Genomic DNA, 72,089 nt, shown 5'->3' on the forward strand with positions numbered 1-72,089 from the left:
GGCCCAGCGGCCACGGCTCACGGGCCCAGCCGCTCCGCGGCACGCGGGATCCTCCCAGACCGGGGCACGAACCCGTGTCCCCTGCATCGGCAGGCGGACTCTCAACCACTGCGCCATCAGGGAAGCCCCGTAAATATATATTTTTAATACATTTCATCTTTTCTCAAATGAATGACTATGGTATAATTGTGATTATCTTTAGCAACCAAAATCTATTTCCAGAAATTTAAACGATATGGAGAAAAATGCCATATCAAGTCCTTTGTACCTGATTTGGTGCTGAGGTTGAACTGGTGTATTGGTTTGTTCCAGGATCCAGAGGCTATTCCAAGCTTGAAAGCAAAGTGATATTCTTAGGTTGGCCTTGGCTGCTTAAGGAACCTCTGGATGCGGGATGACTGGCTCTGCTCTGCACAGGACAGTTCCTTCTCAGGCTAGGCTGGAATCTCTGGGAACAGTGGACTGAGGTATGCACCATGTTCAGGCATTTGTTCGGGTGGCAGGTGGAGAGGACCCTATCTCTTATGTCAGATTTCTATCTATTGGTAATCATTTCTCCATAAAAATAAATGGCAAGTGGAAAGCTCTGGGTTCTTGATGATACCAATACGTTGCCCACAGTTCTCTCTCTCGTGATGATACTAAGACCAACGAAAAAGAAGACAAAAGCTGAGTTCACTGTGAACACTAGTAGCAGAAGTGACTGCGGCAACTGTGACGATAGTGGCAGAAACTGGGGACTGATTTTTGGATCGGTCTTCTGGGCTTGATTTATTCTAAGCAGCCAGCAGAGATCTAGAATTTGGACATACTGTGCTTGGATCTGTCCTCTTAGTTTTCTCCACTGTCCACTGACTTTAATTTTTTTTTTTGCTCAAAAACAGGTTGAGGGAAAGAGTCTCCACCTCTATCACAGAATCTCCATAAAACTTAAGATCATACCCAAACTTCCCATTAGAGTGTCCACTATGAATTCAAAATTAAATAACTCAAATAAATAATGGGTAGGTAATGAGGTTTTTTTTAAGGTAGTAAAACGATAGGACCTCCATGATTTCTTCTTAGCATAATGCTAATCTTTCAAATGTGGGTAAAATCCCATTTAGAGGGAAGGTTTGGAATCCTACATAAAAATGTAACGTGCGTTAAAACAGAAAATTCTTAAATATAAAAAAATTCAAGTGACCATATCCTTACTGATATTAATGTAACACAAATAAAATTACAATGAACATTAGCAAAAAATGCAGCTCATTTTTAGTTAACACATTGAAATAACTGATATTCAAACTGTAACTATTATAGCATGGACATGTGAATGAAGTTCATGAATGTACACATGCTTCAAAGTAGAATTTGGCTTTGGGCTAGTAATTTTATTCTGATCCACAGTGTTTATGACTCTTCATTTCAGTTGTTTTTACTAACAAATTAGGAGATAAACCTAAATTTCTGACCCTTGGATTAATTAGAAAATAACTAAGAGTTATTCTTTTGTAAATTCAGTAAGAAGCTATTGTAAAATTGCTGTTTACTTATCCAATTCTCTAAATAAAAGCTCTTGGATAGTAATCTACTCTCCTAATTAAAGGAAAATATTATAACTCTCTCTCCAATTCCTATTTTAACTAGAAGAGCCACATCATTATTTTTAATGGTTTCTTCTGCATTTCGTATTTTAAAAAACGTTAGTAACACTACTTTCTGTAAAATACAAAACAGCATTGAAAGTATCCAGTTACTACTGGCATTCAGATTTTGAAGATACACCTTTATGATGAAATAACAGTCATGAAACAAACTGTTCAGAACCGTCAGAGTAACCATTTGAAAATCAGATTTATGACCCTCTTTAAAAATTTGTTAAAGCTATGCTGGTTTACATCAAAGTACTCCTAGTGAGGAGAAATGATGTACTGTACCGAAAAAACAAGACCTCATCAGGGGTCTTCTTAACTTGGCTCTGAACAACTTTAAAAGCCAAAAGATCTGCACCATATGTTGTTCTCAAGGTCAGTACCATGGGATGCCCTGTAAAAAGATCTTTTGGTATTACTGATAACAAAAGAACCTTGGATTGGATCCAAGATGGACATGTGTTATAAATGAATTCTGCTTTGTGGTAAAATACAGTTAAAGTACAATTCAACGTACTTACCATAAAGCCTACATAAGCAAAGGTACTCCTTTGAAGCCAAAAATCTGATGCTGCTAAAGTGTCCAGTTTCTACTATTACAGCTTAATGTGGCTGATTTGAAATCATTTCCTTAGTCCTACAGAATCTTCTTGATTTTTAACATCTTACAATAGTGACCTGGCACTAGTTTAGGTCTATAAAAACATAATTGTCACAAGTCACCCAATAACATGACAACCAGCACAAATTTCTGCACATCTTAAAAAAAAAAAAGCCTTTGGATAATAACACTAATGCGTAATGCTGCGGAGGATCCAAAGAAGCACTCTAAATGACAGATATTATTTAATGATGGTAATCATTTTCTGAAAAGCTGTACCAATAACAATTTTAGGTAGAACATAACATGAAATTATTTCATGAAATATAGTCTTGTTCTATGCTCTCCTGACACCACTCCCAAGAGAAAGCTTCCAGTCTATTTGCTGTTTCTTTGCTGATGAGACATTCATCCTTTAATTCCCTGATTGTCTTCCTCAATGATTTTTGTAAACGTCTTTCTCGGCCTAAAACATTCCGCAGACTTTTCTTGGTATCCTCTAGCTCGCTGATCACTTGATCTAATTTATGCTTAAGTTTCTTTGGACTGTCCATCACACTGTAGCTATGTTCCTAAAAACATAAACACCAAGTTATTAAACCAGACAGACAAGCAGTGAGATAAAAAATTATAACTAGGCCTCAGCTATTTCTCCACTTACTATACTTAGAGAAGATCTTTAAGTTGGTGATACTAAGAGGTTTAAAGAACACGGGAAGAGGATGGGGGTAGAACAGTATTTTTGGCGCCTAGGGCCTCCCTCTTTGTCTAAGGCCAGGCATACACGAGGAGTACAGAATCCTGTGGATGGGAAGTACTTCTCACCTGGAGGTAGGTATCTGCTTATGAACAGCGAGACATTCACAATGACTATACAGCTTTTGGTCCCTAAGTGTGGAGCTGCTAAGTTTAAGTTTTACCTACCACAAAACTTAAATTTTTAAACTTTTAACTGAATTTCTTTATTTTGATGAATATTTCACTTTATAAGGTATGAAAGGAAAGGAGCACTGAAGCAGGTCCTCAGGCTGGTTGTTATGGATTTAGAGATGACTCTGGTCTTGGGGTTTTAAAGAGATAATTTAAGTTCTCAGTATTTACTGTGGTTATGTTTATGTCTGCTGGGTAGACTTTTCTTCATCCAAAAACAACATTGACATATCTTATAAATGTAACATAAAATAATTTTGAAAAGCTGTTACTTAAAATTAGTGAAGAGGACTTTGCTTTCAGCCAAGATGCAATAACATAGACTGGACTGACTCCTATCTAAAAAAACCCCAACACATGGCCAAAAGATGTAAAAATGTTTGAAGATAAACAGACATCAGGCAACGAAGGCAGATACTGCAGAGAGATGGGAAACAAAGAGGTGAGTCCTAAGATTGCCCAGCTTACTGCCTTGAGAGAGTTCTAGGCCTCAGTGCAAGGGGAGGAAACCCAGGTTGAGCTTGGTAGATAGAGTTGAGGAGATAGTGCAAAGTATCCAGGGAGACCAAGGTGGCTACAGTTCATAGGGCAAAGTATTAGAGAGGAAAGAGCTACACAGAGAGAGAACCCTGGAGATCTTCAGAGGCTCCCCCTCAAGTATTTCCTTGTAGGAAACTGCTCGAGGTTGAGGAAAGAGTGACCAGAACAGGTCAGGAGTGCCCTGAGCTCACAGGGCATAGACACTACTCCCATCAGGCAGACCAGATTCATGGGGCACTGAGCGGAGTATACAAAAGTCTTGCCTCAGTGGTGGAGAAAAAATAGCCCGAGACTGAGCACTGCTCTAGTCCTACCTAACAAAGCAAAACCTGAAAGGATCAAATTGTTTCCAAATAACGAAACTCCGTAACCAAGCTCAAGAAAACAGGACAAAAAACTATCCAACATCCAGCAAGGTAAAATCCGGCACTCAAAATTTACCAGGCACACAAAGCAGCAGGAAAATACGAGCCATAATAAGAGATAAACCAATCAATAGAAACCAACCCAGAACTCACAAATGTTAGAATTAGCAGACAAGGGAATTAACAAAGTTAGTAAAACTGTATTATATATGTTTAAAAGTTAAGCAGAGACATGAAAGATATTAAAAGAGAATCAAATAGGATACCTGTACATAAAACTTACAATTTAAATGTATTTATAATAAATTTAATAGATTTGTTATCATAATAAATAATATATAACAGATTTACTATTATTTAAATCTCTTTAAAAGATAATTTATTGTTTAAACAAAAATAATAAAATGTAGTGTGGGGTTCATAGCATATGTAAAGTGAAATGTATGATAGCAGTAGCAAAAAAGGTTGGAGAGGAGAAATAAAGTATATTATGATAAGATTCATATACTATATGCTAAGTGGAATAATATCACTTATCATGTAGCCTGTGGTAAATTAAAGATGGATACTATAAACCCAAAAGCAACTATCAAAGAGTTATGGCTGATGAGTGAAAAAAAGGAGACAAAATGGAATTGTAAAAAAAATTCAGTTAATCTAAAAGAAGGCAAAAAAAGAAGAAAATGAGAACAAAGAACAAATGGAACAGGAAATAAGTAAGATGACAGATTTAAACCAAACCATATCACGTTAAGTAATGTGATATAAAAAAATTTAAAGTAATGTAATAATAATCACATTAAGTGTAGAGTTTAAATAATCCAATTAAAAGGCAGAAATTATCAGGTTATATTAAAAAAATCAAGACCCAAGAGTACATGCTGCCCAGAAAAAAAGCACTTTAAAGATAAAAAGACACAAACAGGTTGAAAGTAAAGGAGTTGAAAAAGATACACTACAATAACACTAATAAACAGAGAACTAGAGTGGATATGTTACTATCAGACAAAGTAGACTTCACAGCAATGAATACTACCAGGGATAAAGAAGGCCACTTCTTAAAAATAAAGGGGTTAATTTATCAAGACATAAGAATACTAAATATTTAGTACCTAATAACAGCTGCAAAATGTAACAAGCAAAAACTGACAATTTAAGGAGAATTAGACAAATCCACAGGTATACTAGAAGATTAACAGCTCTCTCTCAATAAAAGATAGAAAAAGTAGACAGAAATTAATTAAGAATGCAGATTTGAACATTATCAATTTGACCTAATTGACATTTATAGAACATTCTGGCTAACATCAGCAAACTATACATTCTTTGCAAATGCATGCAGAATGTTTACCAAGACAGACCATATTGTAGGCTATAAGTCTCAAAAAAATTAAAAGCATTCAAGTCACACAATGTATATTCTCTGACCACAACTGAATTAAGTTAGAAATTAATAATAGAAAGATATTGGGGAAATTCCCCAATATTTGCAAACTATATAGCACACTTCCAAACAACCCATGGATCAAAGAACAAATCAAAATGGAATTTGGAAGTATTTTGAACTAAATGAAAATGAAAACACATTTAATTTGTGGAATGCTGCTAAAGCAATACTTAAGGAGAAATTAATATCACTAAATGCTAACGTTAGAAAGGAAGAAGCCTCAAATCTATGACCTCAGCTTCCATCTTAAGAAACTAGAAAGATGAGGGCTTCCCTGGTAGCGCAGTGGTTGAGAGTCTGCCTGCCGATACAGCGGACATGGGTTTATGCTCCAGTCTGGGAAGATCCCACATGCCGCGGAGCGGCTGGGCCTGTGAGCCATGGCTGCTGAGTCTGCGCGTCCGGAGCCTGTGCTCTGCAATGGGAGAGGCCACGGCAGTGAGAGGCCCGCGTACTGCCAAAAAAAAAAAAAAAAAAAGAAAGAAACTAGAAAGATGAGCACATTTTACTGAAATAAGTAAAAGGAAATAATAAAGATGAGTGGAAATCAGTGAAGTAGAAAATAAAAACAAAAAATAAATGAGAAAAATCAGTGAAAGCTAGTTCTTGACAAGATCAATAAAACTGATAAATCTCTAGGCAGACTAATCAGCAATAAAAGAAAACAGAAACAAATCACTGACATCAGAAATGAGACAGATGGTATCACTACAGATTCTATAGATATTGAAAAGATAATAAGGAAATGTTTTGAATAATTTTAAGCTAATAAACTTAACAACTGAAATAAAATGGACAAATCCCTTGGAAGGTAACTAGCTCCTTAAAACACTTTCCCACAAAGAAAATTACAGTCCCAGATTGTTTTACTGGGGAATTCTACCAAATATTTATAGAAGAAATAACTGCAAATCTATACAAACTTTTCTAGAAAATTGAAAAATAAGGCAACATTTTCTAACTTTTTCTTTGAGGTTAGCATTATTCTGATACTGAAACCAGACAAAGACATTCAAAGGAAAGAAAACTATAGGCCAATATTCTTTGTGAACATACAAGGAAAGATTCTAAACTAAATTTTAAATCTAATCCAACAATATATAAAAGGAATAACATCATGAAGAAGTAGGGCTTATTCCAGAATGCAAGGCTGGTTTAACATTAAGAAATTAACTGGGGAATTCCCTGGTGGTCCAATGGTTAGGACTCTGCTTTTACTGCTGAGGGCCCAGGTTCAAATCCCTGGTGGGGTAACTAAGATCCCACAAGCCATGTGGTGTGGCCAAAAATAAAAATAAAAACAAATCAATCAGTGTAACTAATCATACTAACAAACTAAAAAATAAAACCCAAATGATCTCTCAGCAGACACAGAAAAAGCATTTGACAAAACATTCCTTTCTGATAAAAATTCTCAGCAAAGTAGGAGTAGAAAGGCACTTCCTATGTAACAGTATGGATGGACCTAGAGGGTACTATGCTAAGTGAATTTAAGTCAGACAGAGAAGGACAAATACTGTATGATTTCACTTATACGTGGAATCTAAAAAACAAAACAAATGAACAAACATGAAGCAGAAACAAAGTTGTAGATACAGAGAATAAACAGGTGATTGCTAGAGGGGGTGGGGAGGAAAGAAACAGGTGAGGAAGTAGGAGGAACAAACTTCCAGTTACAAAGTAAATGAGTCAAAGGTATGAAAGGTACAAGTGTTGGGAATACAGTCAATAACTATGTAATATCTTTATATGGTGACATATTGTAACTATACTTATTGTGATCAGTTTGAAATGTACAGAAATATGGAATCACTATGTTGTATAACAGGAAATAACATAATGTTGTAGGTCAATTATACTTCAAAAACAGACAAACAAACTCAGAAAAAGAGTTCATATTTGTGGTTATCAGAGGCAGTGGATAGGAGGAGGGAGAATTGGATGAAGGCAGTCAAAAGGTAAGAACTTCCAGTTATAAGAGAAATAAGTACTAGGGATATAATGTACAACATGACAAATATAATTAACACTGCTGTGTTATATATGAAAGTTGTTAAGAGAGTATATCCTAAGACTTCTCACCACAGGAAAAAATTTTTTTTCTATATCTTTAACTTTGTTTATATGAGATAATGGATGTTCACCAAACTCACTGTGATAATCACTTCCTGATATATGTAAATCAAACCATTACTGTACACTCTAAACTTATACAGGGCTATATGTCAATTATACCTCAGTAAAACTGAAAGAAAAAAATTGAAAGGTACTTCCTCAATCTGATAAAGGGCAGTTATGAAATAACATATTTAATATCATATGAATATCTTTAATAGTGAAAGACTGAACAACTTCCTCCTAAAATCAGGAGCAAAGCATAAAGATCATTTCTCAGTACTTCTCTTCAGCATAACCTTGGAGGTTCAAGGTAGTGCAATAAAGCAAGAAAAAGAAATGAAAGGCACTCATATTGGAAAGGAAGAATTAACACTGTTTTTTTTTTTTTTTTTTTTTTTGGCCACGCTACGTGGCTTGTGGGATCTTAGTTCCCCAAGCAGGAACTGAACCTGGGCCCTCAGCAGTGCAAGCGTGGAGTCCTAACCACCGGACGGCCAGGGATACCATAAAATTGTTTTTAATGACAGACACCATGATTGTCTATGTAGAAAACTGGATAACCTCTAAAAAAAAGCTTTGATAATTAATATGTGAGTTTAGCAAGTTTGACAGATACAAGATTGATATACAAAAGTCAATTTATTTAATAGAGAGAGGACAGGAGAAGCAAAGAAGAACTACAATCCTGCAGCCCGTGGAACAAAAACCACATTCACAGAAAGATAGACAAGATGAAAAGGCAGAGGGATACATACCAGATGAAGGAACAAGATAAAACCCCAGAGAAACAACTAAATGAAGTGGAGATAGGCAACCTTCCAGAAAAAGAATTCAGAATAATGAAAGTGAAGATGATCCAGGACTGTGGAAAAAGAATGGAGGCAAAGATCAAGAAGATGCAAGAAATGTTTAACAAAGACCTAGAAGAATTAAATGACAAACACCTAGAAGAATTAAAAAACAAACAAACAGAGATGGACAATACAAAAACTGAAATAAAAAATACACCAGAAGGAATCAATAGCAGAATAACTGAGGCTGAACAGATAAGTGACTTGGAAAACAAAATGGTGGAATTCACTGCCACGGAACAGAATAAAGAGAAAAGAATGAAAAGAAATGAAGACAGCCTAAGAGACCTGTGGGACATTAAATGCAACAACATTCGCATTATAGGGGTCCCAGAAGGCGAAGAGACAGAGAAAGGACCCGAGAAAATATTTGAATAGATTATAGTAGAAAACTTCCCTAACATGGGAAAGGAAATAGCCACCCAAGTCCAGGAAGCACAGAGAGTCACATACAGGATAAACCCAAGGAGAAACACGCTGAGACACATAGTAATAAATTGGCAAAAATTAAAGACAAAGAAAAATTATTGAAAGCAGCAAGGGAAAAAGGACAAATAATGTACAAAGGAACTCCCATAAGGTTAACAGCTGATTTCTCAGCAGAAACTCTACAAGCCAGAAGGGAGTGGCATGATATACTTAAAGTGATGAAAGGGAAGAACCTACAGCCAAGATTACTCTACCAGGCAAGCATCTAATTCAGATTCAATGGAGAAATCAAAAGCTTTACAGACAAGCAAAAGCTAAGAGAATTCAGCACCACCAAACCAGCTCTACAACAAATGCTAAAGGAACTTCTCTAAGTGGGAAACACAAGAGAAGAAAAGGACCTACAAAAACAAACCCAAAACAATTCAGAAAATGGTCATAGGAACATACCTATAGGTAATTACCTTAAACGTGAATGGATTAAGTGCCCACACCAAAAGACACAGGCTTGCTGAATGGATACAGAAACAAAACCCATTTATATGCTGTCTAACAGAGACCCACTTCAGACCTAGGGACACATACAGACTGAAAGTGAGGGGATGGAAAAAGATATTTCATGCAAATGGAAATCAAAAGAAACCTGGCATAGCAATACTCATATCAGATAAAATATACTCTAAAATAAAGAATGTTACAAGAGACAAGGAAGGACACTACATAATGATCAAGGGATCAATCCAAGAAGAAGATATAACAATTATAAATATATATGCACACAACATAGGAGCACCTCAATACATAAGGCAACTGCTAACAGCTCTAAAAGAGGAAATCGACAGTAACACAGTAATAGTGGGGGACGTTAACACCTCACTTACACCAATGGACAGATCATCCAAAATGAAAATAAATAAGGAAACAGAAGCTTTGAATGACACAATAGACCAGATAGATTTAATTGATATTTATGGGACATTCCATCAAAAACAGCAGATTACACTTTCTTCTCAAGTGTGCATGGAACATTCTCCAGGATAGATCACATCTTGGGTCACAAATCAAGCCTCAGTAAATTTAAGAAAACTGAAATCATATCAAGCATCTTTTCCAACCACAACGCTATGAGATTAGAATGAATTACACAGAAAAAAACATAAAAAACACAAACACATGGAGGCTAAACGATACGTTACTAAATAACCAAGAGATCATTGAAGAAATCAAAGAGGAAATCAAAAAATACCTAGAGACAAATGACAATGCAAACAGGACGATCCAAAACCTATGGGATGCAGCAAAAGCAGTTCTAAGAGGGAAGTTTATAGCTATACAAGCCTACCTCAAGAAACACGAAAAATCTCAAATAAACAATCTAACCTTACACCTAAAGGAACTAGAGAAAGAAGAACAAACAAAACCCAAAGTTAGCAGAAGGAAAGAAATCATCAAGATAGAGCAGAAGAAAATGAAATAGAAACAAAGAAAACAATAGCAAAGATCAATAACACTAAAAGCTGGTTCTTTGAGAAGATAAACAAAATTGATAAACCCTTAGCCAGACTCCTCAAGAAAAAGAGGGAGAGGACTCAAATCAATAAAATTAGAAATGAAAAAGGAGAAGTTACGACACTGCAGAAATACAAAGCATCCAAAGAGATTACCACAGGCAACTCTATGCCAATAAAATGGACAACCTGGAAGAAATGGACAAATTCTTAGAAAGGTATAACCATCCAAGACAGAACCAGGAGGAAATAGAAAATACGAACAGACCACTCACAAGTAATGAAATTGAAACTGTGATAAAAAATCTTCCAACAAACAAAAGTCCAGGACCAGATGGCTTCAGAGGTGAATTCTATCAAACATTTAGAGAAGAGCTAACACCCATCCTCTCTCAAACTCTTCCAAAAAATTGCTGAGGAAGGAACACTGCCAAACTCATTCTATGAGGCCACCATCACCCTGATACCAAATCCAGACAAAGATACTACAAAAAAAGAAAATTACAGACCAATATCACTGATGAATATAAATGCAAAAATTCTCAACAAAATACTAGCAATCAGAATCCAACAGCACATTAAAAGGATCATACACCATGATCAAGTGGAATTTATCCCAGGGATGCAAGGATTCTTTAATATACGCAAATCAATTAACGTGATACACCATATTAACAAATTGAAGAATAAAAACCATATGATCATCTCAATAGATGCAGAAAAAGCTTTTGACAAAATTCAACAGCCATTTATGATAAAAACTCTCCAGAAGGTGGGCACAGAGGGAACCTACCTCAACATAATAAAGGCCATATACGACAAACCCACAGCAAACATCCTTCTCAATGGTGAAAAAGTGAAGCATTTCCTCTAAGATCAGGAACAAGACAAGGATGTCCACTCTCACCACTATTATTCAACACAGTTTTGGAAGTGCTAGCCATGGCAATCAGAGAGGAAATAGAAATAAAAGGAATACAAATCAGAAAAGAAGAAGTAAAGCTGTCACTGTTTGCAGATGAAATGATACTATACATAGAGAATCCTAAAGATGCCACCAGAAAACTACTAGAGCTAATCAATGAATTTGGTAAAGTTGCAGGATACAAAATTAACGCACAGAAATCTCTTGCATTCCTATACACTAATGATGAAAAATCTGAAAGAGAAATTAAGGAAACACTCCCATTTCCCACTGCACGAAAAAGAATAAAATACCTAGTAGTAAACCTACCTAAGGAGACAAAAGACCTGTATGCAGAAAACTATAAGACACTGATGAAAGAAATTAAAGATGATACCAACAGATGGAGAGATATAACATGTCCTTGGATTGCAAGAATCAATATGGTGAAAATGACTATACTACCAAAAGCCATGTACAGATTCAATGCAATCCCTATCAAACTACCAATGGCATTTTTCCAGAACTAGAACAAAATATCTTAAAATTTGTATGGAGACACAAAAGACCCCAAATAGCCAAAGCAGTCTTGAGGGAAAAAAACGGAGCTGGAGGAATCAGACTCCCTGACTTCAGACTATACTACAAAGCTACAGTAATCAAGACAATATGGTACTGGCACAAAAACAGAAACATAGATCAATGGAACAATATAGAAAGCCCAGAGATAAACCCATGCACCTAGGGTCAACTAATCTATGACAAAGGAGGCAAGGATATACAATGGAGAAAAGACAGTCTCTTCAATAAGTGGTTCTGGGAAAACTGGACAGCTACATGTAAAAGAATGAAATTAGAACACTCCTTAACACCATACACAAAAATAAACTCAAAACGGTTTCGAGACCGAAATGTAAGACCGGACACTATAAAACTCTTAGAGGAAAACATAGGAAGAACACTCTTTGACATAAATCACAGCAAGATCTTTTTTGATCCACCTCCTAGTGTAGTGGAAATAAAAGCAAAAATAAACAAATGGGACGTAATGAAACTTCAAAGCTTTTGCACAGCTAAGGAAACCATAAACAAGGTGAAAAGACAACCTTCAGAATGGGAGAAAATATTTGCTAACGAATCAACGGACAAAGGATTAATCTCCAAAATATATAAACAGCTCATGCAGCTCAATATTAAAAGAACAAACAACCCAATCCAAAAATGGGCAGAAGACCTAAATAGACATTTCTCCAAAGAAGACATACAGATGGCCAAGAAGCACATGAAAAGTTGCTCAACATCACTAATTATTAGAGAAATGCAAATCAAAACTACAATGAGGTATCACCTCACACCAGTTAGAATGGGCTTCATCAGAAAATCTACAAACAACAAATGCTGGAGAGGGTGTGGAGAAAAGGGAACCCTCTTGCACTGTTGCTGGGAATGTAGATACAGCCACTATGGAGAACAGTATGGGGGTCCTTAAAAAACTAAAAATAGAATTACCGTATGATCCAGCAATCCCACTACTGGACATATACCCAGAAAAAACCATAATTCAAGAAGACACATGCACCCCAATGTTCATTGCAACACTATTTACAATGGCCAGGTCATGGAAGCAACCTAAATGCCCATCGACAGACGAATGGATAAAGGTGTGGAACATATATACAATGGAATATTACTCAGCCATAAAAAGGAATGGAATTTGGTCATTTGTTGAGATGTGGATGGTTCTAGAGACTGTCATACAGAGTGAAGGAAGTCAGAAAGAGAAAAACAAATATCCTATATTAACGCAAATATGTGGAACCTAGAAAAATGGTACAGATGAACCGGTTTGCAGGGCAGAAATTGAGACACAGATGTAGAGAACAAACGTATGGACACCAAGCAGGGAAAGTGTAGGGGTGGTGGTGGTGTGATGAATTGGGAGATTGGGATTCACATGCATACACTGATGTGTATAAAATTGATGACTATTAAGAACCTGCTGTATAAAAAAATAAAATAAAAAAGTAAAAAAAAAATTTATTTCCCCACTTCAACAGTAAATAAAACAACACTGTCTATAACAGCATCCAAATATATAAAATATTTAGGGATAAATCTGATAAAAGGAGTGAAAGACCTGTATACTGAAAACTACAAAACACTGCTGAGAGAATTTAAAGGTCTAAATAAATTATGTGATACAATGAATTCATGGGCTGGAAGACATAAAATAGTCTTATTAAGATGTCAGTTCTTCCCAAGTAGATCTGTAGGTTCAACATAATCCCAGTCAAATCTGTAGGTTCAACATAATCCCAGTCAAAACTCCAGCAGGATTTTTGTAGAAATTTATAAAGTAATTCTAAAATTCATATGAACATGCAAAGAATATCCAAAACAACTTTGAAAAAGAACAAAGTTGGAAGATTAACACTGTCTTATTTCAAGAATTATTATAAAGCTATAGTAATCAAGACAGTAAAACAGATCTGGATTCCAGGCCTGGTTCTAACATCAACAGGCAATGAGATGAATAAAGCTTCAATAATGTGTGTGTACGACTGTCCTTTAAGAAAACTAAAGACATAACTATTTTTTAAATTAGATATTTCCATATAGAAACTATAGTACCTATAGGGAGGAATTAATTATTGTATTTTATCGGTTGAAATATCCTTGTGAAAGCACTCTTTGAACTATGTAACAAAAGATTAACTACCTGTGGATCGTTATTGCAAATATATAAATTATAATGCCCCTGGGAAGCAATATTTCTGGATATTACATATTAAAAAAAAAAATCTCAAACACCTAAACTCCTAGTTTTTCAATAAGATTTTGAAAACTTAATCCTAAGAGAGAGGACATGGTCATCTTAATATTAACATTAGCCCAGTAAGTAATTTTACTTACAAAAATGAACTGGGACTGGAATTCTTCGATACACGAGGAAGCACCAACAAGCTGGTGATTGTGGTTTGTGACTGGAAGGGCTTTGAGGGTGAAGTTTTTCCTACAATGAAGATTTTCTCTTTTCCCCTGTTAAGAATAGTTAATAACAATCATTGTAGATTTTCTATCCTTTTGAAAAATTTTAACCTTCTTAACTGTATGTAGTAAAATTAATATATTTCTTTTTCTGGAAATTGCTATTAAAAGTCAGTAAAAGTTAGGGGCTTCCCTGGTGGCGCAGTGGTTGGGAGTCCACCTGTCGATGCAGGGGACACGGGTTTGTGCCCCGGTCCAGGAGGATCCCACACGCTGCGGAACGGCTGGGCCCGTGAGCCATGGCCGCTGAGCCTGCGCGTTCGGAGCCTGTGCTCCGCAACGGGAGAGCCCACAACAGTGAGAGGCCTGTGTACTGCAAAAAAAAAAAAAAAAAGAAAAGTCAGTACAATTTAAATTTACTGACAGTACTTTAAAGGAACTTCCCCAAAGTAACTCTAAAGTTGATCTGGAAACATGAATTTTTCTGGAAGAAAAAAGGAAAAAGAGTGACAATGAGGGAAGATACACCCTACAAAGTATTAAAAATACCCTACTCAGTAACAATAGTTTAAAAAGTGTACTACTCTCTTAGAAAAATCTGAATAGATCATGTAGATAAAAGCCTTTAGGATAAAAAGTGTCGTTCTAAATAAGTGGAGAAAGGCTATAAATCATGAAAAAATGAACTAATTATGAAAAACAGTTATATCCTTTATGTATAATAAGTCAAAATGAAATTCTATATACTGAAAATTTATGTAAGAATGAAAACAATGAGGAAGTAGAAAAATACATGGGCAATATTTACATAATCTTAAAGGCTAAAGTCAGATAGCACAAGAGAAAATATAGGACTACTCAAAAAAAGTCTGAATTTCAAACAAAACAAAACAAAACAAACGAACCCCATGAGGTGAGCTAAAGACAAATAACAAAAAGTAACTGCAACATAGATGGCAGTTAAATGATTCATAGCCTCAATATCTAGTGTTGTTCCAAAACAGCTTAGAAAAAGATGAAAATAGAAGAGGACCTGAATAAGTGATTCACATAAGAAATAAAAACGTCTAATAAACATATGAAAAAATGCAGAAATACATTTTCTAATATTCATATTAGAAATAATCATTTTCTAATATTCAGAGATAAATTAAAACAATAAGATGGCATTTTTGCCTATCAATTTTACCAAAGATTAAAATCACAACTTACATTGAGGATTAGGGGGAACAGAAACTTTTATGCATAACTAGTAGGTAAGCAGATTGGTATAAGCTTTATGGTGGGCCTTTATATATGTTGACTTCACTATAAAGTTTAGTTAAAAAATTGATGTTCCATATAGGTTCATCTTAAAAACGTGATCCCTTGAGCTGCAACACAATCATGCGGGGTGCTTGTTAAAAAGTGCAGATTCCTAGACTCCAAACCAAACTTGCTGAATCAAATTCTTTGGGAGAGGGGCACAGGATTCTGCATTTTAAGCAAGCTCCCTGGATAATACTTATGTAGACTAAAGTATGAAAGCCATTTTTGTGGAAAAAATATATATTTTTAAGAGGACATTTGTCACACTGTCCTTGTGTCTTTTTTTTTTTTTCTTTTGGCCATGCCACATGGCTTGCGGGATCTGATCAGGGATCGAACCCGTGCCCCTGCAGTGGAAGCGTGGAGTCTTAACCAGTGGACCACCAGGGAAGTCTCCTTGTGGAAAAATGTTTAACATCATGGAAAACAGTAGTTAAGAGTGAACTTTGGAGCCAAAATGCCTGGGTTCAAATCCAGCCTCTACCATTTAACAGCAGTGCAACTTGGGGAATGTATTCCAGCTTTCTGAGCCTAAGTTTTCTCAAGTGGTTAAATGCGAATAATAATAGTATTTAACTCTTATGGTTGTTTTGAGGACTAAAAGAGTTTATATGTAAAGTGCTTAGACTAGTGCCTGGCACACAGCCAGCACTATATGAATGTTGAAAGAACGAAAGAGTGAAGCAAAAAATAAAAAGGAGGGCTTCCCTGGTGGCGCAGTGGTTGAGAGTCCGCCTGCGGATGCAGGGGACATGGGTTCGAGCCCCGGTCCGGGGAGATCCCACATGCCGCGGAGCGGCTGGGCCCGTGAGCCATGGCCGCTGAGCCTGCACGTCCGGAGCCTGTGCTCCGCAACGGGAGAGGCCACAACAGTGAGAGGCCCGCGTTCCGCCAAAAAAAAAAATAAATAAATAAAATAAATAAATAAATAAATAAATAAAAAGGATATACAGTATAATTCTATTTTGTAAGAATATATATAGATGAATTTATATACAAACATACACATACAAATGACTGGAAAGATACACATCAGAGTGTTAACAGTATTATTTCTGGATTACGTGATTATTGTTAATTTTAATTTTCTTTTTGATTGTATCATCTAATTTCCTATAATAAAAAATTTACTTGTTATTAGGAAATAGTTTTTCAAAGTTAGTAATTTATGGTTTATTTGATTTAGTAGGTCCATATTTCTTAAGGTCCTCCTAACATTACAGATGACTCCCTGCTATAGGAAACAAACCCTTGACAGCAAATTGCACAAGATACTGTACACTTATTAATATGGAAGAAAGTGAGGCAGTCTCCACCGGATAGCTCAGGTACTGCAATATGAACACCCGCAAACGTGACCCAGACCACCTGGGAGCAGGCACTCTTCTAGACTACCTTCCTTGTTTCCAGCTGTCAGGATGGAGACACCTTTCAATGGAGGTTCACGACTATTGTTGTGGGAACCCACAGGCTCTCCACATTGGAATCAGTCAGTCTCTATAGTTTCTGGACACGAATACACTTTCAGGTATACGAAGTCAAGTGAGATAGTGAGGGTGAAGCAGCCCACCCACGGCACTAACATCATTGAGGAAAAAACACAGAATTCAACCAGAGTTTACTTCAACAATTGTTTGTCTTTTTCTGACCTCTCTTCTTTCCTTCTCCTGTTTTGGTTTTCTACCTTCTAGTCCTACCTAGGCTTTAAGCTTGAATGTGTGTGTGTGGCTCTAAAACTATACCTTGGGGCTGTCAGAGGCTCTGCTCTTGACTTCTGCTGCAGTGTGAGGAGCACTGCCACCTTGGAACTACAGTTCAACCCTCTCATGTTCCTCCAGTTTTCAGACACGAATCTTGAGCTATACCAACTCCTAAGGTAGCCTGCTTCACCAAACCTTAATAATATACAGATATTTCTGAGTGGATTCTGGTAAAATTCTCCTACTACTCATTACAAAAGCTTAAGCAGCAGTTTACAAACCTAAAAACTTAAAGAATGGGCTTCAAATTAATAAGCAAACAATAAAAATGGTAGCAAGTGTGGTGAAGTTTCTTAAATAGTACCATAAAAAGTGGGTAATGGGGCTTCCCTGGTGGCGCAGTGGTTGAGTGTCCACCTGCCGATGCAGGGGACACGGGTTCCTGCCCTGGTCCGGGAGGATCCCACATGCCGCGGAGCGGCTGGGCCCGTGAGCCATGGCTGCTGGGCCTGCGTGTCTGGAGCCTGCGCTCTGCAAAGGGAGAGGCCGCAACAGTGAGAGGCCCGCGTACCACAAAAAAAAAAAAAAAAAAGTGGGTAATGATGGTAAGCAGTATGTCATAAACAAACCTGTGAGTGAGATGGGGAATCAAAGATAGAGGGTATGACTCCAGGTTTCAGTTTAATATTTGGAGTACTTCTGTCAAAGTCTGTCTTCTTAAAGTGCCTTGAACACAACACATCTCCTTTTTTAGGCTCCCAAATGTCTACAGCATTCACATCAAGTCTTTTCATTGCTAATACCCATTTTCTTTTGACGTTTTCATCTGTGGGGAATCTAGAAAAACATACAAGAAGTATTTTAAAATTAAACACTATAGATATATACTTGAATTAAGAAATTGATTCTTGGTATTACTCTTGGGAACTGGAATATTGAGGAAACCATCATGACTCATGCTTTCTTAACTTTCAGTTTTCATAGTCAGATTTTTCTACCAAACATGCTGCAGGCATATGGCCCTCATTTACATCTTTCTCACATTATAAAGAAGAAAAGTTTCAAAAGACATTTAACACCTTTTAGTAAGATCCACACCTGAAGGTTTTTCTTCATCTGTAGATGATAAAGAATATCACTTGGGCCTTTTCCTATCTGAGGAATTTATCCCAGATGAACAGAGACACTTGTACTTTCATTCTTCTGTCAGCATCAAAAAAATTGCTTAGTACAGCATTTAATACAAAACAGGGGTATAAATGCTTAGTGAATGAATGCAGAGAACACCTGCAGAGTTTGGAATTCTGGAGATCAGAATTATTTTGAAATCTGGAGGCCAATAACCATATCTTTTCCAATTTTTCCAGCTGGTTCAAATCCTTTTTGGAATACGATAGGGTACACATACTCATTTTTGATTTCCTTATACCTAGCAAAGTAGTTAGCAGGTCTTTCTCTGGCACACAGCACAGTGTCTGGCCCAAAAGCAGCAAAATAAACCTTTAGCAAATGCATAATTATTAAATCTTATTGCTCCTTCTTTCCTATTCTGTCAGAAGAACAACTAAAATTTTAAATTAGGACGATCTTGGTTGTAATTTGGTTCAGGACCATCCTGAACTTGTAATTTATATTTTTTCTCTACAACATAGGCTTGATCTATTTCTAAAGGACAGAATATATTTAGGCAAAGATCCTTCGGATTGTAAACTATACGTAAACAACACTGAACTTCTTAGGAGGTATGTTAAAATACAAAGTAATAATATTAGCAAAAATGAGGTTGATGATAGTTTTGATAATCAGCCTGTGATACCTTTGCAGGTATCTTAAGCTTCTAAACGAAATGATAAAAGTGTAAAAGTATCACTGTCATTTCAAATTCAACTCAAAAGGCTATTTAAAAAGAACCTGAGAACTAAAGTTCAAAATTGCACGTCTAGGGCGTATAGCTCAGGGGTACAGCATTTGGCTGCAAAACTGATGATTTAAGTAGAACTATCTTTTGCTTTTTCTAACAGTCAGAAGTACTTGGCTTAACTACAGCAGAATCTTACACGTGAAATGTCAGTCCTTTTAGCTTGGAATTTGGTAAACAGCGAGAAGCACATCCAACGGCCGAGCAACATTTCACCATGGTTTTAGCAACTCATACCAGAACTGAAAGAAAATTAAAAGGGTTAGTTAACTCCAAAGCTAAGAGTAACACAGTTACCGTTCCCGGTACCTTCCAGTATGTTCTAGGTAACATGAAATCATGCTAGAAAGCCAAAGGGAAATATTTTCTTGCAAAACCTGCAGCTCTGCTCATGCAATTTTCTAGGGGTTTGGCTTCTTCAATAAGGCAAGTCATATTTAGCGATGCACAGAGGCGCCCGATTTCCATTTAGGAGGCCGGTACATGTCCCTCCCACCGCTTCGTACAGGCACCATGTTCCCTCGCCACCACGCCTTGGCACACTGACTCCTCCTGGCACCCTAACCTAGGCTGAGCTCCCAGCCCAAGCGTTGCTTCCCCAGGGAAACCTTCCCTGACAGCCAGATTAAGTCAGATCCTCTCTAGGATTAGCTCTCGGGGAACACACACGTCTCCTTCCTAGCACTTCTCAAAGCTGTAATCCTCCATTTATTTCAGAGTCCCCGACTTTCTCGGCACCAGTCTGTGAGCTCCCTGAGGGCACGGTGGGGCGTGCGTTTTTTCTCACTTTTGTCCCCACGGCGTGGCTGCTGACTGGCACAAAGGAAATGTTAGGATATATACTGAAGGAATGAAGAGGAAGCAAAGGAGAAGAGGAGCTCTGGGTGCTGAGAAGCGCCTGGGCGCCTACCTGCCGGCGGAGCACGCGCCGGACCCGCTCAGAGCCAGGAGGGCAGGCCGAGCTCGGCCCCTTTCTCGAGGCTTCGGCCGCCGCCGGGAGAGGGAGGGGCCGCCCTGTCACAAGTGCGGATGCGGCCGGAAAGCGGCGCTTCCTCAGGGGCTTTCCTCCTCGCCCCGAACCACGCCCAGGGTGTGGGCGGGTAGCGAAAGGGGGAAAAGGGGAGGCAACCTAAGAGTCATTACCATTTGCGGCGAAGCCAGCGACTAACGCAGACTACATAGATTGCGCTTCCCCTCGCTTCCGTCCCGTCAGCTCGGGAACCGGAAATCCGGCTGCCCCGGGTCACGTGCCCAGCCGCCATCTTGGTTCCGGCGGGAGCTGTACCCGGAAGCGGGTAGGGTAGAGCTGCGATGCTTCTCAGGACGTAGCTTTCGTCCTGGGGGAAGGGTCCGTGGAATTTGAGGGGAGGTGGAGGAGATGGCGGCCTTGGCGCGGGAAGACGGCGCCCGCGGGCAAGTGCAAGGGCGGCGGGGCTGCGAGCACTATGACAGAGGATGTCTCCTGAAGGTGAGGACTTCTGTGGGCTCTTCCCCTACTAGCTTCCGCCGGGCTGGGCTGGGGGCGGGGTGGGCAGGCAGGGCGGTTTTAGGCTTTTGGGCTGAAGTTTGAGGTTAAGCTGTTGTCAGGATACCTTCCCCTCTCACTGGGTTCCTGCTGTAGAGAACGTTTATGGCAAGGCGACCACAGGCCCCACTTATTCTCTTGTGTTGTGCTTTGCGAGCAAAGCTCGTCTTGCTTGGGAAGAGCCTGGCCTTGCACATTGGTTAGTTTATCGGTGGGTTCATTTATTTAGTCTTTCGCTGCTGGAAGTAGACTGAGGCAGCCTCAGGCCTGTGCCGGCTTTTCTCCAGGATCACTTTCAGGTGTGTGATGAAATAAGAGAAGAGGGGTAAGCAGGTTTAGAATCAGAATACGATTTCATCGTAAGTAAGTAAGTTTTACAGCTTGCCAGTTTCGTTTTAGAGTCAGTGATTATGCCTAAGCCTGCCAAGGAGGAAACGTATGTGTGTAATAGGAAGACAGTTATGTAATTGCCACAAAATAGGGAATTATGTGTAGGAGAGTGTCTAGTATGCATATACTGTTACTTTAGCTGTTTGAGAAAAATTTCTAGTCAATCTAGAATTTTAAAAATTCGCATCCGTCCAATTAAAGTTCATTAATTTTTCTTGCAAGAAGCGGTTTAAAGATTTTGCTTAGAAAGCTTGAGCTTTGGAGTCCCACAGCCCTACCCCCCAAATTTTAGCTCTGCTCTTTGATAACTCAGTACTTTTTTTTTTTTTTTTTTTGCGGAACGCGGGCCTCTCACTGTTGTGGCCTCTTCCGTTACGGAGCACAGGCTCCGGACGCGCAGGCTCAGCGGCCATGGCTCACGGGCCCAGCCGCTCCGCGGCATGTGGGATCTTCCCGGACCGGGGCACGAACCCGTGTCGCCTGCATTGGCAGGCGGACTTTCAACCACTGCGCCACCAGGGAAGCCCGATAACTCAGTACTTTTGAGAAAACTACTGGTTAATGCCCCACATATAAAATATGGGTGATAGAGTTCCTGTTTCATAAAAAAGCATGAGGCCTGTAAGGATAACCTAAAGCCTTTTTTGTAGGCGGTGGTTTGGTGACCGTTCCTCCACTGCACTGGATAAAGCTCTTTCAAAGGTGGTCATTCACCAGGTGTTGTTTAAGGAGAGTGAGTGCTATCCGTATGATTCCATTTCCATTGAGATGTGTTAGAGTTTCAAACTTCAGGTCTAAAACTGAATTCAACATCCTCATCCTCCTCTCCCCCCAAGAAGTCACACAAGTACCTCCGTGTTTCATAGCACTCAGATAGTTGACCCTGAGTATCAAATGCTTTTTTGCCCCCCACCCCTTCCCTTAAATACCAGAGACCAAGTGAAGAGTTTTAAGGAGGAAGTAATCAACTAAATTAAAAGCTGCTGTTTGCCTTTAAATTTGGCAAGGAGACTTCGGTCACTGGTGATCTTGAGGAGAAAAGTTTCTGTGGAGAGGTTGGGACAGAGTGTGATTGGAGTGGATTCAAGAGAGAATGGGATTAGTGGAAATGGACATAGCCTTTATAGACAATTGTTGGAGTTTTGCTGTAAAAGAGAGCAAAAAAAAAAAAAAAATTGAGGCTGTGGTTGTTGGGAGATGTGGGATCATGGGATTTTTTTTCCCCCCCCATGGGAGGGAAAGATGGGAGGTGTTGCAGCATGTATGTATATTCTTAGAGGTGACCCCCCCAAAATGAGAACATTTATCATGCAGGAGGAAGAGGGAAAACTGTAGGAGCCCTGTCTTTGAGTAGCCAAACTGAAGAGGGGATGCGGTGTACAAAGAGAGGAGTTGGCCTTAGATAAAAACGTGGACTGTAGACTGTAACAGAAGGACAGACGGTGTGAGGTACATTTGCAAGTAGGTTGACAGAGTTTGTGGGAGAATGTTCTCTCTTGATTCTTTCTGTTTTCATAGTGAAATAAGCAAGAGTGTAGCAGGAAGAAGACGTTTTTGAGGTTTGAAGAGAGAGGAGAAGATATGAAATAATCAGCTAGGTGTTCGGTCCTAGACGGTGGAAGAATGAAGGAATTGACTAGGGAAACATGGTAGTAAGACCCCACTTTTTATTAGGGGTTATGACTTAAACGTGAGAACAGCCAGTGTGGTGGTACTTTTGCTTTAGCCATATTTAGGTGTTCCTATGCAGGTTGAGTAGGAGAGAATTGGATCTAACCAGAGTTGGGGTTCTGGGTAGGTGAGTATGTAAATAGAGAAGGAAGGAACTAGGGTGTATGCAAGGGAAGAAGTGGAATTAGTTGGAAAAGGAGGAGGTAGTGGTTAGAGAATTTAATGCTTGAAATTAAGATACAAACAGGATTCAGTTCTTGTTCTAAGCAATGGTTCTTAAAGTGTGGGTGATTGGACCCCTGGGAATTCCTGAGGCCCATTAGAAGACTACTTTATACTGCTAAGACATTATTGTCTTTTTTAGCATGTGTGAAACTAATGACTAAAACTGCTAGCACCTTAACGTGAATCAAGGCAGTGGCGCCGAACTGTACTAAACCTATAGTTTAAAAAAAAAAAATCCAGTTTCACTTAAGAATGTCATTGATAGAATTAAAGCAGTAAAATTATTAATTGTATAAAATACCAACCATTGAACACATGTCTTTTTGTATGTTTGAAATGGGATGTTTTCATCAGGCACTTTTGCAGACTTACATTAGGTGCTTGTTATGAGGAAAAGTTCTGTGCAATTGGATTATGAACTGAATGAATTTCTTTTTTAATGGGACATTTTTTTACTTGAACTATGATTATTCAGACTTGAGTATTTGCTGGACATTTTCTCCACTAGGAGGGAAGTGAGACTGTCATTGCAAGGAAAACAGTCAGCAGTGATAAAATTCAAGCTTTCATGTCAAAATTAGAGTTTTGGAAAACCTGTGTTAGCCTCTGTGAGCTTGAAAGCTTCACAATACTTATTTTTCTGTTAAGATGGTTAGTGATGTTAACAAATGTGATTTTTTGATATTGCATGTGAAATGTGGGAACATTGGGAAGAGCTACATAATTCAGTGAACTGATATTTTCCAAATGACCAGTGGGTGGATAAAAGGTCCATTCACAATGCAAGATAGATCAATGGAAGGGAGAAAAGTTAACTGATTAGTTTCAGATTTCATGTTGCAACTACCTGTTCTTAAGATTTGTTGAGTTTTGGTGTCGTATCAGAAGAATATCCATAATTTTCTAAGAAGGTTATTAAAATACCTCTCCCTTTTCCAACTACATATTTGTGTGAGCCCAAAATTTCTTCATATACTTCAGCCAAAACTGTGTGAATGCAGAAGCACATACGAGAAGCTACCTATTTTGGGGGGAAATATAGCTGTTTTTCATTAAAATGTGTTATTTATGTTAACATGTAATTGGTTTGTTGCTATCATTTTAAAAATAAGTAATATTTTTAAAACCTGTAAGTTTTAATTTATAATATGGTAGGTGTCAATAGATATAATTTCACAGAAACAAAAGCTCTTTGGGATACAACATAATTTTTAAGACTATAGGTAAAGGGGTTGAGACCACAATGTTTGAGAACCACTGTTTTGTGGCATGACTGAGAATATGTGGCTGAGGAGGGTTGGAGGACAAGGCCATTGGAAGTGAGAAAGGGAACTGAGAGTTCAGGGTATTGGAGGGATTATCACTGTTGGATGTGCAGATAACTAAGATTTAGGACAAGAGTAATATTGGAAAGAAAAGGAGCCAGTTGAGTGTTAAAATAAGAAAAGAATGAGCTATGTTATGGGAAGTCATGGCATAGGAAGTCTTCAGAAATGAGAGGATATGAAAGGTCACGGTGTACTGGAAAGTATCAGGTTAGCTTACTGGCCTGCAGACTTCTCCATGTACTAGTTAGGGTAAGGTCTACAAAAAGACCCAGTAGTAATGTGAGTTAAAGAATAAAGAGTCTATTTCTTCTCACCTAACAATTCAAGGTGAATGATCCAGTTTGGTAATGAGGCTCTGTTTCACATGATTATCCTAGGGACAAGTTTTTTCCATTGTATTATTTTGCCATGGAGGAGGAGGCATGCCCAGTTTCTTAATATGCAGGCCCAGGAGTGGCACTGATTTCTTCCATGTGTATTCTGTTTGTAAGAACTTAGTCATTTGGTCACAGGTAACAGCAAGGAAACTGTAGTATAGCTGGGCAGTCATGTGCCCGGGAAGAAGGAGACAGTAGATTTTGTTGGACAACTGGCAGTCTTTGCTGCTCTTGAAAACAAGGACTGTCTTTTACGTTTTTTGCATTTTCTAAAGTATCAGATACGTAGCTGATGGTTAGTAAACTTAAGAGGACTAAAATATAATCTTTATAGTATTTAATGCTTCGGGTTTGAAGTTGGTAAATGAATTTATCTGGAATGTCTAAGTAGAAATTGCCTGCGTGCCATTTAGGCTGAGAATGAGTTTAGGGTATTGTGGGATTAGTTTTGCAATCTAGGGACTTCCATCCTTCACAGTTCTTCTGTCTTTAACTACAAGGTTGTGTTCAGCTTGACACAGAAATGTAGATGTTGAAGGAAAAACAGTGAAATGTCATGTTTAGTGTCAGTTTACCAAATGATCTATTGGTTGTAATCTTTTGACCTTGTTCCGAGGAGGAGGAGGAAGGAAATTTCATTTTGCATTGCAAACTTGTCTTTTCTTGCTTCTTATAACTGTTTTTCTCCCTTGGGGATTAGGCACCATGCTGTGACAAGCTTTATTCTTGCCGGTTGTGTCATGATAACAATGAAGATCATCTGCTAGATCGCTTTAAAGTAAAGGAAGTGCAGTGCATAAACTGTGAAAAAATCCAACGTGTAAGATTTTATCACAAATTTCTATTTTCTTTCTTTAAAAAAAAATTATCCAAAGGTGGTTTTAAAAATTTAATCAAGAGTATTGCCAGTATGACTTCTTTAGCTCTTAAAGTAAGCCTTATCTTGGATTTCAGTATATAAAAACTTGTAAAGATAAAACTGCGTGTACATTAATAAAAATTCTGGATATTTAAATAGTAATTCAAAATGTTTTGGTAAACTCTAATTTTTTAGTTACGTGTTTTTTTTAGGCACAACAGACTTGTGAAGAATGTAGCACATTGTTTGGAGAATATTATTGCAGTATATGCCATCTGTTTGACAAAGACAAGAAACAGTATCATTGTGAAGACTGCGGAATTTGTAGGTACTGTATGTAAAGTATTCTTTTCTAATTGCTTCTGATATATCTGAGGAATAGTAGTTTTTAAAATCAACTTAGTTGGAATATAATTATTGATACATCTTATAAAATGCATTCATTTTAAGTGTCTAGTTCAGTAACTTTTGACAAATATATATACTGTGTTACTACCAACACAAATCAAGATAAAAAATATTTCCATTATTCTAAAAAGTTTCTTCATGCCTTCATCATTTAACTAGGCCATCAACAATTGTGTGCCTATTTAAATTTTAACTTTGGGGTAGAAAATATGCTTTTATATGAAGTGTTTTGTAGGCAACGAAGGTAAAAAATTAGGGTAGATTTTTTTCCTTTTTGAAGATTAGTTTAAAAAAAATTGTCAAAAGTTTTGATAAAATCACTACAGACTTAAAAATTGGAAAATACAGAAAAGTAGAAAGAATGAAAGTATTGATAAAACAGCCTGAAGTCCAATCACCCACTGACAAGGTACTATTGACATGTTGGTATATAGGAATTTTTTTCTTTCTAAAAATCCTGAAGTGTTAGATGTATACATAAGCATATATGTAATGTGTTTGTTTTAAAGTATACTAATACAGCAAGCCACTCATTTTAAGAAATAGAATGTTACCAATACTGCTGGAGCTCTTAAGTATTCTATGTTAATCCTTTCTCCTTGATCCCACTGGAGAATTTTAAATCGCTTTCTTTTCTTTTATGTAGTTGTTTTTAAGGAAGGATAACAAACATATCAAAAGATGTACCAATCATAAGCAAACAACTTTTTTCTAGTTTTTAACTCTAGAAGTTTGATATGGGTCTTTTTTATAGCTTTCATGTCTATACTCTTTGAACGTGTGGAATATAGAAATAATAATTGGTTTCATGTTCTCTGCTAATTCTAACATCTTTGTCAGTTCTGGATTGATTTTGATTGATGGATTATTATTTTTTGGTTGGGTTTTCCTGCTGCTTTGTGTCACTGGTCATTGTTGGATACCAGACATTGCGATTTTCTACCTTGTTGGGATATTTTCATATTCCTACAAATCTTCGTGAGCTTTATTTTGAGATGCAGTTAAGTTACTTGGAAACAGTTTGGTACTTCTGGGACTTGCTTTTTTAATTTGTTAGATGGATCTGGAGGTGTGCTTATTCTAGGAATAATTATTCCTCACTACTGAGGTATTACTCAGTACCTTCCTGAGTACTCTACCCAGTATCCCATGAGTTCTAAGGTTTTCCAGTCTGGCTGATGGGAGTAAGCACTGATCCTGGCCATGTCTGAGTGCTGAGCACTGTTCCTTCTAGTTCTCTTGGATGGTTCTCTCTCTGGCCTTGGGTAGTTTCCTCACATGGATGCACTGATGTGTATCCTGCTAAATACCTGAGGGGGCTCCCCTGTGCAGCTCTGTCCTCTCTGGTCCTCTGTCCTGTGAACTCCAGCCATCTTCTCAGTCAGGAAGTCTTTTTGACTCTGCCTTACTTCCTTCAACTTGTTTGGCCTGGAAGTGCTCTAAGCAGTAAACTGGGGCAATTGTAGGGCTCACTTAATTTGCTTCCCGTATCTCACAGATCACTGTCCTTCATAGCCTGATGTTCAGTGAAACTTGTTTCATATATTTTGTTTGGGTTTTGTGGTGGTGGTTTTAGGCAGGAGGGTAGATCCAGTCTCTCTTATTCTGTCTCGGGCAGTAGTGGAAGCCTCCCTGCAGGGTTTTACCTGTGGAATTTGACAGGCTGATTCTAAATTTCACCTGGAAGAGAAAATTCACGTAGCTAAGCAGATTTTGAAAAGGAAGAATAACAAGGAGGGGGTTGCCTTTCCACATAATCAAAACATGATAAAGTTAGAGTAATTCAAATGGTGTGTTCTTTGTACAGGAATAGACAAATAGATAAAGGGAAGAACAGTGTGTTTGTGAGTGTGTGTGTGTGTGTGTACATTCACATATTTATACTTATGAGTTTATAACAGAAGTGGCATTTCAGATCAGGGGAAAGGGAATTAGGAAAATTGTTTATCCATTTGCGAACAAAAAATTGATTACTAAAACTGTGCATTCATTAGAATATGGTTTTAGCATGTTGTGACAGAAACTCTAAATAACAAGTGCTTCAAAAAAGGTAGACGTTTATGTTTCTTATGGAAAAGTCTGAACCGTGTAGTTAATTAAACAGAAGTCCAGGTTCCTCTTATTTTTTTGCCATCCATAGGCTATTTTCTTGCCTACATAGTTTAGAAGAGTCCATATTCTGATATATCAGTGGAAAGGGGGAAATAGGTGAATGGAAGGTATACCCTTTTCTCCTAAGGGCATGAGACAGAATTTTCATTTGTCTTTTCTGTTCATACCTTCAGAGAAGTTAGAAAATAGTTTTTATTCTGGCAGCCCTGTGCCTAGCTAAATGTTCTGTTGTTGTGCAAGAAGAGGTATAAGAGAAATTTGGGGACAGCTAGCAATCTCACCTTTACCATACCTAATACATTTCAAATGGATGAAAGAAAAATATAAAAATTACAAGCCATAGTATTAGAAGTATATAGAGGAATATGTTCATGACCTGTGGGTTTCAAAAGTCTTTTCAAGACCAGAGGCAGAAGCATAAGGCATAAAGGAAAATACGTCTTTTTATTACATAAGAATTAAAATGACTGTATAACAAAAGATGTAAAAAAAAGATGACATACCAGAAAAATAATTGTAACATATGCAAGTGAAAAAGATTAATACCCAAGGTATGTGAAGAGCTCCTTTAAATAAGGTTCCTCAAAAAAAGTAAAAGTAGAACTACCATATGATACTATATGCAATTCCACTCTTGGGTACATATTCGAAAAAAATGAAAACACTAATTTAAAAAGGTACATGCACCCCAAGTGGTACTGTTCATAACAGTATCTCACACACACACACACACACAGAGGAATATTACTCAGCCACAGAAAAAGAATGAAATTCTGCCATTTGCAATGCCATGGGTGGACCTAAAGAGTATTATGCTTAGTGAAAAGCCAGACAAAGACAAATGCTGTATGTTATCACTTATATGTAGAATCTAAAAAATAAAACAATGAATGTATATAACAAAACAGAAACAGACTCACAGATATAGAAAACAAACTAGTGGATACCAGTGGGAAGAGAGAAGGGGGGAGGGGCAAGATACAGGGGTAAGGGATTAAGAGATGCAAACTACTATGTATAAAATAGATAAGGAACAAGGATATATTGTATAGCACAGGGAAATAATAGCCATTATTTTGTAATAACTTTAAATGGAGTATAATCTATGAAAAAAATTTTTATTTATTTTTGGCTGCTTTGGGTCTTCGTTGCTGTACACGGGCTTTCTCTAGTTGCGGTGAGCGGGGGCTACTCTTCGCTGCGGTGCGTGGGCTTCTCATTGCGGTGGCTTCTCTTGTTGCGGAGCACGGGCTCTAGGTGTGCAGGCTTCAGTACTTGCAGCATGCGAGCTCAGTAGTTGTGGCTCGCAAGCTCTAGAGCTCAGGCTCAGTAGTTGTGGCGCACAGGCTTAGTTGCTCCACGGTATGTGGGATCTTCCCGGACCAGGGATCGAACCCGTGTCCCCTGCGTTGGCCGGCAGATCCTCAACCACTGTGCCACCAGGGAAGTCTTCTATGAAAATATTGAATCACTATGCTGTATATTTGAAACTAATATAATGTTGTAAATCAAGTATATACTTCAGTTAAAAAAAAGAGCTTTTTAAAAAATATTTATGTATTTGCTGTGCTGGGCCCTAGTTGCGGCACACAGGATCTTTGTTGCCGCGTGTGGGATCTTTGTTGTGGCATGTGGGATCTAGTTCCCTGACCAGGGATCGAACCTGGGCCCCCTGCACTGGGAGCATGGAGCCTTAACCACTGGACCACCATGGGTGTCCCAAAAAGACCTCTTTAAAATTGATGAAAGACAAATACCCTAGTAGAAAAATGAACCAAGGACATGAACAGGCAATCCGCGGGAGAAATCCAAATGGTTCATAAACATTAAAATATCCTCCCTGTCTCATCATTTGAGAAATGCAAATTAACAAGACTCTTCAGGGCTTCCCTGGTGGCGCAGTGGTTGAGAGTCCGCCTCCCGAAGCAGGGGACGCGGGTTCGTGCCCCGGTCCAGGAAGATCCCACATGCCGCGGAGCGGCTGGGCCCGTGAGCCATGGCTGCTGAGCCTGCGCGTCCGGAGCCTGTGCTCCGCAACGGGAGAGGCCACAACAGTGAGAGGCCCGCGTACCGCAAAAAAAAAAAAAAAAAAAAAGACTCTTCAAATTTGTCTGTCATATAGGTAACCAGTGTTGGCTAGGGTGTGGGGAACATGGGTGCTGTCACACATTGTTGGTGGGAGTATAAACTGTGCTGTCTTTGGAGGTCAGTTTGGCAGCATCAGAACTGATGATGCAATGCCCTCTGACCCCATAGTTTCACTTTTAGGAATCTTATAAAAAGTCATCAACATGTAGGTTGAGTGATGTCTGTATACAGATATATATTGTATCATTGTATTAACTAAAGATAGTAAATTATATCAATGAAAGAATATTAAAAAAATTATGATATATCCATACCATGTAATATTATGAAACTGTAGAGAGGAATAAAGTGGTTCTATGTATTCATACATAGAATACTCTTCAGGAAATAATTGTTTTCTTCAGAAAGTTGCAGAACAGGATATATAGAAAGAATCCATCTATGTAAAAAACAAAACCCAAAGTGTGTGTGTCTGTATATATATATATATGGGCAATTTTATAGGAGAAAAAGACATGGAAGGGTAGGTACCATTCTGCTTATAGTGCTTCTACATTTGGGGAATGCTGTTGGGGAGGTAGGGGTTTACCTCATTTCTTCAGTGTGGTTTGAACTTTCTTTACAGTGAAACTAAACTTACATATGATGAACAGATTATCACTGTAGTAAAAGATGTGTTTGTTTTTCATGCTGTTTTTAGGATTGGTCCAAAGGAAGATTTTTTCCACTGTCTGAAATGTAACTTATGCCTCACAGTAAATCTCCAAGGAAAGCACAAGGTATATAATTCAGTTTGCATGATTTAAAAAGTATTACAATGTTTTTGAAAACAGCTCAAATCCTAATTTGTTTAAAAGCATGCTCATTTTCAGATATTACCGAGTACAATCATGTCGCTTTTTATTTTTCAGCAGTATTAAGTAGATATTCTAAAGTATACACCTTAGAATATCTGATCTACAATTCCATTTCTTCTCTGTGGTGTGTAAGAATACTTCCATCAGTTATTAGTGAAATGTAGACAACTTCTAAATTGACTTATGGATTCTTATCATTGATACTGGTATTAAGAATAGCTTTTAAAAAGTGTGGTACAGGAGGGCTTCCCTGGTGGTGCAGTGGTTGAGAGTCCGCCTGCCGATGCAGGGGACATGGGTTCGTGCCCCGGTCCGGGAAGATCCCACATGCCGCGGAGCGGCTGGGCCCGTGAGCCATGGCCGCTGAGCCTGCGCGTCCGGAGCCTGTGCTCCGCAACGGGAGAGGCCACAACAGTGAGAGGCCCGCGTACCGCAAAAAAAAAAAAAAAAAAAATGCGGTACAGGAGAAATACAGAGCAGTGTAACCTTTTGTTAACACAGCATTCCAAGAAAATTCAGTATTCCTTTCATAATTAGACAAATATTTATCATTTGGATGTAGAAATTTTATGTCATGATCCTAGGCCTGTTAAAAATTATTTTTCATTACTTAGGAGAAAATCTAATAAACTATCGTTTATAGTACTGATTCTATCCAAGAATTTAGAGAATGGAGAGACTAACGAGGGTGTTTTAAAAATAGATACTAGATAATAACTGGCCTAAAATACTGAGGTGGTGAGGTGAATAATGAACATAGGGGATATTGTGAGGAGTATAAGGAAGAAACAATGGGGCTGAATAAAGATGACATCCAAGGTTTTTAGTGCTGGCTTAAAGTAGTTGATTAATAGATTGTGAATTTGTAGGAGATAAAAGATTGGGTTTGGTTTTACCGACTTGAGTTTAGGGTGATAGCAAGATATGCTTGCTGTGTTGTCTTTAGAAAACTGTATACTCATTTTCTCTTGTGGTATTTTTATTTTGTTTCTCAGTTATTTTTTATTGTTTATATTAGTAAAAGGTCGTATCATCTACTCACGTGCTTAGTTAAAAAACCTGGGCATCATCCATGGCTTGGTGCTTTTTCTTTTACCTCCTCACACCTAATCAGACACTGTCTTGTCCAGTTAAGAACTCTGGCCCTGTGGGCACCGTGTTGGAGCTCAAATATATTTCCACCTCTTGCTACCATATAATTTTGGGAGTTCTTTAGCTTCTCTAGGCCTCAAATACATCATCTGTAAAATGGGGTAATAATTGTACCTGTTTGATTTAGTGTTGTGGGAATTAATTGAGGTAATACAGGTAATGAACTTGGCATATACTACAATCTCTGTAATATGAACTGTTATTATTTATAAAATGATAATTTGAATAATTAAGACATATTCATAGTTGTGAGAGTTAACTGTTCAATTTTTGTCTGACATATAAGAAATGTGTATTAATGTTCATTATTATCTTTAATAAGTTGGTATGGTTTCCTTTGTTTTTATTATTAATACTATGGTTGTATCATTTCCATCTAGTTAAGCTTTGGTAATTCTAGTTTTGCTTTTAAACAGTGTATTGAAAATGTTTCCCGGCAGGATTGTCCAATATGTTTGGAGGTAAGCTTAAAATACTTTTTGTTTTGGAAATATCCCCTCTTGAATTTAAAATACTGGGTATTTATATTGTCTTCATGTAATTAAGCACTAACATTTATTTCCTTTTACAGGACATTCACACATCCCGTATTGTTGCTCATGTCTTGCCATGTGGACATCTTTTACACAGGTAAAGTAACTTTGGTTTTTCTCCTAAAAAATGTTTGGAAATGGTGGAGGTACTTTTTGCTTTATTAAAATAATGTTATATTTTTCAGAACGTGTTATGAAGAAATGTTGAAAAAGTGAGTGTTTCATGGGATTTAAAAAAACTGTAATTGTAAGACCTCTGTTTTCTTTTCTTTTCTTTCCTTTTTTTTTGTTTTTTTTAGGGGAGGGGGAAATGGGCAAACCTTGCAGTTACTTGCACCATATTGGACATGGTAGATATTTCTCTCGAGATGGGTTGGGTAGATGGGTAGTGTTAAATTGAGCAAAAAGCATGGTGGGGGCATAGGACTATACCTTTGTCCTCTTGTTTCTGTTATGCCTTATCTCATCCCGCAACTTGAGACAGATAACTCTCATTTTCTGGCTGTACTTGTTGGGGAGCTCAGTCTCTGCCAGAGGCAGTCATAGCGTTGTAAAAAATAAAAATACTGAGGCATGTTGCTCAAAATTCTTAATTGTTTTATCGGCCCAGTATAATGACCTGCCAAAAAAAGCTGCTAACAAGATTTATCTACTGCTGATTTTGTTGTGGGGAAAGGATGCTAAAGTGAGATGCAAATAGTTAGGAAAGAGGAGACTGTGTAAATGTATTTTGGTCTTGCAGATTAATGAGTAGAAACTTTAAGAGCCAGATAGAAGGGAACTTTTTCAGAATTTTTAGAAAGGAAATAATATGATCTGAATAAGTTTTAAGGAATACAATCTCTCCTTTGCTTGAATAGGTTAAGAAATTGAGGCTGTTTAGCTAAAAAGCAGTTTAATTGGTTTTTAAAATATATTGAGTATATTCTACAGAGAATATTGAGTAATTCCTCTTCATTTTAGAGAACTGAGGAAAAAGAAGTAGGTTTAAAAAACACCCTATGACACAGGATTTAATTGAAAACTTTTACATTATGAAAGTTTCCAGATTTGTAAGATGATCTTGAAATATAAAATAATACCTATCTTGGATGGTTTATGTACCAGTTAGCATGCATCTTCTTGTATACCTCAGTTGATATACTCCCCATTTAATGTTTGGGAAATAACTCTTTTATCTCTCCTAGAGACTACAGGTGTCCATTATGTATGCACTCTGCTTTAGATATGACTAGTTACTGGAGACAGCTGGATGATGAGGTAGCACAGACTCCTATGCCATCAGAATATCAGAACATGACTGTGGATGTGAGTAGAATCAATGCTTAAAAAAACTTTTCAGGTTCCTTGTTGATGTTCATGTTTATTTTTGCCCTTTTGCTCAGATCTGTCTAAAAAATACTATTTGGGCATAGATGCCAATGTGATGATTAATGGGAAGGACAGAATAATCTTTAAATTTTAGTTACTCTGAACTCAAAAGACCAGGAAAAAAAATCCAAGAATACCTTTGTGAAATTCTTTCCAACACTAGATGGCAGGCAAAAACTTTATTCTGAATAATTTACATATTACTTAACAGAGTCAGTTGGTAATGTAACTGAGTAGAGGTGGATTACTGGTTTGATGTTTTATTTTAATTATGTTTTAATTTTAATTATTTTAAATTTTATTTCAGGCAAACATGTTTACTGATTTTTTTTTTTAAGATTACTTCTTGGTTTTTAATGTTTATTACCCTTTTTAGTCTAAGACTTTATTTGGTCTTAGCCTGTAATCTAAAATATAAGAGGTATTTCTGTGCCTTTTGCCTTGTGGAGAATGATCATCTTTTCTCCATTAATTGAGATGTGCTGCTATCTAGTCTCGGCATAGTACATTCAGTTACAGGTTAGAATTGGAAAGTAGATAGCTTTCTGGTGCTTTAATAATTTTTTGACATGAATTTTCAAAACATCTTCATTTCAAATACTTCTACACAAAAAGATAAAAACCACTTAACAAAGACAGATAAAAATTATTTTCTGTTTTATTCACACTGGAGCATTTCATAACTCATGTGGATAATTGAATTGTTAGTAAGATCAATGAAAGATCACTTTTGTAATACTGATAGTTGTGTCATGTTTTATTAGAGGCTGTAATGTGCTATGTCCTATTTAGATCGTTTTTTAAAATAACAGCCTTATTGAGATATAATTCACATATCATACAACTCATCCATTTAAAATATCCAGTTCAGTGCTTTTTAGTGTATTCTTGGAGTTGTGCAAACATAACCACCATCAAATTTAGAATATTTTCATCACCCCAAAAGGAAACCCCATAGCCATTAGCAGTCATTCCTTAATCCTCTAGCTCTAGGCAACGAGTAATCTACTTTCTACATTTAGGTCATATTCTTAAAAGAATTACTTTCCAAATTATAATTTAGAGAAAATTTGGATGTTTTCTACTTATTATGGTGTGGCTCTTCTAAAGCTAATGCTTTTCTCACATAGTAATTTATTGATCTTTTTTCAGGTTAACACCTTTTTTATTTTTCAGGATCTCAGTACTAGAAGAGATTAATTCCTAAGTGGCATCTTATTGTCATTTTAGGGACGAGCCAACAGCTTTTCTTTGTTCAACTTTAGAAAGTATTCTTTTGGACTTTAATTCATTTTTGAGGCATGGAAGGCTAGGATCTTAGCATATTAAAGGATAAGCAAAAATATTATAAGTATGTAAAAGTTCGTTTTGTTAACTAAGATAATATTCTAAGTGTCAATGAAAAATAATGAAATTGTGTGTTGTTTTGAATTAGTATAGGTGTTGATCTGATTATGATGCCTATGTTAATTTTTGTGCTACTACTATTTATACTATTTGGGAACTATTTTAAAATAAGACTTCTTAGCTCAAATCCACATTTTCATTTTCTAAATTCACAGCTAATCTCTTATTAGAGATTTTAGTGAACAAATAAAAGGTATTTCTATTTATGGAAACGTTTAGACTTAACATATGTATGTTTTCATATCTTTAGTATGATTTTCGAGGAATTGTTTTGAGCAGACAGTGCCACTTTCTATCTATAAGGTTTAGTATACTTAATTTTAATTCATCTCTTTTCAGATTCTCTGCAATGATTGCAATGGAAAATCTACAGTCCAGTTCCATATATTAGGCATGAAATGTAATATTTGTGAGTCCTACAATACTGCTCGCTCAGTCTGGAGGATGTAGAATTTCAGTAGATCAGCAGTGACCAGCCTATACTGCACTGGACAACTGAGCATTTTCTGATATAGAAAAAGGCTATCTTTTTATCATGGTGCGTCAGAACCTGTGCATTAGAGTTGATGTGTTTTGTATTAGTGTCACAGGGTAAAATCATATTACAGGACTTAAGGATTCAGGGTCTCTTTGTAGAATTATCACAGCTCTACGTTGAATGACAGCCACAATGCTTGTGTTTTGATTGGAAATTCCTTTGGTGTCAGTTGTTTGGAAGTTAATGTTTGCCACTGAAATTCACATCCATAGATGTATTATACTTACATGGAACTTTGTTTTAAGTGGCACTATGCACACAGAATTCCTTTCTAGTTCTTGATAGAACTGTACTTAATTCTCAGTATTATTCTTGACTTTTTAAGGGGTGTGCTATGAGAATATGTTCTATCTTACTGTTAAAATCTAATTACATATACTTTAGAATTTTCTAAGACGGTCCTTTGGATCCTGTAAATGTGAATTATGATGTAATAACTGCTAATAAAACTATATTGAAACAGTATTTTATAGAAAGTTTTTTTCCAAGGCTATCTATTTTTGGCTCAGAGCAATCCTCTTTTCTTTATTTTGAAGTATTCTTCTATAAGAGTAATTGGGAAAAAGGTAAAATAATAGAACTCTTCTAAGCCTTAAGAAAGCCATCAACATTGAAAATAATCGTTTTGGTTGTCCAGAATTATTTTTTCAAAGAATAATTTATTCATTCAGTCAGCAGTTATTTAGTGAGCAACTGTTATGTGCTGGCTATGGTTCTAGATGCTATAGAGATAACAGTGAACAATACAGACCAAAGTCCCTGCCTTCATGGTGTTACATTTTAGTGTTCTTCACACTTGACTAGCTTTTTCCTTGTTTTTCTTTATGTATGCAGTGGTTGTCTTTGTTGTGAATGGGGTGGGTTCTTTCTTCTCTAAATGCTTGAAAGTAGGTATGGATGAGTAGAAGGGACATGAAATGTAACTTTTTCAGGGACTCGTGATGGAATTAAATATACCTCTTAATTCAGGAACATGGTACACAAAAATGTTTGATGACCTGAACTTTTTTACAGCAGTGTCCCAGTATCCAACTTAGTCTGTTTATAAAAAGCTTTAGGTTAGGACGTAAAATGTGTACATATCAGTCGACAGGTATTTATTAAACACCAGTTATGTTTCCAGCTTTGAGTTAGTTGAATCTCCTGTGAATAAGGAAGATAGGCTTTTAACTAAAAATCCTCACATTTCTGGTACATTTATTTCTTTGTTGAAATCTCTACCTGGACAAAGATAGCAATATTTGTTTGTCTGTCTGTTTTGGCAACTCTGTGTGGCCTGCGGGAATCTTAGTTCCCCGACCAGGGATCGAACCAGCACGCCCTGCAGTGGAAGCACAGAATCTTGACCACTGGGCTGGCAGGGAAGTCAAGGCAGCAGTATTGATTTCCAGTTTTGGGCCCAGATCTTCTTTATTGTATCCTGTCTTCCTGTCTTCCATGTTCTGCTCTTGTGTTCTCTCCCTTTGTCCGTTTCCTCCGCCTGGGCAGAGCACTCATGCTGATCTTGATTTGGGGAAGGAATGGGATATTTTGCTAGGTATTACCAGTCAGTATACAGATAAGGAAAGACTAGTTTTCCAGTTGTATTACTTTTTATTTCTGTTATCTAATCCTGCTAAACTGATTTAAATCATACTGTTGCTTTTAATCATAGAATCATTGGCTCTTTGAGTAGGAGTGAGTATTGTAATAGTAACAAAGTTCTGATTTGAGCATCTACTGTTTGCCAGGCTTAGAGATTAGCATTAATCACTACCATAATTCTGTAGGGTAGGTGCTGTCATTTCATAGATCAGAAGGCTGAAGTTCAGAGGTTAAATGACATGCTTGAGTTAGTGACAGGCACTCAGTATTGGAGCTGGGAATCAGATCCAGGTCAATGACCCCAAACCCACTATACCATGCTGCCTTTAACTCAAACTTCCATTTTGCTAAACTACCCTTGATAGCTAAGTCATCTGTCATGGAGGAGCTTGTGATTTGATAGACCTTCCATTTTTAGTTGCCTTCTTTTATCTCTAAATCTGATTAGTTATATCTTCAACTCAGGATGCAAATCTGTCCAAAATAATGCAGAATTGGTAATGTAAAAGCTTGTTTATCATATCATGTGCTTGAAGCAGTTTTCAAATGCCCTTGAAGTTTATGTACCAAGGGTTTCTTCAAGGGTTTGTCCATGACATGTCAATTCAATGCTTAAAATCCTTCAACAGTTCTCATTCACAGTCAGAAGTTCCTTAGCATTCAATACATAATACTTAAAATGGAAAACCTTAAAAATTGTTTTGGCTTGTCCTAATTCAAAAATATCTTTATTGTAGGAAAGAGATAGGAAAAGAAGGTTAAAAAAAACTCATCTTTCAGAGATGACTACTGTTAATATTTTTTAATGGATAACTTCGTTCTTTTCTTGTTCATAGAGACTTTAAAAAGCTTAGGAATGTTAAACGCTTAGTCTGATCTTTGGTATGGTGGTATGGTAGAATTGTCTGTCCCTGAAATAAGGTAGAGCAGAATTATCTGTCCCTAAAATAAGTCAGATTGCCTTGCCACAGAATTTGTATGTACAGTGTACTTACAGTGTAAAAACCAGTAACGCAATGTGTTTATGAATTTCTTGATGCATGGAAGCCTGTTGGCCCCTTTATCATTAATGAAGTGTGTATATCAAGTTGTTCACTTTTTACCTCTTGTAGTTTCTAGAGTCTTCTTAACCAGATTGTGGAGTTGTGTATGATATTGACTTTAGCTCATGTTTGAAGTAGTAGTATGTTTATGGTGTCATAGATTTTTAAACTCATTCTTGTTTTTTTTCCACTAAAACCTATTTTCATATTGTACACATATTTAATTTTCTTTTAATTAAAAAAATTTTGGTCATGAATCACAACAAATGTGAGTAGTAAGGAGCCAACATCCTATCTTATATGTGCTTGACACCTTATAGGTGTTCAGTAGTGAATACATTAATTTGAAGTGAATTAATTAACTTGAAATGGATGTTCAAAAGTCTGTGTCATTTCTTTAATCATCTCTAAGTTCGCTTACAGTTTTTGCCATTTTATTATTTCACTGAATTTATTTCTTACTATGTGGACTTATTTCTTATTGTCATTTTCATGTCGATTTTTTCCCCTTGTGCTTGTCCAGTTAATCCTTTGTATTACATGCCACCTTTAGGCAGGTCTGCTTTTGTAATTTGTTCTTACACATCCGTTTTCATTCCCATAATAGTTTCATACCTACTTGGTTGTCTTCCATCTGATTTCACTTTCTGTCTCCCTCACGTCCATCTTGCCAGATTACTTTTCCTAAACTTACTTGTTATAATTTTAGTCAAAATAATGTACAGGCTCCCTACCGTATATTTGATTTAGCCCAGATTCCACACATTGACGTCTTTACAGTATTGTTCCAGTTTTTTTTTTTGGATAATCTTTATTAATTCAGTTAGCATTTTATTTATTTTTTTATATAGCAGGTTCTTATTAGTGATCAATTTTATACACATCAGTGTACACATGTCAGTCCCAATCGCCCAATTCCTCACACCACCATCCCCACCCCCTGTGGCTTTCCCCCCTCGGTGTCCATAACGTTTGTTCTCTATGTCTGTGTCTCAATTTCTGCCCTGCAAACTGGTTCATCTCTACCATTTTCTAGGTTCCACATATATGCGTTAATATATGATATTTGTTTTCCTCTTTCTGACTTACTTCACTCTGACAGTCTCTAGATCCAACCACGTCTCAACAAATGACCCAATTTCGTTCGCTTTTATGGCTGAGTAATATTCCATTGCATATATGTACCACATCTTCTTTATCCATTCGTCTGTCGATGGGCATTTAGGTTGCTTCCATGACCTGGCCATTGTAAATAGTGTTGCAATGAACATTGGGGTGCATGTGTCTTCTTGAATTATGGATTTATCTGGGTATATGCCCAGTAGTGGGATTGCTGGATCATATGGTAGTTCCATTTTTAGTGTTTTAAGGGATCTCCATACTGTTCTCCATAGTGGCTGTATCAATTTACATTCCCACCAGCAGTGCAAGAGGGTTCCCTTTTCTCCACACCCTCTCCAGCATTTGTTGTTTGTAGATTTTCTGATGATGCCCATTCTGAATGGTATGCCATTCTTGTATACCTCATTGTAGTTTTGATTTGCATTTCTCTAATAATTAGTGATGTTGAGCAGCTTTTCATGTGCTTCTGGGCCATCTGTATGTCTTCTTTGGAGAAATGTCTATTTAGGTCTTCAGCCCATTTTTGGATTGGGTTGTTTGTTTCTTTAATATTGACCTGCATGAGCTGTTTATATATTTTGGAGATTAATCCTTTGTCCGTTGATTCGTTAGCAAATATTTTCTCCCATTCTGAGGGTTGTCTTTTTGTCTTGTTTATGGTTTCCTTTGCTGTGCAAAAGCTTTGAAGTTTCATTTGGTCCCATTTGTTTATTTTTGTTTTTATTTCCATTACTCTAGGAGGTGGATCAAAAAAGATCTTGCTGTGATTTATGTCCAAGAGTGTTCTTCCTGTGTTTTCCTCTAAGAGTTTTACAGTGTCCGGTCTTACATTTAGGTCTTTAATCCATTTTGAGTTTATTTTTGTGTATGGTGTTAGGGAGTGTTCTAATTTCATTCTTTTACATGTAGCTGTCCAGTTTTCCCAGCACCACTTATTGAAGAGACTGTCTTTTCTCCATTGTATATCCTTGCCTCCTTTGTCATAGATTAGTTGACCCTAGGTGCGTGGGTTTATCTCGGGGCTTTCTATCTTGTTCCATTGATCTATGTTTCTGTTTTTGTGCCAGTACCATATTGTCTTGATTACTGTAGCTTTGTAGTATAGTCTGAAGTCAGGGAGTCTGATTCCTCCAGCTCCGTTTTTTTCCCTCAAGACTGCTTTGGCTATTTGGGGTCTTTTGTGTCCCCATACAAATTTTAAGATTTTTTTGTTCTACTTCTGTAAAATGCCATTGGTAATTTGATAGGGATTGCACTGAATATGTAGATTGCTTTGGGTAGTATAGTCATTTTCACAGTATTGATTCTTCCAATCTAAGAACATGTTATATCTCTCCATCTATTTGTATCATCTTTAATTTCTTTCATCACTGTCTTATAGTTTTCTGCATACAGGTCTTTTGTCTCCCTAGGTAGGTTTATTCCTAGGTATTTTATTCTTTTTGTTGCAGTGGTAAATGGGAGTGTTTCCTTAATTTCTCTTTCAGATTTTTCATCGTTAGTGCATAGGAATTCAAGAGATTTCTGTGCATTAATTTTGTATCCTGCAACTTTACCAAATTCATTGATTAGCTCTAGTAGTTTTCTGGTGGCATCTTTAGGATTCTCTATGTATAGTATCGTGTCATCTGCAACAGTGACAGTTTTACATCTTCTTTTCCAATTTGTATTCCTTTTATTTCTTTTTCCTCTCTGATTGCCATGGCTAGGACTTCCAGAACTGTGTTGAATAATAGTGGTGAGAGTGGACATCCTTGTCTTGTTCCTGATCTTAGAGGAAATGCTTTCAGTTTTTCACCATTGAGAATGATGTTTGCTGTGAGTTTGCCGTATATGCCCTTTATGATGTTGAGGTAGGTTCCCTCTGTGCCCACTTTCTGGAGAGTTTTTATCATAAAAGGGTTTTGAATTTTGTCAAAAGCTTTTTCTGCATCTATTGAGGTGATCATATGGTTTTTATTCTTCAGTTTGTTAATATGGTGTATCAACATTGATTTGCGTATATTGAAGAATCCTTGCATCCCTGGGATAAATCCCACTTGATCATGGTGTATGATCCTTTTAATGTGTTGTTGGATTCTGTTTGCTAGTATTTTGTTGAGGATTTTTGCATCTATATTCATCAGTGATATTGGTCTGTAATTTTCTTTTTTTGTAGTATCTTTGTCTGGTTTGTTATCAGGATGATGGTGGCCTTACACAATGAGTTTGGGAGTGTTCCTTCATCCGCAATTTTTTGGAAGAGTTTGAGAAGAATGGGTGTTTGCTCTCTTGTAAATGTTTGATAGAATTCACCTGTGAAGCCATCCGGTCCTGGACTTTTGTTTGTTGGAAGGTTTTTTTTTTTTTTTTGCGGTTCACGGGCCTCTCACCGTTGTGGCCTCTCCCGTTGTGGAGCACAGGCTCCAGATGCGCAGGCTTAGCGGCCATGGCTCATGGGCCCAGCCGCTCCGAGGCATGTGGGATCTTCCTGGACCGGGGCACGAACCCATGTCCCCTGCATCGGCAGGCAGACTCTCAACCACTGCGCCACCAGGGAAGCCCTGTTGGAAGATTTTAATCACAGTTTCAATTTCATTACTTGTGATTGGTCTGTTCATGTGTTCTATTGCTTCCTGGTTCAGTAGATTTTGGCTTGTCGTGTTTGCATTGTCATTTGTCTCTAGGTATTTTTTGATTTCCTCTTTGATTTCTTCAGTGATCTCTTGGTTATTTAGTAACATATTGTTTACCCTCCATGTGTTTGTGTTCTTTATGTTTTTTTCTGTGTAATTCATTTCTAATCTCATAGCATTGTGGTCAGAAAAGATGCTTGATATGATTTCAATTTTCTTAAATTTACTGAGGCTTGATTTGTGACTCAAGATGTGAACTATCCTGGTGAATGTTCTGTGCACACTTGAGAAGAAAGCGTAATCTGCTGTTCTGCTCTTTTTTGGATGGAATGTCCTATAAATATCAATTAAATCTATCTGGTCTGTTGTGTCATTTAAAGCTTGTGTTTCCTTATTAACTTTCTGTTTGGATGATCTGTCCATTGGTGTAAGTGAGGTGTTAAAGTCCCCCACTATTATTGTGTTACTGTCGATTTCCTCTTTTAGAGCTGTTAGCAGTTCCTCTATGTATTGAGGTGCTCCTATGTTGGGTGCATATATATTTATAATTGTTATATCTTCTTGGATTGATCCCTTGATCATTATGTAGTGTCCTTCCTTGTCTCTTGTAACATTCTTTATTTTAAAGTCTATTTTATCTGATATGAGTATTGCTACTCCAGCTTTCTTTTGATTTCCATTTGCATGGAATATCTTTTTCCAACCCCTCACTTTCAGTCTGTATGTGTCCCTAGGTCTGAAGTGGGTCTCTTTTAGACAGTATATATATGGGTCTTGTTTTTGTATCCATTCAGCAAGCATGTGCCTTTTGTTTGGAGCCCTTAATCCATTCACATTTAAGGTGATTATCGATATGTATGTTCCTATGACTATTTTCTTAATTGTTTTGTGTTTGTTTTTGTAGGTCCTTTTCTTCTCTTGTGTTTCCCACTTAGAGAAGTTCCTTTAGCAGTTGTTGTAGAGCTGGTTTGGTGGTGCTGAATTCTCTTAGCTTTTGCTTGTCTGTAAATCTTTTGATTTCTCCATCGAATTTGAATGAGATCCTTGCCAGGTAGAGTAATCTTGGTTGTAGGTTCTTCCTTTTCATCACTTAAAGTATATCATGCCGCTCCCTTCTGGCTTGTAGAGTTTCTGCTGAGAAATCAGCTGTTAACCTTATGGGAGTTCCCTTGTATGTTATTTGTCGTTTTTCCCTTGCTGCTTTCAATAATTTTTCCTTGTCTTTAATTTTTGCCAATTTGATTACTATGTGGCTCGGCATGTTCCTCCTTGTGTTTATCCTGTATGGGACTTGATGTGCTTCGTGGACTTGGGTGGCTGTTTCCTTTCCCATTTTAGGGAAGTTTTCGTCTATAATCTCTTCAAATATTTTCTCTGGTCCTTCTTTCTCTCTCCTCCTTCTGGGACCCCTATAATGTGAACGTTGTTGCGTTTAATGTTGTCCCAGAGGTCTCTTAGGCTGTCTTCATTTCTTTTCATTCTTTTTTCTTTACTCTGTTTTTCACTATCATTCTGAATTCTTTTTCTGGAATGTTGCCTATCTCCTCTTCATTTAGTTGTTTTTTTGGGGGTTTATCTTGTTCCTTCATCTGGTACATAGCCCTCTGCCTTTTCATCTTGTCTATCTTTCTGTGTGGTTTTTGTTCCACAGGCTGCAGGATTGTAGTTCTTGCTTCTGCTGTCTGCCCTCTCTGTTGTTCTAGTTTTATCTTTTCAATTTTATTGTTCATTTTTCATTTACATATACTTCTTAAACACACCTTTGGATTTTTGCTCTTTGCCTTTGCATTTTTGCTCTTTGCCTTTGCACACGTGGTTCCTTCAGGAATGATCATTCCCCGAAAAATGTAGTTGTCAGAGGCCTGCCTCTTGCTAGTCCAGCTCAGAGTTTGCCTTCTGCATGACTGCTGATCAGCATCCAAAACTCTTTTTTAAACCTCTCCTTTTTCTAAACTATAGCACACTGTATGAGCCTTAAAAGGATTTAGCATTTCCTTTATTATCATTCAATTTTTGTCTTTCCCCTTCTCATTTCAGCATTGTATATGAGAAGATATGTATATAAAGCTTCTCAAGGACAAAGCTGGGGTAGGGGTACAGCTAAAGCTACTGAAAGCCCAGCTGCGTTGCAGAGGGCAGGCGAGGTGGAGGTAAGCAAGGTGGGCTGTGGCAGACACTAACCCCATGGGCTTTGGGGGTGAGAAAAGCCTGTATTGCTTTCTGAGGATAGTGACGGAGCTTTTCATCTCTTCCAACACCTTGTTCATAAGAATTTGTTGAATTTCTATTGACATTTAAAAAAAAAAACTGTTTCCAAGTGTTACTGTATGTAAGAATTTGATACAAGTTTGTGTGTGTACATGTATGTGCAAAACTTCTTGGAAAAGACAAAGAAGTGGTTAGTACTAGGATATATTGATTGAAGTATGGTGGGATCACAGCTTTCTCAAACTAGAAGACAGGAATCAAGTCATGCTGGAATCTGATTGATAGGTTCATCTACTCATTTATCGCATTTACCAGGCATTTACTTTGCACCAGGTGTGTGCCAGGCACAATATCTAGAGCTGGATTATTAAAAAAAGGAGTAACACAGTAAATGACCTCAAGTTGTTTCTGGCATAGGAGAGGTGGGTATGTGGCTGGTAGTGTTCCAGGAGTGCTTTTGCTGGTTTCTAACAGCCTCAAGTGGCTCAGTAAGTTGTGAGCCCTTTAGAAATAGCCTCTTCAGGACAACTTTTTGGCTTGGTTCTGCCACACAGGGACCACAAAATTATAGTCTTTGGGAGGTTTGTAAGCCTGTGACTTACATGTTCTCTATTTTAGAATAAGCAGTTAAGCTTAACTTCCTGTGGATGGAAACTAACAGGCCCACTCTGTGATAGGTGATACACAGGGTCCCTGGTGTAACGCTTGCCATTCCCCAGTTCATTAAGGATTGTCCTTGTCCAGATTTTGTCAAACATCTACTCTTGTAAACCTCTGATCAGGATCAAAGCATCAGTCTGGTTTCACTCCCCCCGCTCCCCCAGAGGCAAACAATATGATACTCAAATTGGAGTCAAAACTTCCCTTAATCACCCACCTGCTTTCAACTATTCTGTCCCGTTTTCACTCTGTCCTTATTACCATGTTGCATATTCTATTTTTCTAGAGTCAGAATTCAGAATGAGCTAAGTAGGATAAACATACCTTTAGCCTCTTTAGGGGCTGCTGTGATTTCAGCCATTGCTCCTCATCCTCTTACGTGCTGGGGACCCTGAGGAACTGAGCCTGCCTGAGCCTGGAGAACCTTGAAAGGAAAAGACAGTTCTGGACATTCTCCCCCGGTCTGGTCACAATATCAAAAAGATTTCTTTTGGAGACCCATCCACAATTGCCCTGGACTGTTGTCCCCCGCCCCCTTCTCACCACCTCCCCCTGGGCATCACAACAGCATTTACTTGAAATCTCTGATTGGCATTTGTTCCAGTCTGCATTGCTTAGATTATTTATACTTTAATCTCCTTGTTGAATTCTAATTTCCTTTAGAGCAAATTGTACATTGCCTGATATTGAACTTAATATGATCTGTGCCTTCTCTTAAAGTATTCCCTTGAAGTATTAGAGTTACATGCCTCCAGAGTTCTGAATCAAGTTCTGAATCAATTGGAAAGTAAATATGGGAGTGAGATATTGCTGCTAAAGCTGGAAAAGAGATTGAGGCTTGGAACCAAGGCCAAATTGAGTTTTCTCTTCCTTATTCTAAGTTGAATTTACCTACAGTCACTGATGGCAGGCTTTACTCCATAGAGGGGGTCTCTGCCCTGAGGAGGGGACCAGTGAGTCCTAAACACTGCAGCTGCTGGGGGCAAGGCTAGAGCCAAGAAAGGGCTTATACCACGCATGTGCAATGGCTTTTCCCAAATCTCACCATGCATGTGCAATGACTCAAATCTCACCACTATCAGGTAACTCCCTCTGATGGGGTAGGGTGAATGGGGAAGCCATGGGGAGAAGGATGGAGGCTTTCTTAATACTTCCAAAGAGGGCAGGATTGATTATCTGAGGAAAGAATATGGAGAAGCCCTGTTGTCCTGGCATCCACTGGATGGAAGGTAATCTGAATCTGGTCAGACCCTGTGGGCGAAATGGAACTTGTAGAGGATGAGATAAATAACCTCTTCCTGTTATGGGCTCTAAATTTGGCCTGACCTCCAGGGATGGTGGGCTGTGACACTAGGCAAAGCCTACCTTCCAGTCTGTCATCTTGAGGGTGAAGCAGTGCTGGCTGGAGTAAGTCTGGGCACTTTTTAAAAAAATTAAATCATGTTGATATTCTAGGCAAAGAGCAGTATTTGTTAGAATTAATCTATCTCCTTTTGACCTTTTTCTTTGTGAGTTGATGTATTTCTTTGCGGCTGTTTCATTGTAAAGATTAACAGATTTTAAAAAAATAATGGAATTATAGACTTTAGACCTGGAAGACCATATAGTGCAGCCCACTCTGGTTTTGCTTGATCAAACTGAAGCCCAGCAAACTTCAATTTACTTGCCCAAGCTTTCTGTGAAGCCCTGCAAAGGGAAAGTTTCTTGTTATTTTCTGCACCATTATCTCCTCTGAGTCTCTGTATAATGCACATGCATTGGAGGCCGGAATAAATAGTGTTGTCCCCTTTGATAAACACCATCCCAAGACATATAGACCACGAGAGATGATCTAGGTTGGGAGAAGGGAGACATGAGGAATATGGGAGAAAGATGGGAAACATGGAGGAGTAAATAGAAGAAGTATCTTGTCTAAGCTGTACTTCCCAATGCCATAGCGAGCATTGCAATCTAGGTGTATTTGTATATCCAAACATTTGGGCTCTTAGGCTAGTCTAAAATTTTGGGGGAAGGGCCAGAAACAACTCTGAGTTGCCCAATGTCATGAATTGTATGTTGTTGTGAGCAGCCTGATATAATAGAAATGGCTTTGACTTTGAAAGCAGAGAGACAGAAGTTCAAATTCTGTCAATCTAATCTAACACATACTGGCATGTGACCTTGGTCAGTTCTTAACTTCCCAGACATATTACTCTGTGAAATAAGGGTGGTAGTGACAGCCTCATAGGGTTTGTGTGGTGAGGTTTGAATAAGATAAAGTCTAAAGCACTAAAAATAGTGCCTGTGTGTACTGGGCCCTCAGTAGACATCAAGGCTCATATCCTTCTTGTTTGCAGTATTGAGGTGATCTCCAAGCATGTGCTCCCAGTGAACTGTAGCAATATCCCCAAGTCTCCAGTGACTGGAACTGAGTCTGGGCCCTACCGTTATCACCTGAGTTCTGGCTGTGGAGGTCTTAGGAGTCTGCCCGGGGACAAATGGCCTCAAGTGGATTGGGCCTTACTCCTTGCTCTGCCTAGAGGGCCTCACAGCCATGAGGTTCTTCTAGCACCAGGAATGTGGTCCTTTCCATTCAGCCTGCAGCCCAGAGCTCTCTAACCCCTTGGACATCCCTCTGACTCTGCCCCAGACCCGTTAGACTCATTTTTCCACTGAGGAGGACGGGAACTGGTTGCCTTGTCCTTTATGAGGAAAGGTATTTTTCTGCTCTCCCTTGGCAAGTGAACCATTCTTTGGATTTGGAACTCTCCGAGTGACTCTGCTCAGCTGATTGGTTGGTTGGTGGATGAATCAGTCTGATTGTGTAGACCTTGAACTTGTTATAGGGGGAATCCATTCTCTTTGTAAAAGCAGCTGATGGATTTTAGTGAGGTTGTGATGAGAGACATTACTTTTGGGGTCATTGTAATACATTTTGATTTCTCAAAAGAACAAAATTGTTGCTAAACTTAGGAGGGAAAGAATCTTCTAAACTTCAGAATGGTTTTATTGTGGATAGGGGACTTGGATTACTTCCTAATTTCTCTGCTTAGCTTGGGGCAAGTAATTTTCCTGACAATCAGTTTTCTTTTAGATAAGAGCAATAATAGCTAATAATAATTCTTGTTACATTTAAAGGAGTAACTCTCCCCATACCGCCTACCCCCAGTAGTCATATTTATTTCTTAGGCAGTAGAGCAGAGTGGTTAAGGACACAGACTATGGAGACAGATGGCTGGGATTTGTATCCCGGCTCTGCCATTTACTTGCTGTGTGACCCTGGGCAACTTGTTTAACCTTTCTGTGTTTCATGGGTTATTTGTGGAGATAACCTTACTTACATAAAGAGTTTAGACAGAGATTGCTATATTATGATGTCTTTGATATCTGCTACCTCTTGAGATTTTCTACCTGGCTCCCTTTTCCCTTTCCTACTTATTACCATTCAGCTACATACGCTGATTGGATTTTCATTCTTTACCTTTACTATCTTGCCCAAATTAAGCCCCATGATTTTCCTCCGCTTTCTGATTTATGCTTTTGCATCTGGATAAGATGATTGGCAGCATATGGTATGAGGATGCTGGAGAATCCTGCAGGGAAAATGAACCCAGAGTACCTTAAACTTTGTTTCCTGACAGCAGAGGGTGCCACAACGTTTCTGGTGACATGAATGTTTTGTACAGAATGATTTTTTTTTTTTCCTACCTGGTACTTAAAAGTAAGAACTTTCCCAGGATACTGACATTGAGAACTTTTATTGTCTATTGTATAGTAATGACACAAGCCAACATCAAGAATGCACAGTCTTTGGACAGTTGTACAATTTAATTAAGCATGTCTGTTACCACAATATTTCATACCTGCCTATTTGTATTCCTTGGGCCAGGTTTGTAAAGGTAGAGTATTTTCAAGAGTATATGGCCAGTGTAATCTGCTGCTGTGTCCTTATACATTTTGGAATGGGCAAGAGAGGAGGGAGGAGGAATGGTGAGCAGTCAGGGGTGGAGGTAGAAGTCTGGGTAGCTGGCAGCACCAGTGCTGGAATGTAAATTTTGGTGCCAAGGGGAATCTGCAAGCTGAGAGGGCCAGATGGATGAAAGCTCTAAGATGAAAAGTGCTGTTTGGCTTGCTGATCATTGGGAACTGGTCAGAGCCAGAGAAACTAATGTGCATGCCAAGGGGGACCCAAAATATGACAGATTGAGTATTCTAAGATGGCTGCAACAAGATCTTCATTCCACAGGCTCATCTTGCAATGTGACATTGACACTCCTCTCATCAAGACGTGGGACCTACTTTTCTCCCATTGAATGTGTGTGGCTAGTGACTGTGGTTGAAGTGATGTTTCCTAAACTAGGTTATAAAGGTGATAGATTTGCTACCTGGGATATTACTGGGATGCTAGCTCTTGGTACCTCACCACCATGCTGTATGGAAGCCCAGGTCACATGGAGAGCCCACCGGTAGGTGTTCTGGCTGACAGCCTCAGCTGACATCCCAACCAACAGCCAGCATTGATTGCCAGATTTTTAAGAGTGAGGAAACCTTCTGATTGTAACTGTGTGACAGGCTGTGAGTGAGAACAGCACAGCTCAACCTAGTCAACCCCCAGAACCATGAGAGATTAAAAAAAATGATTGTTGTTGTTTTAGCCCACCAAGTTTTGGGATGATTTGTTACCCAGCAATAGTAACTGAAATATGAAGTTAAGGTCTATCAGCCAGAGGGTCTGGTATGAGAGAGTTAAGTCAAGGCTGAATTTCCAGAGTAAAAGCTAAACAACGGAAAGGAGCATGAGCATAGAAAAAGGATGGAGAAGGGAGGATGGGGTAGGTGATAGGGGAGTCTGTAATGAAGCGTGACTGGTCAGGGTTCTGTGATGTGGCAGACTACTTACTATCCTGCTCTTCTTAACAGTAGGCCTGGTTGTAGCCTCCTCCACCCTCCGTCTAACTTTTTATCATTGAAAATATAAAACATGCAAAAGTGTAGCAACTAATACAGTGAACCCCATATTCATTGCCCAGTTTCAACATGATCAACACATGGCCAACTTTATTTATACCCTTACTTACTCACTTCCCCCCTTCATATTATCTTGAAGCAAATCTCAGTCATAATATCATATTATCCCTACATATTTCAGATATACCTCTAAAAGATAAAAAACATAACCACAATATTATTATCACACCTAAAGCAATGAAGAAATAAACAATTATATCTATATATCTCTCTCTATATATCAACTTTTGTGTTTAAATCAGAATCTGAATAATATCAATAATATCAGTGCTGCCGTAGAAATATAATGCAATCTACATATGAATTTTAAATTCTGATTAAAAAGGTAAAAATAAAATTTCCTTTAATAGGCTTTATTTATTCTGTTTTATTTAATCTAGAAGCGTGATCAGATTTAAATTAAATTTTTGTCAAGACTATTTGTACGTTGTGTTTTTCCATTAGGATACACATAGTGACTGACAGTCAATGACGAACATTGTCTTATATCCAGTACTTTATTAGGGGTTTAAGGTTATTTTATTATTCAGCTTTTGTTTATTAGCCTGAACATTAAAGAGAAAACATTACTATAAGGAGAAAACTCCCCTCATCCGTTTGGTAATGTAAATAACAACTCTGGCTTGATTTTTTTCATTTTGTAAACTATTGCTTCAAATTCATATAAAAATCAGTAAAAATGCCTCCTTTTTTATGGTGAGATTTCTATGCAGATTATAGCTTTTCTTAAAGTTATTTTTGTTTCTTATCATGAGTAACACATGTTCATGATAGAAAATATGCAAAAGTAGAAAGAGGAAGAGAGAAAAACAGTGGCCTTGAATTATATCACCCAAAGAAAATGCTGCAAACATTTTGGTTTATTTCCTCACTATCTCATCTCTAAGCATTAAAAAAGAGCCCTATTTATAATCATAGTGTCATACATATTTGTATCCTGCTCTTTTTCATGTAATAGAGCAAACATGCTTGTAGTACAATCTTTCTGTAAACATAATTTAAAAGTCTTGCACAGTATTTCAAGTTATAGATACTAAGCATTTAGAGTGTTGCTGATATCTTTCCTTTTGTAAATGTGTGACGAAGATGTATTTCACTCTTCTGAATTTCAGAGACCATCCTTAGGAAAGGCAGTTTATTTCAAAAAGCTATGAAAGGTTATGTGCAATGTAGCATAACAAAATCAAATAAGAACTCCACAATCTGACTATTCACTCAGTCACCAAATATCTATTGAATTTCTGCTATGTCTCTATTCTAGGCACTCGGATACAGTGGTAAACAAATAGACACAGTCTCTTCCTCTTATGGGGCTAATTACAGTCTACCCTCTGTATCCATGGGTTCCGCATCTGTGGATTCAACCAACCACAGATCAAAAATATTTGGGAAAAAAATTCCAGAAAGTCCCAAAAAGCAAAGTTGAATTTGCTGCACACTGGCAACTCTTGACAGAGCATTTACATTGTATTTATGGCTATTTATGTAGCATTTGCATTGCATTAGTTATTACAAATAATCTAGAGATAATTTGAAGTATGTGAGAGGATGTGTGTAGGTTATATGCAAATGCTATGCCATATTATATAAAGGACTTGAGTACCCATGAATTTTGGTATCCATGGGGCCAGAATGGGGGTGGGGGTGGTCCTGGAACCAACCCCTGTGGATACCAAGGGATGACTGTGTTTCAGAGTGTGTATGGGAAAACAGACAATAAACAAGTAAATACGATTATTTTAGACACTGATAAATACTATGAAGGAAATAAAACATGGAGGGACTGTTTTAGAAAGTAGCTCTTTATGGAGTCTCTAGCTAGAGACTAAGTTTGGAATAGCTGGAAGTATGGGGAACAGGGATGAAAGAAGCAGAAAAAAGGATACCAAACTGTATGAACATTCTCTTGATAGAAGAGAGAACAAACATTTTAGAATTAAAAGAGGTGTTCCAAAAAGAATCCTAAAGTGAGAATCTGCTGGTTTCAATCTGCCAGCCATATGACAAGATTCTCAACATCATAAGCCATCAGGGAAATGAGAATCAAAACCACAATGAGGAACTACTTCACACCCGCTAGGATGGCTATGATCAAAAAGACAGATAACAAGTGTTGGTGAGTATGTGAAGAAATTGGAATCCTCATACATTGATGGTGGGAATGTGATATGGTGCCACTGCTTTGGAAAACAGACTGGCAGTTCCTGAAAAAGTTAAACTAAGAGCTACCATACTACCCAGCAATTTCACTCCTAGATGTGTACCTAAGAGAACTGAAAACATATGTTCACACAAAAACTTTTACATGAATGTTCATAGTAGCTTTACACATATTAGCCAAAAAGTGGAAACAGCCTAAATGTCTATCAACTGATGAATGGATAAACAAAATGTGGTATATCCATATAATGGAATATTATGCAACCACGAAGGGTAATGAAGTACTGATACATGCTACAACATGGATGAACTTTGAAAACGTTAAGCTAGGTGGAAGAAGCCAATCACAAAGGACCACATATAGTATGATTCCATTAATATGAAATGTCCAGAATAGACAAATCCATAGAGATAGAAAGTAGATTGGTGATTGCCGGGGGCTGGGGAGGTGAGGGATGGGCAGTGACTATTAGTGGTTATGGAACTTCTTTTTGGAGTGATAAAAATTTTCTAAAATTGATTGTGGTAATAATTGTGCAACTTTGTGAATCTACTAAAAACCATTGAAATGTACATTTAAATGGGTAAATTTTATGAGTATGTGAGTTATATCTCAATAAAACTGTTATTAAAAAAGATCTGCCAGCACTGCACTCCAAAATGCTTCCAGATGATATGATGCCTGGGATTTCCTTCAAAATAATCCATTACTGGGGGCTAAGGCTCTAGATAAAGCAAGATTGGCCATGATTTGATAATTGTTGGAGCTAAGCTGTGGGTTATGAAGGAGTTCATTATACTATTTTCTCTGATTTTCTATATATTTGATATTTTCCATAATGAATATTAACAATGTAGTTTTTATTTAAAGACCTTTGGTTCTGGGTTAGTTATTTGCAGGTCATAACCACAAGAGTCAGAATTGCTTGGTTAATAGCCAGGTCTCTGGAGGCAGTCTTTGTATTTTATTTTATTTATTTTGTTTTTAAGTTTTATTTTATATTAGAGTATAATTGATTTACAATGTTGTGTTAGTTTCAGGGGTACAGCAAAGTGATTCATTTATACATATACATATATCCGTTCTTTTTCAGATTTTCCCATATAGGTTATTACTGAATATTGAGTAGAGTTCCCTGTGCAATACAGTAGGTCCTTGTTGATTACCTATTTTGTATATAGTAGTGTGTATTTGTTAATCCCAAACTCCTAATTTATCCCTCCCCCTCACGTTTCTCCTTTGGTAACCATAAATTTGTTTTCAAAGTCCATCAGTCTGTTTCTGTTTTATAAATAAGTTCGTTTGTATCATTTTTTTTTTTTTAGATTCCACATATAAGTGATATCATATGCTATTTGTCTTTCTCGGTCTGACTTCACTTAGTATGATAATCTCCAGGTCCATCCATGTTGCTGAAAATGGCATTATGTTTTTTTATGGCTGAGTAATATTCCATTGTATATATACCAAATCTTCTTTACCCATTCATCTGTTGATGGACATTTAGGTTGCTTCCATGTCTTGGCTATTGTAAATAGTGCTGCCATGAACATTGGGGTGCATGTATCTTTTCGAACTATGGTTTTCTCTGGATATATGCCCAGGAGTGTGATTGCTGGATCCTATGGTAGGTCTATTTTTAGTTTTTTAAGGAACCTCCGTACTTCTCCATAGTGGTTGTATCAATTTACATTCCCACCAACAGTGTAGGAGGGTTTCCTTTTCTTCACACGCTCTTCAGCATTTATTGTTTGTAGACTTTTTTTTTTCGGTATGCGGGCCTCTCACTGTTGTGGCCTCTCCTGTTGCGGAGCACAGGCTCCGGACGCGCAAGCTCAGTGGCCATGGCTCACGGGCCCAGCCGCTCCGCGGCACGTGGGATCTTCCCGGACCGGGGCACGAACCCGTGTCCCCTGCATCGGCTGGCGGACTCTCAACCACTGCACCACCAGGGAAGCCCGTTTGTAGACTTTTTGATGTCTGTAGACTGATGATGGCCTTTCTGACCGGTGTAAGGTGATACCTCATTGTGGTTTTGATTTGCATTTCTCTAATGATTAATGATGTTGAGCATCTTTTCATGTGCTTTTTGCCCATCTGTATGTTTTCTTTGGGGAAATGTCTATTTAGATTTTCTGCCCATTTTTTGACTGGGTTGTTTGTTTTTTTGATATAGAGCTACATGAGCTGTTTGCATGTTTTGGAGGTTAATCCCTTGTCAGTTGCTTCATTTGCAAATATTTTATCCCAGTCTTTGTATTTTAAATCCTGGTTTTGCTGCGTGACTCTGGGCAAGCCATGTAGCTTCTTTATGCCTCAGTTTCATCATCTATAAAATAGAGGCATAAAGTACCCACCTAGGGATCGTACAAGGATTAAATGAGTTAATATTCACAAAGTGCTTCAAACACTGATACTTAGTAAGCATTATATATGTTTACCTTATCATTAAAAAGAAGAAGGAAGGGATACTGGTTGCAACCCATTAAATTGATTTTATGACAAAGAATTCAGTTTTGGCAACATCACTGCCATCTTGGAACTCGGCTGTTTCTTTCTCAAAATCCATTTCATTTTATATTTCTGGTATCTTGTGCGTAGGCATGGTATTAGCACCTGCACCTCCATCTTGCTTCCCTGAGTGTGGGTGTCCTCAGTGAAATGAAATATATTCGTTTGGGGACAGGACCATCTCTCTCAAGGGAAACCCTTTAGACCGACCACACATAGTTGATCACAATCAGAATGAGTTCTTCCCTGTTTTTAAAGAAAGAACTTTATCTTTCCTCCCGTCTCACCTTAAAACTGAGAATATGCTTTTGCTTTTGAAACATCCATACTTGCTACTCATCTACAGGGAGACAAGTGCTGTTGACATGCCCAAAAGAAAGTGCTACTCAGATGCTAAAGCAGATCAGGAACTGATGGGCAGCCTCTCCTCTTCAGCCTGCTGTTCCCAGACACTTAGCATCATTTGTCAGATGCTCAGGAAATGCTTCTCCATAGACCGTGTTGAAACAGGCAGGTCCCCTCCAGCTGCTGTTCAGGGCCACCTTACACTTGACCCTGGTAGCCATTTTCCTGCCTGCAATGGAGTAGGAGGGGAGAGGAGATAATTGTACTCAGCCCATCATTATGTTAAGTGTTTTCTGCTCTGGTGCTTGAAAATTCTCTCTCTGCCCTGAAAGCATGCAGTGGCTCCAGTTAGAGGGCCAGATATAGGTTTCCTTTTCTCTACAAGGATAAGTACTTTGGGTGTCATATTTGTTCTTGTCAGGAAGGATTTTCCACTGCCTTTTCCTCTGTGGCTGAAGCATGACTCTTGGTTCTGACTCTGGCTTTGGGTTGGATCCATGGACGACCTCCATGGAGATACTCTTGACTTTGCAGAAGGAGGCATCAACTTTTCCTTGCCATCCACTAACCCACCTCTCACTCACTTTCAACCCCATGAACCGTAGACATGCATCCATTCCTTTAACTGTTCAGTAAGCATTTATTGATTTTCCACTACATGTGGAATGCTGCACTCAAGGCTTTGGGGTCTCCACCAAAATGAAGGAAGGAAGAAAGGAGGAAAGGTGGTTCTTGTCTTTGGGAAAAACCAAATTTCTAGTTGGAGAACTAAAATGTATATGTAACGTTCTCAGAGCAAATCATCAGTGTCGATGAACACTTTTCTTGCTTGCTTGTAACACTTATAACATCATCTGTCAGGCATCATAATTTTCCATGTGCAATAGAAACTTACCCTGTCCTTTATTCTACTTCTCTTTATTTGAATTCTCCTGTATAAGAAGCAAAGCTCTTTACTTTGATGCTTTTGTATCCTTCACCCACCCTGACACATGCCCACCACATGACAACTGTTTCCTTTCCCCCTTTTCTTCCTTGCTTCCTTTTCCTGTTCTCCCTCCCTCTCTTCCTTCCTTCCTTCTTCCTTTTCTTCCTTCCTTCCTTCTGCTTTCCCTTCTTCCTTTTTTCCATCCTTCCTGGCATTTGGATTGTGGCAAAGATTTTATGTGAAGCTTTGATATATTTAGAGTTACTTAGAATTACTCTTTTAAGTTTATCAGACCAGCACTACTTCATAGTGGAGAAGCAATAGATGAGTCTGAAGACATTAGCCAGGTCACATGATGTAGCACTTGATTGCCATAATAAGCTTGGATTTTATCCAGAAAGTAACAGGTGGTTAGTCACACATATTTATTGAATATTTACTATGGGCCAGCACTGTTCTAGGCACTAAGGATATAGCAGTCAAATGGGGTCCCTACCTTTAGGGTGCTTATATTCCAGTGGGGGAAGACAGATAATAAACACAGAAATAGGTAGTGATAAGTGTTATGAAGAAGATAAAAGAGAATATTGTCAAAGAGAGTGCCTGGGTTTGGGGATGGTTGTTCTAGCTAGGGAGGTCAGATCAGGCCTTTCTGAGGTGGTAACATTTGAGGTAAGAACTGATAAATAGAAAGGAGGAAACGTATTCCAAGCACAAGGAACAGCAGATGCAAAGGACCTGAGAAGGAAGCAAGTGGCATCTTCAAGGAGAGAGAAAAAGGACAGAGCGGTTGGACCATGGTGGCTGGGGTATGAGTAGAGTGAGATGTATATGAAGAGTTTGAAGGGTGGCCAGTTCATGTAGGGATTCCAGTGCTGTATTAAGAAGTGCAGATATTTTTTTCTGGTTCAATGGGAAACTTTGGCAAGTTTTAAGTATGATAGTTCATCTAACTTATACTATTAAAGAATATTCTAATGGTTGTCTGGAGGATAGACAGTAGTGGGGCAAGTCTCAGGGGACCAGTTAAGAGGCTGTTACAGTCCAGAGATGAGATTAGAGTGGCTTGATCCGATGTCATAACAGAGGGTCACATGGCCAGTAAGTGGCTGAGAGAAACTTGCTTATGTCTGAGCAGCAACTGAAGGCTGTGTAGGAACTCAGATTGATGATGGCGAGGAACAGTCTTTACAACTAAGAGAGAAGCTGCTGGGTTTCTGAGGCTGGCTCTCATTTTATTTCTCTGTTTTAACTCATGATCATGCAGTTTCATTATGACAAATTTGAAAAACTAGAGGGAATGTTTATTTCCCAGAAAAATATCAACAATCAAAATTGAAAAAAGAAGAAATGGAAACTATTGATGAGAATGAAAAGATGATTCAAGATCTATTGAAAAGACCCAGGCACAGATGGTTTCATAGCAATTATCTAATCTTTAAAGAATGAATAATTCCATTGTTTTTCAAGTGATTCCAGGCCACGTAAAAAGACATGTATCTTTCCAAATGATTTCATGAAATCATCATAACTATAATACTGAAACCTGAGAAAGGTAGGAAAAAATATAGACAAATACAGACAAATCTCTTTTATGAATATAGATGCAAAAATTACAAATAAAATATTAGCAAAAATAATCTGGTAATGAATCAAAAGAGTAATACATTTTGATCAAATATTTTTATTTTAGGAATTTAAGGCTAATCAATAGTAAGAAATCTGACAACATACTTTATTATATCAGCAACTCATGTAATCGTTTTAATAGATATGGAAGTTTTCAATAAAAGTTAACTTTCATTCCCAATTAAACTAGAAGTAAAATGGAAACAAGGGAATTCTTTGGGGCAGTACATTTTAGCTGACAACCATTATTTTAAAAATTAAGCTTTCTTACCTTTATGATAAAATACAAGTATTCTGAACTTGCTAACCAGCTGATTGCAAACAGCTGGCCAGGTAACCACATAAATTTCCAGAGAACTAGTTAGCCAGACAAGTTATCCTTTTTTAGCTAACCACCAAACTCTTTTATGTTACAAAATGCTCATGACATTCTGCTAATTACTATGATATGAGATGCTATGAGACCTTAGTTTTGCCTAACAGTAGGAAACTGTACACTGTCTAGACTGAAGGTCAAGGGGATGAATGCAGCCTAACTTGATGATTGACTCTCACCTGTAGTCCTATGTCTTTGTTTACACACTAATTACCATTGTGACTGGTTATTTCCAGTTTTACTACAGAATTAATTAAAATAAAAACAATACACCAAAACCTGACAATCCTAAAATCAAATTATAACAACTATTTCTATTAAAATTTGGAACCAGTTGGGTATGTCCTCTCTCACCATTATAATTAAAACTGATTGGGAGGTACTAGTGATGTAGTGAGATAATAAAATACAGTAATTGATATAAATTTTAGAAAACAAGAGTGAAAACAATCACTTTTTGCTGATGATATGATTTTATATTTAGAAAACCCAAGACAACAGTAAATAAAACCACACAAGAATTAATAAGAAAACTTGGTTAGGTGATTGCTACAGGATTCTTATACAAGAATTGGTCATTTCCTCTATTTTAACAATAAGCACTGAGTAAGGGAAATATAAAAAATAGCATTTATACATAAGTTACAAAAACTACAAAGTACTTCGAAATAAGTTGTAAAGGAAAAGCACAGGAATACTATGAAGAAAATTATAAAATCTTCTTGTATGACCTAAAACAGGATTTGAACAAATGGTTAAGACAATGTTTTTAAATGAGAAGGAAATGTAATAAAAATGTCAATTTTCCCTAAATTAATATAAACTGATGAAATTTAGATTAGAATACCAATGACATTTAAAAAAAACTTTGGGACTGGGTAAAATTATCTTAAAATTTAGGAGTAAGACTAGGTGCCTAATAATAATCAAGAAAAGTTTGAAAACATAGACTAGCACCGGAGGGACTCTCTTATCAGATGTTAGAGTGTACTATGAAGCCACTCAAGTCAAAACAATATGGCAGTAGCATAAGAATAGACAAATAGATAAATGGGTCAAATAGAGAATACAGAAATAGATCTTAGTGTATAAGAGAATTTAAAATGCATGAAACTGGTATTTTATTATGTTTGGAGAAGTTAGGATTATTTAATAAATATTAAACTAGAAGAAATTTAGAAGAAAGTAAGATTTGACCCTTATATCATATATAAATATAATTTTAAGATTATCTAATATTGTAAATGAAGAAAAAGTAGTGTAATAAAATTCTGGGAATTTAGAAGTTGTATTGTGTGTGTATGTACTTGTGTATGTATTTTTTTCCCTTAAACATTTTTGACTACATTTACACATTTAATGTAACTACCTATTTTAAAAGCATCTTTTGTCGATGGTTTCCTTTGCTGTGCAAAACTTTTAAGTTTAATTAGGTCCCATTTGTTTATTTTTATTTTTATTTCCATCACTCTAGGAGACAGATCCAAAAAAATATTGCTGCAATTTATGGCAAAGAGTGTTCTGCCTGTGTTTTCCTCTAGAAATCTTATAGTATTTGGTCTTACATTTAGGTCTTTAATCCATTTTGAGTTTATTTTTGTATGTGATGTGAGAAAATGTTCTAATTTCATTCATTTGCATGTGGCTGTCTAGTTTTCCCAGCACCACTTATTGAAGAGACTGTCTGTTCATCATTGTATATTCTTGCCTCCTTTGTTGTAGATTAATTGACCATATGTGCATGGGTTTATTTCTGGGCTCTCTGTTCTGTTCCATTGATCTATGTGTCTGTTTTTGTGTCAGTACCATGCTGTTTTGATTACTGTAGCTTTGTAGTATAGTCTGAAGTCATGGAGCATGATACCTCTAGCTTTATTCTTTTTTCTCAAGATTGCTTTGGAAATTCTGGGTCTTTTGTGGTTCCATATAAATTATTTATACTAATTTTCTAGGATTATTTGTTATAGATATTTGAAAAATGTCATGAGTATTTTAATAGGGATTGCATTAAATCTGTAGATTACTTTGGGTAGTATGGTCATTTTAACAATATTAAGTGTTCCTGTCCATGAACACGGAATATCTTTCTAACACATCTATTAATTTCTTTTTTTATAAATTGAAGACCATGATTTTGCACCAATATCTTCATTTCCAGTCCAACATCACAGATATAATCTAGTTTTTTTCCTTTATATCCTCATTTGAAATTTTAATTGTTTAAATTTCTTTTACACATATTTTTGGTGTGAATTTTGAATAATATATTTTATCTTTATCCCATTTTGGTTATTTGCCATCTTCAGAGAGACTGAAAAGAAAATTTAAAATTAAATATTTATTGTTCAAAATATACAAACTTAAATAAGCATAGAAGAATTTAAAATACTTAAACATTCAAATTAATTTTTTATGTTTGTAGAATTTATGGTTCTGAAGTTATTAAAGCTTAAAATTGCATGAAGACCTCAGGGACATCCTTTATTTACTTATTTGACTAATCCTCCTTATACAATCAATTTCTCATCTCTGCCATCATGCCCACCCCTGTGTGATGCCCTCATCACTGTACCCATTATTCCAATCTTCTGTGCAAGGCTTCTCTTCCATGGGGATGCCCTGCTCACCCTGCTGGGGCTCTGACTCCCTGTGCCTCAAGGTGGAGGTGACCTCTTATCCTGCCTGGCTAAGAAGCTTCTTGTCCTTCTTATCTTCCGAAGATACCAACTCCATGCTCTGGGCTGCCATGCCTCACCCTCTCCTCATTCTGAGGTGTGGATGTCTACATCTCTTAGAAGTGGGCTCATCTAATACGTTTAGGACTGAATTGTTCAAGAAAGGAAAGCAGGAAAAAAAAATGGAAAAGAAAGGAAGAGGAAGAAGAAGAGAAATAGTTAATTTGTTTTTAACCTTCTATCAATATAGTCAAAGACATTAATTTCCCTCTAAGTATTATTTAGGTGCATCTCACAAATTTTAATATGTGGTACTTTCATTGTCACTTAGTTCTAAGTAGCTTCTAATTTTCTGTTTAACCCAAGTGTTAGTCATTTATTTAAATAACATGAGACTTTCAATCAAATTCTGCATAAAATGGAAACGTAAAAGTCATTTTACTTGTTTTCTCTTTTCTCTAGGCATGTTAAGTGCCAATGATCCCTTTCTGGCTTAACAAAGAAAGTCAACAAGTATTTATATCTTTAAGATGCCATTTTAAATATTATCACCAGGGCAACACATTATAAAACAACCAATCAGCTTTATAAGCCTCTTAGAGATGAGGAACTATTTCCTCAGGATACAACAACAGTTTCTGAAGTCTGGATGTCTTACAAATCTTTGTTATAATTAAAGTTGTCAGGTCAGTTTTTATGATGCAGAATATTCTATGCTTTTCTGGCAGCTTCTGGGGGAATTGAAAATATTTGCTACTTATTTTGCAAAGACTTTTCACCAGAGTTAGAAGCGTCTTTAGTTTTTCAAGGCTAAATGTTGAAATGTATGAAAAGAAAAAGAGACAGTTCTGAAAAGCCCCAAATTCATTTGGAATGGGTTATATAAAATTTGCATCTATTTTAGTGACTTTTAAAGTTTTTTTTTTATATCTTTATTGGAGTATAATTGCTTTACAATGGTGTGTTAGTTTCTGCTTTATAACAAAGTGAATCAGTTATACATATACATATGTTCCCATATCTCTTCCCTCTTGCGTCTCCCTTCCTCCCACCCTCCATATCTCACCCCTCCAGGCGGTCACAAAGCACCAAGCTGATCTCCCTGTGCTATGCGGCTGCTTCCCACTAGCTATCTACCTTACGTTTGGTAGTGTATATATGTCCATGCCTCTCTCTCGCTTTGTCACAGCTTACCCTTCCCCCTCCCCATATCCTCAAGTCCATTCTCTAGTAGGTCTGTGTCTTTATTGGGGTCTTACTCCTAGGTTCTTGATGACATTTTTTTTTTCTTAAATTCCATATATATGTGTTAGCATATGGTATTTGTTTTTCTCTTTCTGACTTACTTCACTCTGTGTGACAGGCCCTAGGTCTATCCACCTCATTACAAATAGCTCAATGTTGTTTCTTTTTATGGCTGAGTAATATTCCGTTATATATATGTGCCACGTCTTCTTTATCCATTCATCCGATGATGGACACTTAGGTTGTTTCCATCTCTGGGCTATTGTAAATAGAGCTGCAATGAACATTTTGGTACATGACTCTTTTTGAATTATGGTTTTCTCAGGGTATATGCCCAGTAGTGGGATTGCTGGGTCATATGGTAGTTCTGTTTGTAGATTTTAAAGAAACTCCATACAGTTCTCCACAGTGGCTGTATCAATTTACATTCCCACCAACAGTGCAAGAGGGTTCCCTTTTCTCCACACTCTCTCCAGCATTTATTATTTCTAGACTTTTTTACGATGGCCATTCTGACTGGTGTGAGATGATATCTCATTGTAGTTTTGATTTGCATTTCTCTAATGATTAATGATGTTGAGCATTCTTTCATGTGTTTGTTGGCAGTCTGCATATCTTCTTTTGAGAAATGTCTGTTTAGGTCTTCTGCCCATTTTTGGATTGGGTTGTTTGTTTTTTTGTTATTGAGCTGCATGAGCTGCTTATAAATTTTGGAGATTAATCCTTTGTCAGTTGCTTCATTTGCAAATATTTTCTCCCATTCTGAGGGTTGTATTTTGCTCTTGTTTATGGTTTCCTTTGCTGTGCAAAAACTTTTAAGTTTCATTAGGTCCCATTTGTTTATTTTTGTTTTTAATTCCATTTCTCTAGGAGGTGGGTCAAAAAGGATCTTGCTGTGATTTATGTCATAGAGTGTCCTGCCTATGTTTTCCTCTAAGAGTTTGATAGTTTCTGGCCTTACATTTAGGTCTTTAATCCATTTTGAGCTTATTTTTGTGTATGGTGTTAGGGAGTGATCTAATCTCATACTTCTACATGTACCTGTCCAGTTTTCCCAGCACCACTTATTGAAGAGGCTGTCCTTTCTCCACTGTACATTCCTGCCTCCTTTATCAAAGATAAGGTGACCATATGTGCGTGGGTTTATCTCTGGGCTTTCTATCCTGTTCCATTGATCTATCTTTCTGTTTTTGTGCCAGTACCATACTGTCTTGATTACTGTAGCTTTGTAGTATAGTCTGAAGTCGGGCAGCCTGATTCCTCCAGCTCCGTTTTGCGTTCTCAGGATTGCTTTGGCTATTCGGGGTCTTTTGTGTTTCCATACAAATTGTGAAATTTTTTGTTCTAGTTCTGTGAAAAATGCCAGTGGTAGTTTGATAGGGATTGCATTGAATTTGTAGATTGCTTTGGGTAGTATAGTCATTTTCACAATGTTGATTCTTCCAATCCAAGAACATGGCATATCTCTCCATCTATTTGTATCATCTTTAATTTTTTTCATCAGTGTCTTATAATTTTCTGCATACAGGCCTTTTGTCTCCTTAGGTAGGTTTATTCCTAGGTATTTTATTCTTTTTGTAGCAGTGGTAAATGGGAGTGTTTTCTTGATTTCACTTTCAGATTTTTCATCCTTAGTGTATAGGAATGCCAGAGATTTCTGTGCATTAATTTTGTATCCTGCTACTTTACCAAATCCATTGATTAGCTCTAGTTGTTTTCTGGTAGCATCTTTAGGATTCTCTATGTATAGTATCATGTCATCTGCAAACAGTGACAGCTTTATTTCTTTTCTGATTTGGATTCCTTTTATTTCCTTTTGTTCTCTGATGGCTGTGGCTAAAACTTCCAAAACTATGTTGAATAAGAGTGGTGAGAGTAGGCATCCTTGTCTTGTTCCTGATCTTAGTGGAAATGCTTTCAGTTTTTCACCATTGAGGATGATGTTGGCTGTGGGTTTGTCATATATGGCCTTTATTATGTTGAGGAAAGTTCCCTCTATGCCTACTTTCTGCAGGGTTTTTATCATAAATGGGTGTTGAATTTTGTTGAAAGCTTTCTCTGCATCTATTGAGATGATCATATGGTTTTTCTCCTTCAGTTTGTTAATACGGTGTATCATGTTGATTGATTTGCGTATATTAAAGAATCCTTGCGTTCCTGGAATAAACCCCACTTGATCATGGTGTATGATCTTTTTAATATGCTGTTGGATTCTGTTTGCTAGTATTTTGTTGAGGATTTTTGCATCTGTGTTCATCAGTGTTATTGGCCTGTAGTTTTCTTTCTTTGTGACATCCTTGTCTGGTTTTGGTATCAGGGTGATGGTGGCCTCATAGAATGAGTTTGGGAGTGTTCCTCCCTCTGCTATATTTTGGAAGAGTTTGAGAAAGATAGGTGTTAGCTCTTCTCTATTCATCTGTGAAGCCATCTGGTCCTGGGCTTTTGTTTGTTGGAAGATATTTAATCACAGTTTCAATTTTAGTGCTTGTGATTGGTCTGTTCATATTTTCTATTTCTTCCTGATTCAGTCTTGGCAGGTTGTGCATTTCTAAGAATTTGTCCATTTCTTCCAGGTTGTCCATTTTATTGGCATAGAGTTGCTTGTAGTAATCTCTCATGATCTTTTGAATTTCTGCAGTGTCAGTTGTTACTTCTCCTTTTTCATTTCTAATTCTATTGATTTGAGTCCTCTCCCTCTCTTTCTTGATGAGTCGGCTAATGGTATATCAATTTTGTTTATCTTCTCAAAGAACCAGCTTTTAGTTTTATTGATCTTTGCTATCATTTCCTTCATCTCTTTTTCATTTATTTCTGATCTGATTTTTATGATTTCTTTCCTTCTGCTAACTTTGGGGGTTTTTTGTTCTTCTTTCTCTAATTGCTTTAGGTGCAAGGTTACGTTGTTTATACGAGATGTTTCTTAAGGTAGGATTGTATTGCTATAAACTTCCCTCTTAGAACTGCTTTTGCTGCATCCCATACATTTTGGGTTGTCGTGTCTCCATTGTCATTTGTTTCTAGGTAATTTTTTATTTCCTCTTTGATTTCTTCAGTGATCACTTCGTTATTAAGTAGTGTATTGTTTAGCCTCCATGTGTTTGTATTTTTTACAGATCCTTTCCTGTAATTGATATCTAGTCTCATAGCATTGTGGTCAGAAAAGATACTTGATACAATTTCAATTTTCTTAAATTTACCAAGGCTTGATTTGTGACCCAAGATATGATCTATCCTGGAGAATGTTCCATGAGCACTTGAGAAAAATGTGTATTCTGTTGTTTTTGGATGGAATGTCCTATAAATATCAATTAAGTCCATCTTGTTTAATGTATCATTTAAAGCTTGTGTTTTCTTATTTATTTTCATTTTGGATGATCTGTCCATTGGTGAAAGTGGGGTGTTAAAGTCCCCTACTATGAATGTGTTACTGTCGATTTCCCCTTTTATGGCTGTTAGTATTTGCCTTATGTATTGAGGTGCTCCTATGTTGGGTGCATAAATATTTACAATTGTTATAACTTCTTCTTGGATCGATCCCTTGATCATTCTGTAATGTTCTTCTTTGTCTCTTGTGATAGTCTTTATTTTAAAGTCTATTTTGTCTGATATGAGAATTGCTACTCCAGCTTTCTTTTGGTTTCCATTTGCATGAAATAACTTTTTCCATCCCCTTACTTTCAGTCTGTATGTGTCTCTAGGTCTGAAGTGGGTCTCTTGTAGACAGCAAATATATGGGTCTTGCTTTTGTATCCATTCAGCCAATCTGTGTCTTTTGGTGGGAACATTTAGTCCATTTACATTTAAGGTAATTATCGATATGTATGTTCCTATTCCCATTTTCTTAATTGTTTTGGGTTTGTTATTGTAGGTCTTTTCCTTCTCTTGTGTTTCTTGCCTAGAAAAGTTCCTTTAGCAGTTGTTGTGAAGCTGGTTTGGTGGTGCTGAACTCTCTCAGCTTTTGCTTGTCTGTAAAGGTTTTAATTTCTCCATCAAATCTGAATGAGATCCTTGCTGGGTAGAGTAATCTTGGTTGCAGGTTTTTCTCCTTCATCACTTTAAATATGTCCTTCCAGTCCCTTCTGGCTTGCAGAGTTTCTGCTGAAAGATCAGCTGTTAACCTTATGGGGATTCCCTTGTGTGTTATTTTTCCCTTGCTGCTTTTAATATGTTTTCTTTGTATTTAATTTTTGACAGTTTGATTAATATGTGTCTTGGCATATTTCTCCTTGGATTTATCCTGTGTGAGACTCTCTGTGCTTCCTGGACTTGATTAACTATTTCCTTTCCCATATTAGGGAAGTTTTCAACTATAATCTCTTCAAATATTTTCTCAGTCCCTTTCTTTTTCTCTTCTTCTTCTGGATCCCCTATAATTCGAATGTTGGTGCATTTAATGTTGTCCCAGAGGTCTCTTAGACTGTCCTCAGTTCTTTTCATTCTTTTTTCTTTATTCTGCTCTGCAGTAGTTATTTCCACTGTTTTATTTTCCAGGTCACTTATCTGTTCTTCTGCCTCAGTTATTCTGCTATTGATCCCATCTAGAGTATTTTTAATTTCATTTATTGTGTTGTTCATCATTGTTCGTTTCATCTTTAGTTCTTCTAGGTCCTTGTTAAATATTTCTTGCATTTTGTCTATTCTATTTCCAAGATTTTGGATCATCTTTACTGCCATTATTCTGAATTCTTTTTCAGGTACACTGCCTATTTCCTCTTCATTTGTTAGGTCTGGTGGGTTTTTACCTTGCTTCTTCATCTGCTGTGTGTTTCTCTGTCTTCTCATTTTGCTTATCTTACTGTGTTTGGGGTCTCCTTTTTGCAGGCTGCAGGTTCATAGTTCCCGTTGTTTTTGGTGTCTGTCCCCAGTGGGTAAGGTTGGTTCAGTGGGTTGTGTAGGCTTCCTGGTGGAGGGGACTAGTGCCTGTGTTCTGGTGGATGAGTCTGGATCTTGTCTTTCTGGTGGGCAGGACCACGTCTGGTGGTGTGTTTTGGGGTGTCTGTGGACTTATTATGATTTTAGGCAGCCTCTCTGCTAATGGGTGGGGTTGTGTTCCTGTCTTGCTAGTTGTTTGGAATAGGATGTTCAGCACTGTATCTTGCTGGTCGTTGAGTGAAGCTGGGTGCTGGTGTTGAGATGGAGATCTCTCGGAGATTTTCGCTGTTTGATATTATGTGGAGCTGGGAGGTCTCTTGTGGACCAGTGTCCTGAAGTTGGCTCTCCCACCTCAGAGGCACAGCACTGACTCCTGGCTGCAGCACCAAGAGCCTTCCATCCATACGGCTCAGAAGAAAAGGGAGAAAAAGTAGAAAGAAAGAATTAGTAGAAGAAGAAAGAAAGAAAGAAAGAAAGAAAGGAGGGAGGGAGGGAGGAAGGAAGGAAGGAGGGAAGGAAGGAAAAAGAGAAAGAAAGAAGATAAAGTAAAATAACATAAAATAAGATAAAATATAATAAAGTTATTAAAATAAAAAATAATTAAGAAAAAAAATTAAAAAAAAAAAAAAAAACCACGGACAGATAGAACCCTAGGACAAATGGTGGAAGCAAAGCTACACAGACAAAATCTCACACAGAAGCATACACATACACAGTCACAAAAAGAGGAAAAGGGGAAAAAATCATAAATCTTACTCTCAAATTCCACCTCCTCAATTTGGGATGATTTGTTGTCTAAAGGAGGGAAGGAAGGAAGAAAGGAAGGAAAGAAAGAAAGAAGAAAAAGTAAAATAAAATAGTTATTAAAATAAAAAATAATTATTAAAAAACAAAAAAACGGACGGATAGAACCCTAGGACAAATGGTGGAAGCAAAGCTATACTGACAAAATCTCACACAGAGTCATAGACATACACACTCACAAAAAGAGGAAAAGGGGAAAAAAATCATAAATTTTGCTCTCAAAGTCCACCTTAATTTGGGATGATTCATTGTCTATTCAGGTATTCCACAGATGCAGGGTACATCAAGTTGATTGTGGAGCTTTAATCCGCTGCTCCTCAGGCTGCTGGGAGAGATGTCCCTTTCTCTTCTTTGTTCTCACAGCTCCCAGGGGCTCAGCTTTGGATTTAGCCCCGCCTCTGCGTGTACGTCGCTGGAGGGCGTCTGTTCTTCGCTCAGACAGGACGGGGTTAAAGGAGCCGCTGATTCGGGGGCTCTGGCTCACTCAGGCCCGGGGGGGAGGGAGGGGCACGGAGTGCGGGGCGGGCCTGCATCGGCAGAGGCCGGCGTGACGTTGCACCAGCCTGAGGCGTGCCGTGCGTTCTCCCGGGGAAGTTGTCCCTGGATCCCGGGAACCTGGCAGTGGCGGGCTGCTTAGGCTCCCTGGAAGCGGGGTGTGGAGAGTGAGCTGTGCGTGCACACGGGCTTCTTGGTGGCGGCAGCAGCAGCCTTAGCATCTCATGCCCGTCTCTGGGGTCCGCGCTGATAGCCGCGGCTCGCACCCGTCTCCTGAGCTCCTTTAAGTGGTGCTCTTAATCCCCTGTCCTTGCGCACCAGGAAACAAAGAGGGAAGAAAAAGTCTCTTGCCTCTTCGGCAAGTCCAGACTTTTCCCCAGGCTCCCTGCCGCCTAGCCGTGGGGCACTAACCCCCTGCAGGCTGTGTTCACGCTGCCAACCCCAGTCCTCTCCCTGCGCTCCAACCGAAGCCCGAGCCTCAGCTCCCAGCCCCGCCCGCCCCGGCGGGTGAGCAGACAAGCCTCTGGGGCTGGTGAGTGCTGGTCAGCAGTGATCCTCTGTGCAGGAATCTCTCCGCTTTGCCTTCCGCACCCCTGTGGCTGCACTCTCCTCCCCGGCTCCGAAGCTTCCCCCCTCCGCCACCCGCAGTCTCCGCCCGCGAAGGGGCTTCTAGTGTGTGGAAACATTTCCTCCTTCATGGCTCCCTCCCACTGGTGCAGGTACCGTCCCTATTCTTTTGTCTCTGTTTATTCTTTTGCCCTACCCAGGTACGTGGAGGATTTCTTGCCTTTTGGGAGGTCTGTGGTCTTCTGCCAGCGTTCAGTAGGTGTTCTGTAGGAGTTGTTCCACGTGTAGCTGTATTTCTGGTCTATCTGTGGGGAGGAAGGTGATCTCCGCGTCTTACTCTTCTGCCATCTTCCCGGAAGCCCCCACTTTTAAAGTTTTAACCTGAGAATTAAGTGTTCTATATCTTTGCTCTTTTGTTTTCTACTTAAGCTATTAATTTCTGAAAATAGTGACTTAAAAATTTCCAAGTAGAAGGTTAATTTATTTCATTGTTCTAGCAGTTCTTGTTCCATATATTTTTAGCTATATTATTAAGTACATATATGTTCATGATCATTGCATCTTCTTGGTCCTTTGTTCCTGATGCTAATATATACTACCCCTATATATCCCATATGATGTTTTTCATATTATATGTTCTCTTTTTGTCTAGTGTTAAAATTGCTATACTGGATTTCTTCTGGTTTATATCTAACTTGTTTAGCTTTTCTCATCCCTTTAAAAAATTAGAGTAAAAAAATTTTAACTAACCACCTGACTCAAGAACTAAAACAGTAACAATTAAATCTACCTGGTGCTTCTCTTCCCCTTCCTCCTATTCTACCCACCTATTTCCCTCAGTGGTAATAGCTATGCTAAATTTTGTGTATATCATTACCTTGTTTTAAAAAAACTATTTTATGAAATATATGTATACATACATCATACATACATATATGTACTATATATATGTAAACAAAATATTGTTTTTTATTATCTGATTTTGAACTTTAAAAAGAGTGTGCACATTGTGTGTAGTCTTCTGGGACCTGCTTTTATCGCTCAACATTATGCTACTCATATTCATCCATACTCTGTGTTACTGCATCTCATTAATTTTTAGTGCTGTAAAGTATTGCACCATTTGAAATTATCATCCTATCAAAGGATTTTAACTTTTTTGTGTGTGTGTGGTACACGGCCCTCACTGTTGTGGCCTCTTGCATTGCGGAGCACAGGCTCCGGACGCGCAGGCTCACGGGCCCAGCCGCTCCGCGGCACGTGGGATCTTCCCAGACCGGGGCACGAACCCGTGTCCCCCGCATCGGCAGGTGGACTTTCAACCACTGCGCCACCAGGGAAGCCCGGATTTTAACTTTTTGCTATTACAAACAGAGCTGTCATGAACTCTTCCTGTACGTAAGTTTCCTTTGGGCACACGCTTAGGATTGGTATTGCTAAAGCATAAGTTATGCAAATATTCAACTTGACAAGCTGATTTTATTTTGTCCTTTATTATCTATCTATCTATCTATCTGTCATCTATCTATCTATCTGTGCTGTGTGCAAAATACTGTATGTAATCTCACTTTATTTTCAATCTTTCCACACCGTTTTGTTTTCAGTATGGGTCTTGTAAGTAACAGTTGTTGGATTTTTTCCCACCATATAAACCAAGAATTCAATTTATATTTGTAATAACTGCTGTTATTTAGAACTTATTCTTGCTATTTTATTTTATGCATTCAGCATTTTGTATTTTAGGCTTTCTGATAAGTATGTAGTAATATCTCATTGTGGTTTTAGTTTGTATTTTCCTAATGGCTAATGATATTAAACATCTTTTCCTCTGTTTATTTGCCATCTGTATGTCTTCTTTGGTGATATGTCTCTTCATGTATTTTGCCCATGTTCTAACTGGATAGTTTTTTTATTTTTGAATTTTGTGTGTTCCTTATATATCACAGACTCCCACGCTTTGTCAGATATGTGGTTTTCAATATTTTCTCCAAATTTGTAGCTTATCTTTTCATCTTCTTAACTGGGTGTTTCACAGAGCAGAAGTTTTAAACTTTAATGATGTACAATTTATCTTTTTTTTTTTTTTTGCCTCACCTGCTTCAGGTCTCTGCTTAAAGTTTACTTACCCAGCAAATTTTTTCTTTTATCGATTTTGCTTCTTGTTTCAAGTCTAAGAACTTGTTGCTAGTTCTAGATTTCAAGGATTTCTTCTATCTTTTTTTCTAAAAGTGTTTATAGTTTTATGTCTTACATTTAAGTCCATGATTTATTTTCCTTAATTTTTGTATAAGGTGTGAAACTTACATCATGGTTTATTTTTTGCCAATGAATGTCTAATTGTTCTTGCACCATTTGGTGAAAGGGCTATCTTTCCTCCATTGAACTGCTTTTGCATCTTTATCAAAAATCATTAGACATATTTGTCTGAGTCTATTGCTGGATTCTGTGTTCTGTTCCATTAGTCTATAAATCTATCCTTCTGCCATTGCCATACAGTCTTGATTATTGTAGCTATATAATAAGTCTTGAAATTGGGTAGACTGATCCTTCCACTTTCTTCTTCTTTTTCAAAATTGTTTTAGCTGTTCCAATTCCTCTACATTTACATATAATTTTTTAAATAGTCTTGTCTATATATGCAATAGATCTCACTGGGATTTTAATAAGAATTACATTAAATTTGTATATCTATTTGGGGAAAATTGACATCCTTACTATGTTGAGTTTTCTGGACCATGAACATGGTGTGTCTCTATATTTCTTGAGATTTTCTTTGACTTTTTTTCATTAGTGTTGTGTAGTTTTCAGCATACAAGTTCCAGGCATGGTTTGCTAGATTTATACCTGAATGTTTAATTATTCAAACAATTGTCAGTGGTATTGTGTTTTTAAATTTTGGTGTCTATGTATTCATGTTAGTGTATAGAAATAAAACTGATTTTCAATATTTATCCTGTACTCCGTGATCTTGCTGAATAACATATTAGTTCAAGAGGTTTTTGTTTGTTTTTTAGTTTTGTAGATTCCTACAAAGTTCCTTTTCTTGAGTTCCTTTTCTTGCCTTATTTCATTTGTTAGAACTTCCAGCACTATGTTGAATAAAAATGGTGAGAGTGGACATTTTTGTCTTGTTTCTGATTTTGAGTGAAAGCATTTA

The 72,089-nt window shown here is 37.6% G+C and overlaps 2 protein-coding genes across 5 annotated transcripts; one reads left to right on the forward strand and one right to left on the reverse strand.

The window, feature by feature from the left end:
• Window positions 1-856: 856 nt before the first annotated feature.
• On the reverse strand, window positions 857-20,523 carry THAP6 (THAP domain containing 6). 4 transcript variants are annotated; one of them, XM_033406522.2, is made up of 5 exons: window positions 20,388-20,523; window positions 19,384-19,486; window positions 17,956-18,163; window positions 14,244-14,369; window positions 857-2,810 (listed from the first exon to the last, which is right to left on the reverse strand). In XM_033406522.2, the coding sequence occupies exons 2-5, from the start codon at window positions 19,461-19,463 to the stop codon at window positions 2,556-2,558; spliced, it is 669 nt and encodes a 222-aa protein (XP_033262413.1). In that variant the 5' UTR covers window positions 19,464-19,486; window positions 20,388-20,523; the 3' UTR covers window positions 857-2,555. The 4 variants fall into 4 exon arrangements, with proteins under 4 accessions (XP_033262413.1, XP_004280247.1, XP_049564943.1 ...); XM_004280199.4 differs by lacking the exon at window positions 20,388-20,523 and adding an exon at window positions 20,155-20,377; XM_049708986.1 differs by lacking the exon at window positions 20,388-20,523 and adding an exon at window positions 18,425-18,529.
• On the forward strand, window positions 20,408-36,550 carry RCHY1 (ring finger and CHY zinc finger domain containing 1). Its single transcript, XM_004287001.4, is given in 10 exon segments — window positions 20,408-20,712; window positions 25,461-25,580; window positions 25,832-25,947; window positions 30,928-31,006; window positions 32,653-32,697; window positions 32,808-32,866; window positions 32,955-32,981; window positions 33,957-34,077; window positions 35,887-35,973; window positions 35,975-36,550. Coding segments are annotated over 10 exon segments (789 nt in total). The 5' UTR covers window positions 20,408-20,622; the 3' UTR covers window positions 36,020-36,550.
• The last annotated feature ends 35,539 nt before the right edge of the window (window positions 36,551-72,089 follow it).

This window comes from Orcinus orca, chromosome 4 (genome assembly GCF_937001465.1).
Source record: "Orcinus orca chromosome 4, mOrcOrc1.1, whole genome shotgun sequence".
Classification (NCBI taxonomy): Eukaryota; Metazoa; Chordata; class Mammalia; order Artiodactyla; family Delphinidae; genus Orcinus; species Orcinus orca.

Excerpts from the sequence above, each read along its gene's own strand:
- THAP6 (XM_033406522.2), bottom strand. The coding sequence starts at position 19,463 with ATGGTGAAATGTTGCTCGGCCGTTGGATGTGCTTCTCGCTGTTTACCA. Across the intron at positions 18,164-19,383 it reads AAAGGACTGACATTTCACGT|ATTCCCCACAGATGAAAACG; the intron begins GTAAGATTCTGC and ends ATGTTTTTCTAG. Across the intron at positions 14,370-17,955 it reads ATTCCCCATCTCACTCACAG|GGGAAAAGAGAAAATCTTCA; the intron begins GTTTGTTTATGA and ends TATTCTTAACAG.